The sequence below is a fragment of the Euphorbia lathyris genome, chromosome 8, assembly GCF_963576675.1.
Source record: "Euphorbia lathyris chromosome 8, ddEupLath1.1, whole genome shotgun sequence".
Taxonomy (NCBI): Eukaryota; Viridiplantae; Streptophyta; class Magnoliopsida; order Malpighiales; family Euphorbiaceae; genus Euphorbia; species Euphorbia lathyris.
Genome location: NC_088917.1, coordinates 51051299 through 51123387, shown reverse-complemented (window position 1 = coordinate 51123387; position 72089 = coordinate 51051299). Strand labels below are relative to the sequence as shown.

At 34.0% G+C, this 72089-nt stretch overlaps 3 protein-coding genes across 3 annotated transcripts; 1 reads left to right on the top strand and 2 right to left on the bottom strand.

Annotated features, from left to right (window-relative positions):
* Positions 1 to 23326: 23326 nt before the first annotated feature.
* LOC136203439 (uncharacterized) lies at positions 23327 to 29994 on the top strand. Its single transcript, XM_065994597.1, has 10 exons — positions 23327 to 23463; positions 23753 to 23931; positions 24359 to 24490; positions 24585 to 24635; positions 25367 to 25463; positions 27105 to 27151; positions 27998 to 28214; positions 29078 to 29207; positions 29295 to 29337; positions 29782 to 29994. The coding sequence occupies exons 1-10, from the start codon at positions 23400 to 23402 to the stop codon at positions 29857 to 29859; spliced, it is 1038 nt and encodes a 345-aa protein (XP_065850669.1). The 5' UTR covers positions 23327 to 23399; the 3' UTR covers positions 29860 to 29994.
* A 429-nt stretch (positions 29995 to 30423) lies between these two features.
* Positions 30424 to 37607, bottom strand: LOC136203438 (clathrin interactor EPSIN 1). The gene is made up of 12 exons (XM_065994596.1): positions 37399 to 37607; positions 37250 to 37298; positions 37108 to 37159; positions 36364 to 36443; positions 36170 to 36248; positions 35945 to 36028; positions 35681 to 35826; positions 35384 to 35593; positions 34945 to 35108; positions 33862 to 34058; positions 33024 to 33414; positions 30424 to 30906 (listed from the first exon to the last, which is right to left on the bottom strand). The coding sequence occupies exons 2-12, from the start codon at positions 37288 to 37290 to the stop codon at positions 30656 to 30658; spliced, it is 1695 nt and encodes a 564-aa protein (XP_065850668.1). The 5' UTR covers positions 37291 to 37298; positions 37399 to 37607; the 3' UTR covers positions 30424 to 30655.
* A 2515-nt stretch (positions 37608 to 40122) lies between these two features.
* LOC136204147 (cytochrome P450 714A1-like) lies at positions 40123 to 44741 on the bottom strand. Its single transcript, XM_065995347.1, has 5 exons — positions 44306 to 44741; positions 43239 to 43465; positions 42260 to 42510; positions 41769 to 42123; positions 40123 to 40618 (listed from the first exon to the last, which is right to left on the bottom strand). Exons 1-5 carry the CDS (start codon positions 44583 to 44585, stop codon positions 40193 to 40195), a joined length of 1539 nt encoding a protein of 512 aa, XP_065851419.1. The 5' UTR covers positions 44586 to 44741; the 3' UTR covers positions 40123 to 40192.
* Positions 44742 to 72089: the final 27348 nt, after the last annotated feature.

Genomic DNA, 72089 nt, shown 5'->3' with positions numbered 1-72089 from the left:
GACTAACTGGATCTGAGTCCTTTTTACTGGTGCAACCTCGTAGATCCGTAGATTTACGTATAAAATAACACGTTTCCGCTCTTGCTAAATCCGAAAAAAACGTAAACGACAGAGATATAGCTAACAGATGCGAATCAGATGGACAAAATCCGATGAAAGGTATGGATCTTCAACTGAAAACAAAATGGAACACTAAAAAGCTAGGAAAACGAAAATACAGCCATAGATGAAAGGAGGAAGAAAGAAGACAAGCTTCCTTCGCCCTTCTCCGACTAGATCTGGCTAATTTGTTCTAACTTAAGATTGCAAAAATCAAGTTTGGAAGAGAAAGGAGAAAAGGAAAGGGAATAAAGAAGAAAGCAGAAGAGGAGGTGGGCGGCAAGAGGAGGGGAAAGACCTAGAGAGAAGGCTTCTCTCTTTAGGTGGACGTTTAATCTTTATATATATATATATATATATATATATATATATATATATATATAAAATTTTATATTAAATATTCCTAATTAATTGAAAAAATAATTTCCGATTGAGGAAGGGTTAAAATTATTTTCCCATAACATAAGGGCTATTTTTAACGCATAGTTAAAAATGATCCCAAGAAATATTATAACTTTTTTATATAAAAAAATTAAAAAGTATTTATGTGTATATATTTTTTATTAGTATTTTTTTTTTATGAACGAACTATTTACTGTGTTATTAATATAGTTATAAAAATTGTCTGGCATTAAACTCGTCATTCGCATGGGTGTTAAAAGACTTTCGGTGGAGTCTGACAATTTGGAGGCTATCAACAGGATTTCGGATAGACAGGCTGTTTGTCTTAAGAGTCAGAATCTCATTAAAGCCATCTTGAGGCTTCGTCCTGCCTTCGATTCTCTTACCTTCTTCCATATTTATAGGGAGCAAAACCGCGTGGCGGATCGCTTGGCAGCTGTTGGGCATGGGGGGATGTTAGGTGTTTCTACGCTTTTCGTTCCTCCTTCTTTTCTGTTACCTTCTCTTCTTGAGGATATGATTGGGGTCAGTCTTCCTAGACTGATCCCGGGTTAGGTTTTTGTTTGTTTGTTTTTTTCTTCCCTTCTTACCAAAAAAAAATATAGTTATAAAAAATATAGTTATAAAAAATATACGAAACTGCTTCAATTTATCGACAAAATTATTTAGAAAACTCGGTGTGACAGTTAAATAACAGTCAAAACCAATCTCTTTTTTGTCCAACTCGTATAAAATATAGTATAATTTTTTTTCCAAATCTAATCTTATGGTGTGGTCTATTACTAATTAGTGATAAATGACGCAAATTGTATCATTTTAGACATAAGAGGTAAAATTACTCCTGGCTATAAACGTTAGAGGTATTTTTGTATAATATAAAACCTAGCAGCCTAAGGCTTCTAAAATACTAGAGTCGTCCCTGCCTGCGGATATGTCAATTTTATACCCTTATCGTTTATGATAATTAAATAGGATGGATAATTAAAGAAAAGGGATAAAGGTGCAAAAATACCTCTTACGTTTACAGCTAGGAGCAATTTTACTAATACCGTAAAAAATGGTGCAATTTTATCCATAAATGTTGACAGTCAAGAGCGATTTTACCCCCTAACATTGACAAGTTTGGTCAATTTGAGAAATAATCTTATTCGTTATAGTAATCGGACTGTAATACCCCAAATCTATCTATATATATACTAAATCTGTAGAAATTATTGCTGATGTGTCATATTCTAAGAGCTTCTTTGCTGATGTGTCAATTTTCTAAACCCTCGCATTTTCTCCTTTTACGTTCTTTTAACACGGTTAGCATCAATTGTGTATAGGTAATTCTTTACAATTTCAAATTTTCCTGCATTACAACTCCAGCATCGATTGTGTATGGGTAATTCTTTGTTCTTAGTTTGTGTATGGCCACATTCTCAGATTCTTCAGCGATTATTTCTCATTCTCAAATTCATCTCCAGCATCGATTGTGTATGGGCAATTCTTTACAATTTCAAATTTTCCTGCATTACAACTCCAACATCGGTTCATCTCCAATATCGATTGTGTATGGCCGCATTCTCACATTCTTCAGAATGTGGTTATTTCTCATTCTCAAATTCATCTACAGCATCAATTGTGTATAGGTAATTCTTTACAATTTCAAATTTTCATGCATTACAACTCCAGCATCGATTGTGTATGGGTAATTCTTTGTTCTTAGTTTTTAGGGTTTTTTGTGTTTGTTTGTTTTTTCATTTTGGGTTCTGCGGATAATTTAAATTACAAGAGAAATTTTACAGTTTTGGACCTTTGATTATGTTGCTCATGCCTCAAAGATTCCATTTTTCGACAGTAAGGTCTTTGTTGAGTTTGGTTACAGATGATAATTGGTTGAATTTGGGAAAGAATGAGTTCTAGGTTTTATGGTGAACTTGATGAACCAAAGATCAGTTGATAGTATCTTTCCACTGGTTAGAGTATGAATCATGTTTTTGATCTATGTTTGTGTTCAAATTTTATTGATAAATTGCTCTAACCCTTTTTGTTTTTGATTTTGTGTTTATCTATGTTTTCTGTTTCCATAGGAATTGTGGGTTCAGTGGAATTGTTGGAGGTGATTTGGCCAAATTAGTATCTGGACAATGCTTCTCATATTATAATTTCTTCCACTCGCCATATTATCTATGCGCTTCTTCCAAAATGCAGTTTCAAAGGTGAGTTTCTTCAACTTCTATCTACTTTTTAGCCCTCTTCATTATCTCTGCTCTTCATTATTTCGTGTGAATGCTCACAATAGACTTGAGGTTTGTATTCTGCTCAGGGTTGTTTTGAATTCTTTTAAGCTTTAATTGTCGATCTTATTAGTGCTTGCTTAATGATTTCCGTATTCTGTTTCATACTATACTGTAGGCATACTGCAAAATTGAGGGGGTACCAACTGATAACAACCCAAATTATTCTTGAATAAGGAATAAGGGAAAATTAATAGAAATAATGGCAAACCATTATTCCTTCTAAAAGAGATATTTATACATGATTAATGTGGAATTAATGATAATTAATGCAGGGGAGAATATGCAAATAACGAGGAAAAGGAAGGAGTCTCTAGCATTATGCCACGCCACGTGGACCATGGCGAGATACGCCATAACGAGATACGCCCGATGAGAGCGAGTAGCGGAGACCCGCCATAGCTCTCAAGGAGAGCGTACATACGCCTTGACGGATCAAAGAATACGAAAAGGGATATTCACCTTGAGAACGCCGCAAGAAGAACCGGATGGCGGATCTCCATGGTTCAGCTCAGTGAGATCCGCTGGCGAACCTATGAGGCGAATCTCCTCTTTCACCTGATTCATCACAGTAACGGCTAACCGCCGACTCGGCCATAAAGACCATTAATGAGCTATCAATTAGCTAACCGCCAGGTTAAAGATAACCTGTAAACGCCATTAATGGAGACCTTCTAGTTACTGAAGGTTACGACTTCCTAGCTATATATAGCCTGCATCCCTAGGCTATCAAGGTACACTTTTACGTACCCTTTGTCAATTCAGTTTGCTCTCTTGTTCTTCCTTACTGACTTTGGCATCGGAGCTTCCCCCCGTCGAACCCAACGACGCCCCCACAGGGACGGAAGACAATCGGAAATTCTCCACTAGTTATCAATTGGTGCGGTGAGCGTGGATCTCTAACAAACAGAAGATCACAAAATCTTGATTGTATAGAGTTTCACAAAGAACAAAACAATGGAGTCGACAGAATAGAAATCACAATCTCAAACTTTGGCTCAATCAGTACAACAAATCTATCCAAAGATACAGTTCTCCATATATTGGTGGGAAAGAGTTTTCTACATTAAATCTGGAATTTTATGATGAAAAAGATAAGTTTCCTCCCCTTTCTTATTCCATTTTTAATTAAAGAAAATTGAGATCTCTCACTCTTATAAAGTGCTATGAATATCATTACATGTTATTATGATAAATCTAATAAACTGTGAAAGATGAAGTCATAGACACAAATCTTTCATTAAATCTTGCATGCTTACTATGCCCTCATATTTTTATGCATGACAAGTATAATATGATATTATCATTGAATTAGTACAAACGCATGTATAAGACCCGTAATCTTGGGATTTACAAAAAAATCATCCATTCAATGTGATTTTGTCATTTGATATTAAAATATCATAAAAGGGCTTATGTAATTACAAATGATTTAGATCTGGTCGGTCTTTTGGATGAACATGCGTATAACTATTAGAAGAAATTACAAAAAATCATATTTGGTTTTTCCTTGTACAATTCATCATCTATATATGGCTTTTCTCCTATTTAGTACTTTTAATATCAGAAATTCATATTTTTGAATATTGTTTTGTCAAACAGTTATTTCATTCCTTTTTTTACAAGGATGTGTCTATTCATATAAAAACTGTTTATTTGACATTGTTAGAATTTCTGTTACCAACACAAGAGACTTGAAAATATTGAGTCTATTTGTAATTATCCTGTAATTGTCCCTAACTATTAAGGTCATTATGGGCTGATGAATTACCAAATTGGATAAACAAAACTTTCATGTCCTGAGCTAACTACAAAATAGTGCAAGTGTCGGTTTCGGATCAGAACATTAATTTATGCAAAATTCTTAGGATATACATGAGAATTCCTTAAAGATTGGAGGATTACATGTGAAGGTAGGTGAGAGTGGATTTTGAGTAATTTTCCTTACACTCCAAATTGGAGGAGAATCATGGTACATGTATTTTTCTTCTAAAATTACCCTTCCTCTTTTATTTTATTCGTACAAATGAAATGATATAAGAGTAATTTTATATATAACTATATTATTAAATCATCACTTACCTTTCTTTAATTACACCTCATTCAAATGAGGCTTTAATGATCTCTGAATGCCATTAATGTATGGATGCACAATATTAATTGCAAGTAAATAGCAACTATGTAAGATATCTTACCCAATATAGAATGTCATAACTTTTATGACGTTTAAAATAAATATGCTATCTTGGATATTAATGCGCATTGAAATACAAAAGGACATTATTCTTAAACCATTCTCATTATGGTTATTTATTAAGAATTCATTATGATATTCATGTGCAGTAGCAATCTTTATGGTTATGACTGTTATACGCGATATTATTATTAAAACAAGCACGATTAAAATTCTATTATGAATTTGTTTAACATATAATATTTACTCGGTTTTATCCTTTGACTAAGTTCATTCTAGAGTCAGGGACCAACGTGAATGAATTATTAAGTTGATTCCAAGATGAACTAAAAATTCCATAAAGAGAATTGCATCATACATGATATTTGCCAACAAGGCAAATGCAAACATTCTTTTGCTATGAAGTATGTTCCATGGATCAAGCCATTGATCCCCAAGGTAAGTGAATGGAGCTTTTATGACTTACCACCATCTTTTAATAATGGACAGAGTATGCCCCACTTCTGGAGTTCTTTCAGTGCTAACCCACAGGTACAAAGGAGTTGCTAATACTACAATCAGTGCAAACACTGATGTGAAAAATAAAGCTCAATCCAAAGAAGTGTATATGCAGAGCCACTTCAGAAAAATTCCTTGACTATGTCATTGGCCAAAAAGGAGTTAGAGCAAATCCAGATAAAATAAAAGCCATGCGAGGAAAAAGGTGAAAAGAGCGCCTAAATGAAAGCCCCACTATGGGTGAGAAAGATCCAGAGGTTGAACGGGCGGATCATCGTACTAGAAAGATTGTCTCCAAGCATAACCTCAACATGATCGAGATCAAGATCAAGAACCGGCTTCACCATCATGATTCAACATTGAACACACGAATGATGAGATTGAAAGGCGAGTGCATGCCGCTCTATATAGACAAGAGAACAATGCAGAAAGTTACGCCATCAAGTTAACATGAATTCGCCATTCACAACACGGATCCTGGGGTACGAAGCGGACAGAATGTTTAAAACTTCCAACTTGCCACAATATAAAAGAAAAGATTCAATATAAGCGGGACATTATATATCCCGAACCCAAAGGAGGGGAACATGTAACCGTTGGAAGAAAACGCCAAAGCGTACTACAGGTTGGCCACCACATTGGTTGGCCACCACACTGAAGCTTGCTGGGAGCTGGTAAACTAGATAGCTTTGTCCAGAATAGCAAATAACAAGATGACAAGCAGAAGACAGATCCCAAAAATAAATTCAAAAGTGTCATTAATGTCATAGCAGATGGACCAGTGTATCAGCCACCCGTGGAAAAAGCAAAAATATCCGCTCTGGATAAAACATCCCTCCATTGCTCCTGATTCATCACAGGTCCAGTAATCCCTCCACATGCAGATGCATTGGTAGTAACAATGGCGATTCAAGGATGGGAGATAAAATAAAGCAAGTAAAGACACGGGCAGTTCTCGCAATGTCATCACCAAAGGTTACACTATCCGAACCAAGGGCCAGGTAACTTTGGAATGCAAGCTGTCGGATGGTGATCAAACGTGGATTGGTGATCTAGAGTTCTTTATTACGGATGGACAATTAGCTTATAACATCATTCTTGGGCGGCCATTCATCTCATAGGTTGCAGCCCTAATTTCCATCCGCCGTCTGGCGATGTACATTCCCACCAGCAAAGGAGGAATAATGATTAGCGGGAACCAAAAGGTGGCTAAAGAGACTTATACTCGGCGTCACTATCAATCCGCCCATAATCCAAAGAGGACGAAGGAGAATGAGATCCCCACAGGAGTAAGCCCAGATATGATTACTCATAAGTTAAACATCATTGAGGATGCGGTTCTAGCTGCTCAGAAAAGGCGGAGCCATGGGCCTAAAAATCAGTATTTTTACATATTCTTATATGTGCATTAAACTGTTATAGTATCCTACATTTTATAATTTATTCTTTCTCGCCATACTTCTTATATTCATTTGCCTAGCTTTTAGTGCTGATATACGCCCAGTGGCTGGCGAATGAAAAGTTCCACAGGCGGATCAATTACCTCAAAGATAGGACAAGTGATCCCATCACGGGCGGATCCCCTTTCCACAAAGATAAGAAGCACAGACCCTCAGGAGCTTTTAAATGAGCTCAACTCTCTCCTCAAAGACAGGAAAAGGATTGACCACCATCAAAAGCGGGTTAAAATCGTCTTAAACATGAGATCATTACACCCTCAACTTTCTCCTCAAAGATAGGAGAACACTCTCATGGGCGGATCCATCTTTAGATGATCACCATTCGAGAAAGAGTTAAAACATTCCTTGGACGCAAGGACTTTACACTCTCTCACTCCTTTCCCAAAGAAGGGTTCACAAGTCCTACGGGCGGATCGCTTCACCTCAAAGATAGGTAGCAAGTTGATCCCCTAGGCAGCTTTACTTCCTCTAGAAGGAATAGAACAGCTTCTAAACCTTCACAAAGGTTCACACATTGGGGTACGGCTGGCCACCTACCTTAAACAATCGGAGAAATCCTAAACCAGATTCTAGAAAATTACTTGCTAAAAGATATAATGCATTAGTAAAAATAGTTCTGGAAAGCAAAGGGTTCATCCAAGTAATAAAGCCTCGTCTTCATCTCCAAGTAATGAAGCCTCGTCTTCATCTCCAATCAATGAAGCCTCGTCTTCATCTCCAATCAATGAAGCCTCGTCTTCATCTTCAAGTAATGAAGCCTCGTCTTCATCTCCAAGTAATGAAGCCTCGTCTTCATCTCCAATCAATGAAGCCTCGTCTTCATCCAATTAATGAAGTCTCGTCTTTATCCAAACAATGAAGTCTCGTTTTCATCAAAATAATGAATCCTCATCTTCATCATAGAAATAACAAAGTCTCGCCTCCACAAAATGCACAAAAGTCCCTAAATGGCTGATCATTCTTACTGATCCCTAAGGGCGGGTCATTCTCCTCAATATGGCAGAACTGAAGAAAATAAGTCCCTAAAGGCGAATCATAATCCTATGCGGTAGGAACAAATGGTCCCATAAAGGGCAGGTTATTCCTTTCTAAAGGAAATATAACTCTCAAGAAGCCCCTAGAGGCTAACAATGGATACGGTTGGCCACCTATTCACGAAGAAGCAAAATCCCCTAAAAGCGTATCATATCCATATATGATCCCACATAGGGCGGATCTTGTTCATAAGATCCCACATAAGGAAGCCCCAAAAGGCGTATCATTTCCATATATGATCCCCCATCTAGGGCGGGTCCACTTTCCTCCAAGATAGAAAAATAAAACACCATTTAGACAGCCCTAAAGAGCTTTTTATACCTTTAGGGGGGGCTTCTGATAACAACCCAAATTATTCTTGAATAAGGAATAAGGGAAAATTAATAGAAATAATGGCAAACCATTATTCCTTCTAAAAGAGATATTTATACATGATTAATATGGAATTAATGATAATTAATGCAGGGGAGAATATGCAAATAACGAGGAAAATGAAGGAGTCTCTAGCATTATGCCACGCCACGTGGACCATGGCGAGATACGCCATAACGAGATACGCCCGATGAGAGCGAGTAGCGGAGACCCGCCATAGCTCTCAAGGAGAGCGTACATACGCCTTGACGGATCAAAGAATACGAAAAGGGATATTCACCTTGAGAACGCCGCAAGAAGAACCGGATGGCGGATCTCCACGGTTCAGCTCAGTGAGATCCGCTGGCGAACCTATGAGGCGAATCTCCTCTTTCACCTGATTCATCACAGTAACGGCTAACCGCCGACTCGGTCATAAAGACCATTAATGAGCTATCAATTAGCTAACCGCCAGGTTAAAGATAACCTGTAACCGCCATTAATGGAGCATTAATGGAGACCTTCTAGTTGCTGAAGGTTACGACTTCCTAGCTATATATAGCCTACATCCCTAGGCTATCAAGGTACACTTTTACGTACCCTTTGTCAATTCAGTTTGCTCTCTTGTTCTTCCTTACTGACTTTGGCATTGGAGCTTCCCCCCGTCGAACCCAACGACGCCCCCACAGGGACGGAAGACAATCGGAAATTCTCCACTAGTTATCACCAACAGACATTCGCATTAGTTTTTAGTTATTAGAAATGTGTCATTACCTTCGACGATTTTTAGATATAATTATCATATGGAACGTATTTGATTGTATTCCTTAAATTTTCTGATTTTAGTACCTTCTCGAGATATAGCCATCATATATTATGTATTCTGTAATAATATGCATAAACTTCAGAAAATTAAGATAAGAGACCTTTTGTTATGTTCATTGATACAGTTACATTATAATCTTCTTTAACTCTTAAGATTTCATAATATCTAGCCTTGCTTTATATTCACATAGACAACTGCATTTGCATACGGTTTGCTTGGTCTCCAGTTTATTCTAGGAGTGGAATTTTTGTTTTCCACTAACCATGGTGAATTCTCAATGCTTGATAGTCACCAATATATTGTTAGATTTAGAAGAATTGACTAAGTTTCTAATTTTTGATGCATTTGAATTTGCTATATTAAAGACAGTAATTTCTCTAATTTCATTTCCGATTTTTAGATATAAGCTCCAAGTAGCACCAGATGCTATGGCGAATCCGAAGGTCTGCACGTTAATGTCGGAGGTACTCGGAGTCCTCGCTTTAAATCCAAATGCTACTTTTAATATTCTCAAAAGGTCGGTCAAAGCTCACATTCAATTCGGGGATATATATTTTTTTTATAAGTGACCAATTTTAGTCTGGCTACAAGTCCACAGATTTCAAGCTCGAAATAGTGTTCTAATGAGTCCATTTGGTTCTTCCACTGCGCCCAAAGTCCTTGACTTGCATCACCTTAGGCAATATGGATTTATCCATTTTATCTCCTCTAGTCGGGGCAGAGTAATCACGCTGATAAATATCAGATGTTCCAGCAGTGGAAACAAGGTCATCTGGGTTAATGGTGGTTTACATATGGTTCAATAGACTTTGGATGGAATTGAAGTAGATTTAAGGAGAATAAAGTTTTTTTGAGACTTTTTAACCAATCTTGCTCTTCTTTCAGAGAATCTGAGTTGAGTGATATTTGCATTTTCAATCCTTGATCTCAATCTTACCTCTGCCCATTTCTATTTTTTCAAAATTGATCAAAACTCTTAAATTTGAAAAACAAGAGATTAATTTAAAATGCAAGATTAATTTCCTGGTTTTTTGTGTGGCAATTTCATATGGTTTTCTGATTGTTATCTTAGAAATTGCATAATTATATTCAATATGACATGCAATTAAAAATACTTCACTTCTGGTAATGTTCTTTCGATTTATCCAGCTTTTACTAAATCTGAAAATAAAAGTATGGTAATTTCATCCACTACCCTCTTCATGAATGAAGAATAGATTTAGAACCTTGTTGAGGAGAACTAAGGTTGCTACAAAATTCTCTTTGGCTGCATCATTTACTCATTTTAAAACATGAATGAGTCAAAATGATTGAAGTAGTTTCTAAGGTAAGAGAATTTGTAAGCGTATTCTTTAATTTTACGGTAAGAGAATTTGTAAACGCATTCTTCAATTTTACAAAATTTTGTTGATGCTCATTTTATTTCTGCACTACAAATTTTTCCTCAGGTTTCTCTGCAATTCCTAGCTATAGGAGTTGAAGCTGCTGCCTTTCTGCACAAGTTCAATTGGTATATATTATTAAAAATTAATTAACATCATTTGATTTGAATTACATACAAATTGTAATTAGCCAATGGAATACAATTGATTAATTTGGTTTATCGAATTAATAACATATATGAGCATCAATTCATATATGAATCTCTTTCTATTTTATTACAAACTTGTGACCATTTCATTTGTGTTTACATAATTAATGACTTTTTTACTGTTTGAACTGGACTTTTCATAGATTATAATGTTATAAAACACCACTTGATTCCTTTCCATTCTAATATTAATATTTTGATAGAGTTTTAAAATTCTTACATATACTCTTCAAGGTTTGTTACTAGATTTAACAAGCAATTAAATTTTATATTATTTCATATTTTTAAATTTATCTCCACTTAAGCAGCTCTACAATTAAACTTATGAACTACTATATCATGAATCATGATACTTTAATTTAATTATACAAATATATTATTAGATTATTTAGATTTGAAATAATAAAGTATTATAAAATAGCACTTTATTAGTATAAATATGAAGAATATATGAATAAAGCATAGAAAATTAAGAGTTGTAATATTATAGAAAACTACTCGATTGACACAACATAGACATCAATAATATTTAATTATACTCAAAATTATAATCATCAATAATAATTTCAAGGCGTTAATTGAAATTTAGTTGCTATAATATTAGAAAGTATAAGGTTATTTAATTTTTATGTTATTTTGATGTTAGTGGCCATAATATAAGTAGGGATAAAATTCAGTGACAATAGATATAACTTATCCAAGCATTGCTCAATAAAATTTCATTGAAAACTATTATTATTTACTGTTCAACATATTGAAACTTTAAATAGTGATCAATTTCTCGACTTTGATTATGTTAAATATTAAATATTAAATTACTATTCAAATTTTAATTAAAACAATATATTTTCTTGGTTTATTTTGTTATGACTACTTTCATATATTGATTTCAGTTATCGGCTATGAATGTGTGGGGTAATTTCTAAAGTTAAAAGCAAAACGGGTTTAATTTTTTTATTTATCACAACAAAGACAAAAAAAAAACACATATCCTTACATTCAAAATGCAGTTTTCAAATAAATGTTTTACAAAATAGATTGATTATTCCATTAAATTTACTATCGGTAGACTATTATTGATTTGCACGAAAAATATGTAATTGTATTCAAAATGTAGTTTCAAAAAATTATTTAATAATATTAACTGAATTATTTATTATTTTTTAATTCTTTAATGCGTCATATATTAAAAAGTATTATAATAAATTATAATAATTATATATTCATTAAAATATTAATTTGTGAACCCCTAAATATCTACATGTTTGATAAAATCAAATAAAAAAACCGTGCAAAGCACGTGTCTAATCCTAGTTATATATATTTAAGCTATTTACTAAAATGAATTAGTTAGAAAGAGTTAAAGCTAAAGTATAATTACTTTTAAATTTTTTTTAAAGATATTATAAATATGAGGATCAATTTGAAATTGACCAATATACATGAAATAATACGGACGAATCTTCTTCTTCCTCCTCGTACCATTCAAGCTTGAAACTTCATTCTTCATTCTTCTCCAACTCCAATCTTCCTCATTTCTTCACCATTTCTCACGATTTTTACACCGAAACGAAGCTCTCAACTCCAGCTACGCATGCATGTAAGTTTTATTGTGAGATTTTGAGTTTTTAAAAAACGTTTAGAGAGAGAAAATTCGTTACTTTTGATATTCTCTCTATTTCTCAGTCTCATATTCATTATTTTGCAATTCTAACACTAAAAATGGACTCAGGGGGTCGATTTACTTATGGATACACTAGATTTTGGTGCATACAAGGAGTTTTGAGGTGTAATCGGAGCCACACCGGAAAAAGTAACAAATCCGACCAAAGTTTAATTTTCAGGTCAATTTTAGGTGTTTTGAGAGTGATTCTAGACTCCTGAAATCATAAAAAAAGTGGTATAATTAGTTTCTCAAAACAATCAACTTTAATTTTTCCGATAGGCGGATCCCGGCCACTGGTGATATTTTCTGGTGACATATAAAACGAGTGCAGGAAAAAATAGTTGGTTAACTTCAGAATGTTCTAAATATTATTTGGAGTAACATTACCTTGGCCAAATTCCTTACCGTTTAGTCTCTATAAATTACGAAAGTATATAGTTTGGCGAAATTAAGGAAAATAATTAAGTTGGGTTAAAAATAATTTTTGGATCCCTAGTTAAATAAAAATTCAGAATATATAATTTTAAAAATAAAAGGTTGAAGGGAGATTGGACTAAGCATAATTAATTAATTATGCTCTTAAGATTATTGATTAGTTAATTTGATTGATATAGATATTATGAAAATGGAATATAAGTATATATGTTGTTTGATGATGAGTAATTTTGGGAGTAAAGTATTGGAATTACTGACAGTCATGGAATTGTCGGATGATTGTTGTCCAACCGGGTTGATAAATTGCAGTTTATGGAGTCTCGATTTGGACTTTGAATATTTTTTAATATAGAAGTGTATTTTATTGCAGGGTTGATCCTAGTCATTACTAGGAGGATGTCTGTTTTGTAGGGGAGACTCTGCCGAATTTTCGGTAGAAAGCCTATAAAACGTGACGAAATAAAATTCAATATTTTCCTAAACCAATACAGATTCTAAAAATAATATTATCTCTTTTAGATATTCAACCGGTAGGAGGAGCAGCAGTACCTGAAAACTAGGACAGTCAGCTAGGAGCAATTTGTGAGTTAATTATATGTTATGCATTTTTAATTTAGCATTTGCATTCATAATAAATTATTTAATGATATTTCAATTAAAGTATTATTTTCACTTATAAAGGTGTATTATTATTTTAAATAATTTATACGTAATTATTTGTGGATGAATACGTGTTATGGACATGCTTCCTAGTGAGCGGCATCAGGACCTTGTGCGCACGGGTACCATCGGGTTATTGGAAATTGATTATACTAATATTGTGAATGTTATGATATATGGATAAGCTCGATTGAGATATTCTCGGGCTATATGATGTGTGAATTTTGGATTTAAGTGAGGCTGGGTACGGAATGAGTTGAGTTATTATCGGTCCTCCAGCTGCTGGGCGTGTGGTCGGTTGAGTTATTATCGGTCCCCTGTTATTGGATATAAGTGTAATGGTAATTGTTGGTGGATTATTAGACTGTATGTTGAGGTTTAGGGTCCAACACGTATTAAACCACATATCTATTTATTTACAAGACAATTTTATGAAAAGCATATTGTGTGCATACTTATATTATATATTATTATTATTATTATTATTATTATTATTATGTGTGACATCAATGTTAAATTACTCATGCATTGCATATAATTAATTCACTATGGGAGGTTTGACTCCTTTAATTTTTCAGGTAACTAGAAGTCTGTTGCAGTCCACGATTTTTCTTCGGACAACACATCTATCTTATTATGTATGACTATTTAAGAATTATGTTAAAATTTATATTCTATACCGCAATGCCAGTTTGAAGATTATATTGTGTGTTTCATGAAGGACTTAATATTAAATTGTGTTAAGACTATTGGTAATGGTTGATCGTATATTATTAAGGCTTGCTACGGGTTTCGGTAGCTTGAGCTTACCCGTTCCCTAGCACCGGTCACGGTCCGTGGGATGGGTCGTGACACAGACAAAATGAGTAATTCAAAAAATAAATGGATAATGTCAATTATATACAGTAGATACTTTTGTGTTACATAAAATACTTTTTTATTTATATAATATAATAATTTAAAAAATATATAAAATTTATAACATATAAAAATTAATATAAAATACTTTTTAATTTATTTAATATGTAATTATTTTATATAAAAAAAAATTATATATAATAAAGTATGAGTTGTCGGTGGCTTTGAAGCCACAACCGTCGTTGCAAGAATCTCAGGATTCTTGCAATAAGCTTTGCCTCATTACTGAGTGTAGACCGTGCTAGAAGAAGAAGTCTGTATTATATGAACTAGAATATTGGAAATTTTATACAGGTAGACATAATCTAGATGTAATGCATATTGAAAAGAATTGTTATGAGTCTATTCTTGGGACACTATTGAACATACCAGGTAAAACAAAGGATGGCGTTGCAACTAGAAATGATATGATTTATATGGGAATCCGTACTGACTTGATACCCGCATCTGGTGAAAAGAGAGACAAACTGCCTGATGCGCCCTCGAGCTATCGCTCGAAAGCTCACTAAGGGATAAGTGTACCCCGTCGTTATCAAGTAATAAAATCTGGATAAGTCCAGGTATCGTATCCATGGGTTTATACCGCAAGTACCAAACTACTAGGCTTTTAATGTTATATAGGCTAAGGGGGGGTTTAGATTGAGTTTTATCTAAGTTAAACCAACTCTTAAGTTATATTAAGCAATGTAATTTAACCTCGAAGTGAATGGATTGATACGATAGTACTAATTCCAACCTAATTTAACACTTAATTATCAATCTAATCTGAGTTGCTTAGGCCTAAGGCGATTAAACCTACTTATCCTTATAGGGTTCCTAATTCATTATTCCATTGTCAGGCCGAAACTAGCTCTTTGGTTCAGTAATTTGGGTCTACCAACTATAAGGTTGTCAATCTTATAGGTTCTTCGATTAGGGTTAATCAAATTCGACTCGCAATATGAACCTGGATGATATTTGGATTGTTGAATGATTTAAACCAATTAGGTAAAGCATACACAGAAATGAAATAACAATCAATGGAGAAATTAATACTGAAAATTAGATTAAAGATGAAAAGAAGTTATTGTCACAAGTTTGCAATCAACTGAGGATTCATAGGAAAGATCTAAAGCAAACAAGAAATGAAAGATAATAAAATCCCTTTAAGGGAACCTGTCGACCAAACAGTCGTCTTCCTAGGACTGAAGGATGAACAACCTTGACGAATCCCTGGAGCTCGGAGGAGTTCTTCAATGGCAGACGAAGGAATGAGGTGAGATTCTTCAAGGTAGAGGGAGATTATTTTACACAAGCAAAAGATACTAATCTACATAATAAATGGTCTTATTTATAGATACATAATACCTAATTCTAATTCTAAAATGTTTTCTAATGTAGGTAGGAAAGTCGGAGGCCAACGGAGGTGTCGTGGGGTCGGGAATCAGCTAAAAAGGCTGATTCTCGCAGGCCAGCTTGCCGAGATGGCCTATAGAGGCCAACTCGGCAGGTTGGTTTTGCCTAGCTCACCGAACGACTCACGGGGGTCCCCGAGACGCAATTTTCTGCCGTCTTTGATCAATTTCAACCTGCACACACATCAAACTCCAAAAATCATTAGTCCATAGGCTAAATTGTCCCGCTAGTCTTTAGATTCGAGTACAAACTCTTTTTGGTGTGACTTTTGGTGGATAATCTAGCCGAAATAAATAAGGTGAAGTTCAAGTGTGTGCTATTTTGGCGATATTTTGCCTGAAAACACTCAGAAAATGGCTAATAACTACAAAATGTAATAAAGCGAGTGCGAAAACTAAACAATAGATACAAATGCATAAAAGAGTGAGAAGCGCTCTTATTTGCCAAAAACTAATTAAAACTACCCTAAAAATCATACCTAAAGATAGGATTTTTTTTACCCCTATCAAACCTCCTCACACTTAAGACTTTACTTGTCTCCAAGTAAACTAAAAACTAAACATGCAATCACTGGCCAAGCTAGAAAACCTCCTGGTTTGACTAGGTGGCTAACACAATTTCAAGCATCTGTAATTATATGCATTCGGAAGCGCAAATTAGAGACACAATGTCCAAAAGCCGCAGTTCAATTATCCCAGATCATATTTTTAAGAAGATGACACATGTTCAATTAAACGAGCTTAAGAGATAGCTAACTAAACACCTCACCATTGGTAGTTCACTCAATTCACACAATTTTTAAGTGGCTTAAGTGTTTACTCTCGGCTTGTGTTCTTGCTCAAAATTACAGTGAGTTTGCATGTTCATCCGAGTACCTCTACTTTGCTACTTGACTCCAACAGTATCAAAAATAGCCTCAAAATTGGGTTGTAATGTGGTTAAAAGGGGTACATGTAAGTTAAAAAATGGTTAAGGAATTTAGCACTAGAAAAACAAGGTATAAATGGCTTTTAACAGGTTTAAAGGGAACGAGCTTTTTATTTATTATTTTTTTCTGTTTCTTTTTCTTTTCCCTTTTCTCTTTTTTTCGAGACTTTGATTCAAAAACCGGGGGATAATGTTTCCCCCTTTGTTTATCTCTTTTCCTTTCTTTCTTTTTTTTCTTTTTTTTTCGGTGTGGACCGTTTGCTTGGTCCTTTTATTTAAGCAAATGTACTCGTTCACCTTTTAGCTTTTTGGCTCGCTTTTTAAAATGCCATAAACAAAGGAAAAGTGCTAAAATAAAAACAAAACTCTATTTGAGTTGCAAAAACATGAGTTAGGAAACAAACTTAGTGATAGTTTGCAAAAATATGGGTTAGGAAAGAAGAAAAACTATAAACTACAAAAATTAAGGCTCAAAGAGGCTTCCTAGAGTTGATGAAAAAGATAAAAATAAGGTAAAGAAGAAGGTTAATTATAAGGAGGCTTCTTTCATCGTTTACTGTCTCATATCAGTGCGTATAGACTCAACTCAGTATTTAGTACAAAATCTGTGATTTCCCACAAGTCAAATACACACAAAAATGTCAAGAAAAAAAAGATTTTTGATGTTCGCTATTAGGCTGAAATACAGCTCACAATTTGTTGGGTTTCAATTTTGTATTTATTAGTTCTTCCAAGCCCAAGTTTAATATCACATGCCTTCAATTCTTAATTTATCTACCTTAGTAATGATTTTAGCATTTCTTTCAAAGTAGGGTCTAGATGTGATCTTAGCTCATGCTTTTAAAGATACAAGGATTGTGTCCTACACATAAACTAGTTAGCATGCAATATTAGATTCAATTCTCAATTCCTAGGAACAAGTAACGAAGTTTAACTTCGAAGGAAGTGGATTTTTAGGCCATAGTACAAACAAAAACACTCAAAATACCATACAACTAAACTAGACACGATGCAACAAAAATTGAAAAATATATAGATTTTCGTAAGTTTGTCTACCCCTCCTCCTCACACTTAAAATTTGCAATAAGTTTCGACATTGAAAGTGCAAAATGTAAAGAGTTCGCGTGGAGAAGACAACTTGCTTTTCTAAACTAAAAACATAAATCTATAATGTAAAGAAAAAAACCTAAACTTTTCTCCAAACTTGGGTTACCTCCCAAGAAGCGTTATTTTATAGTCGGTTAGCTCGATACAAAATTCCTTCCTAGGCATAAGCTTCTATACGTGTCAGGAACTCGAATTCCTTAGTAAGTAATCTGTACCTACAAAACGGATCATGAGCCTCAAATGAGTTTAATGAAGATAAAAAGGCCAAATTAAAATAGATTATAAAAAAGCTTAGTTTGCTCCCTTTTGGATTCTCTTGGTAGGTCGAAGAGAATGAAAACTTCTGAGTATGGAGCAAACCCGAACTTTTCTAACTTTTGAGGAAAAGGTAGTTGATATACACAAGTTTTAATTTGATCATTTATCTCTATCACATGATTTGGGATTTCAGGTTTTGAACCGGGGTTACTTACCGCTTCCGGTTCCTCACTTACCTTGAGTGATACATGCAACAGTGGACTTGGTTCTACCTTTTTATCGTTCCTCAAGGAGATAGCTTGAACTGATTCCTTTTTTGGGATTTCTATGTTTTCCTTTTTGCTCGGGAGAGCATCTCGGGATTACTCTTGCCTCTCATGGTTCATTTGAGCCAATTGGTTGTTCAAGTCCTTACAAAGTGCCTCATTGTTTGCAAGTCGGGCTAACATCTCTTTCAAAAGTGACATCACCTTATCTTGTGAACTAGAAGGTTGTGGAGGAACTTAGCTTTCTTATTCGTAAGGAAGCATTCCCAATTCGTTTTCCTTATGCTCATTAGCAAACCCATTAAGAGGCCTCAACATGTTAGGGTTCCCGTAGGACATATTTGAGTATTGAGGTCTCCTCCAATCATTATCATAAAAACTATAAAAAAAATGGGGTTAGAATTGTACCTTTGGTGATTACCCACGAAACTTACATTATCATTGGTGTTGAGGCTCAGTTTTGCCATCAAGATATCCATTTTCTTATTTAACTCGTCCATGGAGGGATTGGGAGCCTCATTCTCCATGGCATGAATGCGTTGTCTTGATGGGACAGTAATCTTTTGAGCTTGCCACTATACTTTTTCTTGCCAATTCATTGATCAAAGAATGCTGAGAAAAAGTGAATTTCTATAGCACAAAAGTTCATAAGTAAAATTTTACAACTATGAACACAAAATTTAACAAGTATAATCGAGGTTTACAACTATAAGATTTAACAAGAACAAGTTTATGTCTATGAGTATATAAAGCAAAACAAATCAAAAAAATTACAGTTATAGAGTTAACCAGAGTTTTACGTTTACACAAACAAAAGGCAAAAACTATAATCACAAACAAAAAACTAAAACTATAAACAATAAGCTAATGAGTTTAGGTTAAAACTATAAATACAAGATAAACTATAGCTATCAACAAGTGTGTAATGTGCAAATTTTTACACTTATAAGACAGAAAATTCATAGTATAAGTGTAATACAAAAGTAAATTGAACAGCTATAAAAGATATGAACAAACTTAATTAACAAGTATAGAAAAGTATAAAATCAAAGGTATAAACAAGTTTTGATATTAACAATTATAGACAAATGGGATGCCTAAACTAACAAATTTGACATTCGGTTCGATATTGCTGGAAAATAAATCCCCAGCAATGGCGCCAAAAACTTGATGATTGGCGCTACCAGGATTTTATTTTTATTTTTATTTTTTTCCCCGGCAACGGTGCCAAAAACTTGATGTTTGGCGCTGTTGAGATTCCCCCCCCCCCCCCCAGCAACGGTGCCAAAAACTTGATGCGCCCTAAGCTGTCACTCGAAAGCTCAGTAAGGGATAAATGTACCCCATCATTATCAAGTAATAAAATTTGGACAAGTCCATGTATCGAATCCACATGATTGATACCGCAAGTACCAAACTACTAGGCTTCTAATGTTATCTAGGCTAAGGGGGGTTTAGATTGAGTTTTATCTAAGTTAAACCTACTCCTAAGTGATCTTAAGCAAGGTAATTTAACCTGGAAGTGAATGGATTGATATGATAATACTAATTCCAACCTAATTTAACACTTAATTACCAATCTAATATGAGTTGCTTAGGCCTAAGGAGATTAAACCTACTTATCCTTCTAGGGTTCCTAGTTCGTTATTCTCTTGTTAGGCCGAAACTAGCTTTTTGGTTCAGCAATTTGGGTCTTACCAACTATAAGGTTGTCAATCTTATAAGTTTTTCGATTAGGGTTAATCAAATTCGACTCGCAATATGAACCTAGATGATATTTGGATTATTGAATGATTTAAACCAATTAGGTAAAGCATAAACAGAAATGAAATAACAATCAGTGGAGAAATTAATACTGAAAATTAGATTAAAGATGAAAAGAAGTTATTGTCATAAGTTTACAATCAACCTATGATTCATAGGAAAGATCTAAAACAAACAGGAAATAAAAGAGAATAAAATCCCTTTCAGGGAACCTGTCGACCAAGCAGTCGTCTTTCTAGGACTGAAAGATGGACAACCTTGACGAATCCCTGGAGCTCGAAGGAGTTCTTGAATGGTAGATAGAGGAAGGAGGCAAGATTCTTCAAGATAGAGGGAGGTTATTTTACACAAGCAAAAGATACTAATCTACATATGACCTAATTCTAAAATGTTTTTTGATGCAGGTAGGAAAGTTGGAGGCCAGCGGAGGTGTCGTGGGGCCGAGAATCAGCTAAAAAGCTGATTCCTGCAACTCGACGGGCTCATTTTGCCTAGCTCGCCAAACGACTCTCGGGAGTTCCCGAGATGCGATGTTCTGCCGTCTTTGATCATGTTCAACCTGCACACACACATCAAACTCTAAAAATCATTAGTCCAGAGGCTAAATTGACCCACCAGTCTTTAGATTCGAGTAAAAACTCCTTTTGGTGGATCAATTAGCCGAAATAAATAAGGTGAAGTTCAAGTGTGTGCTATTTTGGCGATATTTTGCCTCAAAACACTCAGAAATGGCTAATAACTACAAAAAGTAATAAAGCGAGTGCGAAAACTAAACAATAGATACAAATGCATAAAAGTGCGAGAAGCGCTCACTTATTTGCCAAAAACTAATTAAAACTACCCTAAAAACCGTATGTAAAGATAAGGTTTTTTTTGACCCCTATCACTGCCTATGAGTCAGATCAACTTGTATGCGAAAGAGCGAAAGATTGTTTGTAATTCATTTTTCAATATGAAGACTCCCTCTCACTTTTCCTTTAATGTACGGAACCTAGTTTCGTTAAAAGATTCTAGAATGGGAATTTAAAATCTCATGATTGTCATGTTATAATGCAATTGCTCTTGTCTATTACATTGCGTCTAGTGTTGGACATACTTGTTAGAATTGCCATAATTCGATTCTGCTTATTCTTTAAATCTGTTTGCACTAAAGTAATCGATATTTCAGTCCTTGAGAAAGTCCAAACTAACCTTGTCAATACCCTTTGTCTGCTTGATTTTTTTTCCACCCTCATTCTTTGACATAATGATTTACTTAACCCTACATCTTGTAAGAGAAGAAGAGTTGTGCAGTCCAATTTTTTTTATAGATGGATGTAGCCCTTTGAGAGGTATATGAAAATGTTTAAATGAATGGTTTATAATCGATAATTTCTTGAGGGTTGCATTGCAAAGTGCTACATTGTTGAAGAAGCCGTAGAATTTGTTCAATAACATATGAGTAATGGAGATGTTGCAACTGTGGGGCTTCCCAAAAGAAACATGAAGGGGCTAGTAAATGGATTCAAATCTTTATCTTCCCCTACTATTGTCATGGTAGACACAGAACAACTACATATGGCTCATTTAACAATTTCGCAAAACTGTGAAGATGTACAACCTTATTTTCTGTAAGTACTATCGTGTATACCTTGTTCACTTTATTTTTTTTTAATAATAAGTAACTATTGCTTATTTATGAATTGCATGAAGCATATGAAGTTCTTAGAGTTCAGTTATCCTGACCAAAAAAATATTCCTAAGTGGATGAGAGATTAACAAAACAAGACATTTCCCGATTGTCTTAAAAACAGGGTAAGTTTTATATGAATTCAATTACTGATATTTAGTATGCATCTCTTGTTGTAGTAAAGTTTTATTGTGTACTAACTTGAAATGATTTCATTGTCAGATTTCAAATGAAAATAGAGCTGACAAGTGTGCCATTTTTTACACCCTGAGGTGGCTTGCTGATGGACTGAATAGTCATGTTCCTACATACCAGGGTTATCATGTCAACAATGTCGATTTCAACACAAAACCACACGATGTTACCAGAGCAGTTCAACACAGTGGTGTTTTTCTAGTTGCCGATGCAATGCAATTTGCAAGCGCAAATGATAAAAAGCCTAAAACTATGGACATGAATTTTTTATGGCCGTATCAGTGCGATTTGGGAGGTGGATTACTACCACTTTAGGATTCCAATATTCCTGTGTGATTGGGTGGAGTCAGCTAGAGGGGTGAAAGTAGACAATCTAGGTTTTACTTTGGTCAAGCTGGATAGAATTGGACATTTAAATGATCCATTTCCCAACTCTTCGAATCACGAGTAGCTAGGCTGTTGGAAATTCATGCCACACGACGTGTAGGATAAGCCACATGGTGCGTCTCTTTCTTTTACGCACCTTCTTTGTGCCGTTTTATGCTTCACACGGCGTGTGAATTAGTAAATGTTGGACATGAGCTTTCGATTCATACTCACACGTCGTGTGGCTGTTCCACACGTCGTATGAGTAGCTTTGTCTGCTTGGTAATAGCCTCATATGGTTCACACGACGCGTAGCTTAAAGTCACGCGCAGTGTAAAAAAGTTTCCATTGGACTATGTTTTAAAATTTATTATATAGTTTTTATTCATATGTACTTGAAAAATAAAATTTTATTCTAAGGGTCAACAAAGTGTCTCTCTAGGGATGATTATGATTTATTTGAACATGTTGTTTGAGTTTTCTAAACTTCTCAATGAGTTTACTATCTCCTTTTGTAATCTAGAGAATATGTATCTATTTAAAAACTTGATTTATAGATTTTTGTTACTCTATTTTCGATACTATTATGTAATTTTTTTAGACAATCAACGAATTGAATAAGCATTTCTGTTGTTTGAGAGTCTAATTCTCATTCTGACTGTCATGTGTGGATGGCAACACAGTCGTCTCATTATGACTATCATTTGTTTCCATTTTTTGGAACTACTTTTTACCTTGTAATGCTAAACATGAGAGAAAAATTATTTAATAAAAATTTTAAACTATTAACAGTAAATATTAACAGTAAATAAACAGTAAATAACAAACAACAAACATACCTAAAGGATTGTTAGTTATTAATCAACCGGGTTACTAAGAAAATTAAAGGGTGGAGCTGTCGAGTGTCACTGGCACATATCTGCTTAATAGAACGACATCGTTTTATTGGCTGAACAGACATAAATTACCAAATACAGAGACGCCCAAAAGAAAAGCTAGAAGAAAAAGCGAAGTTGAGAGGTTGGATGGTTCCATCTAATGGCATCGTCTTCTTCGTCTTCTTCTTCTCATTCGATGCACATTCCTCTCTCTTCAGACTCTGGTAATTCTCCTTTTGAATGATCTGTATCTTCTTTTTTGTGGCTAATTTCACGAAACCTGTTTTCGATCCTTGTTCCCTTCCCTTCCACCCTAAATCTTGCAATTTATTGTTTGATTACCCTGGAAAATGGGAGCGAATACTTTCTTTGGAATAATCGGAAATTTCAATCCTCGAAATACTATAATTGCTTATTTTGAAGCCAAGATGACGAAGATTGTACATATTATTCGCTGTGAAATTGAAACGCCAGATTAACGGCTGCAATTATATCTTATTTTGTTATCTTTAGGTGGTAAGCCTATTGTAGATCAAGAAGCTCAATTACCAAAGATTCCTGTCCATGTTGTTACCGAGTCTTCTCAACTTCCTGTTGAATTCCTTAACCCTTCGCCTGAGAAGCAATTGATCATTGGCTTTGACTGTGAGGGTGTTGACTTATGCCGGCATGGAACTCTTTGTGTTATGCAGGTATTTTTAAAAATTAATTTATCTGTTGGTATAGGTGCACAATATGATAGAACTATAGTATATAGTTATAAAACCATTAAAATTATTGTTTTGTACTCACTAAAGTGGATTTCCATCATTTTAAGTTCATTGCCTATTTGAAATTCTTTTTCCTGTGTGGTAAGTTAGTGAATTAGCATGTGATAATGACATGTAGTGAAAGAGTTATGTGCACCTTGAAATAGTATGATTTATAGGTAGCAAAAAGGCGAGTATTTGGTTGTTATAGGGAAGTACATTGTTAACAGTGTACATGACTAAGGATTGTCTTGTATGTTCAAATGATTGTTCCCCTTATGTACTTTATATATATTATGGCTAATACAATTGATGTTTCCCGTTTCTTTTATATTTTGATGCCACCAAATTTTTTTTTTTTTTTCCGCAGATTGCATTTCCAGATGCTATATTTTTGGTTGATGCGATTCAGGGTGGAGATATGCTAATAAAAGCTTGTAAGCCTGCACTCGAATCTAGTTACATCACAAAAGTTATTCATGATTGCAAGCGAGACAGTGAGGTCTTTAATTGGTTTTTATAACTTTGTAACTTCGCTTGAATGATGGGCATTATAACAGGTTTTGACTATATTTAGTACAAATGCTATTGTGTAGGCATTATACTTTCAGTTTGGCATCAAGTTGCACAACGTCTTTGATACCCAAGTAAGTAATTTTGTGACCTTATCCATGAAAATTGTTCCTGAGCCTTTTGTTTTAGATATAGTTGTTTGACAGTAGGACACCAAAATTTGAACAAGCCAATAGTAGTTCAATGTTTACTTGTATATCCAACACTTATGTTTGATTTTAAGTCTGCCTACAACAAAGTTATTGTATTTTTCGCGGTGAATATAGAAAGCATGGTTTCACTACCATTTCTATCTCCATTTTAATATATTTTTTAGTTTTGTACTAAGTGTTACCGAAATAAAAAGTTCCATATCTCTATTCTATGAGCATGTAGAGGATGACAACTTCTTTCTTCTTTCTCTAGGCTTGGGGGAAATAAGGCATCTCATTTCACTTTCATTCTTCTTCCTATTTATTGCGGTTCTGCCATTCTTTTTTCGCCTTTTTATTCTCAATTTTACTAGTCTAGACAAATGCATCTTTCTTCTTTCTCTTATAATTTTTGGAGAGCTTGATCAACCTTTTAAATCTTGATGTTTTAGTTTTGCAATATGATCAACCTGTTGATGCATGACAAGCTTTAGGTGCACATGACTCTAGAATTGTTGTCAATGAGAGGTTTCTAGTCGTTCCTCATACTCCAATACCATTTATAGATAATTCATATCATAGTTATTTTAAATAAAATGATTCTAGTGAAATTTTTAACTTGTCAGAGCTTTTATTCGATGTTTATGTATATTTGTCATTTTGTTTGCATGTAGATTGCTTATTCTCTGATAGAGGAGCAAGAAGGCCGGACAAAATTGCCAGATGACTATATATCTTTTGTTGCCCTCCTCGCAGACCCACGCTATTGTGGTATTTTATAAGCCGTGGTACTCATTTGATTTTATTTGTTGTAGGCTGAACTGTTTCTGATGAATATATTGATTACTTACTGTCCTGGTGTTTTTCTTAGTTCCTTAACTATTTCTAATGAATATGTTTATTACTTACTGATGGCGAGGAAATTGGGTCTATCTTATGAGAGCCCCGTACTTGTTTCTCGACATGAAAGTCCCCACATCCTTGTTTTCCTCCTCCTCAATCAAGGGCTGAGCACTGAAGTATTTTTGATGGCTTGTCTACTAAATTTCTCTGAATTATATATATCATTGCCTTAAAGAATTTCTTCCCCTAGCTGTCTTAGAAGTATTGCTTGATTTTATGGTAATCACTTCCTCAGCATCTGAAGTTGATTATTGACATCTTAATTACTTGCTGTCAGCCATAGAAAAGTAATTAGGAGACAACTTCTTGAACTTTTTATGGTTTGGAATGGAACTTGAGGATTTGCGGGACTGAGGATTTTTTTAACTTGTGTATTATCTCAACAGGATTCTCACAATAGAAACTATTTCTGTAGAGGTCTTTTATTTACCTCTTCCATGCAACCATAGTTATTAAAGGGGTGCGCCTCAGGCTTCAGGCTCACGAAGCTCTAGGCACGCCTTTTCATGGTTAAAAGAGCTTGCGTTTGACTTTGTAATTTTATTATATGTTTTAATGTCCACCATATTGACTTTGGTTTTTTTTAGGGTTTTATACTTATATTTATATGTTTTAATGTCCACCGTTCATTAGAATATCACATGGTGTCCAAAATAAACAAGGAAGAAAAGAAAATAAACAAGGAAGAAAATGGAAGTACGCACTTGAAGGCCAAAGGCAAACAAAACAAATATGAATCTGTCGATGTAGTTATTAGTTAACTAGGATTTGGTTGAACTTTTGAATTTTATTATTATGAATTATGATCGTGGAAGAGTATAGTTAACTTGGGATTTATTGCATGTTAGAATTTATGATTAAGATTATGGATATGATTTAGTATTTGTTGCATTTTAGAATTTATCACTTCTTGAATGTTAACTGTTGTCATTTATTGTTTTTATATATTTTCATTCTTTAGTGCATGTTGTGTTGCTCAGGTTCGCAGTTAGGCCCCAGGACCCCTTGCGACTTTAATAATTATGCATGCAACAGCTTTTAGTTTTATCATATATGCTAATCACTCTTTATCTCTTCTGGAAATTAAATAATGCCCCCAAAGTTGGTTCATATTGCAGCCTTTTTCCTTTTATTCTTTTTCTGTTACCTACATTTCTCCTGGATTTCCTAGCAGTTCTATGCATCAAAGATCAATTAATATTAGATTTACTACTCTGGTGGTTGTTTCACATTCTGCAAGCTGCTTTGCCTTGTGAAGTTGGATTTCTCTCTCTTAACTTACATTTATTAGTAGCTCTTTTTTCCGTTAATGACACGTAGTCACTTCTAAAATTATAGTGTTCCTCAATATAAATTGCATGTTTGTTGATGATGTTCTTAATTTTTCTACTGTGAACTGAACCCTTTAAATTGGCTAGATTGGGCAGGTATTAAAAACATGTGATTATTCATTTGTGCATAGCATTCACCGCATTGATTAGACTTATATATTGAGTATTTCAAGTGCAGGCGTATCGTATCTGGAGAAAGAAGAGGTACGCGTCCTCCTTCGGCAGGTTGGTCTAAGTATCTTGTTGTTCTTGTGAAATTTGCATTCTACTGTAATGTAAGCTAGTGAGTCATCCGATAAACATTGATCCTTTTTATTGTGTTCCTTATTTTAATTAGATAAAAAACATTCCTTCCTAGCTTGCTCAATGTTGATGCACTCTAGACAAAAATGGCGTACTCTTTATTTTAGTTTGAACTACTTTAGAGTATAGATGCCATAGCTGAGAATTTTGTCAATGCACTAGTTGATTATGGTAATTTCACTGCTTTGCTGACATCGAGGAAACTGTGCCTTTTGCCACGTCTGAAGTGAATAGAGAAAGCCAAAGTTATACTGTGAGATAGACTGGCAACCGAAGTGAAAGCATATATTTATAAAATTATATCCTTTCCATTCATGATTCTAGGCACAAATCTGATTTTACACGGAACAAGAAAAAAATAAACATTGTTGTTTTCCTATTATACCCTTAAATTAATGAAGTGATCTAATGAACAAAGCATTTAATTTATCTAAATTTAATAATTTTAAACCATTATAAATAGGAGTATGTCAGGAAGTTAATGTATTATTTGTAGTTAAAAAGAGGAACTATGCCTATTTCATGGGATGTTAAAAAGATGAAATTTTGCCCATATTTTGGGGATGGAAGGAATAATAATTTAGTGATAATATAAACCAATCTATTATATCTTTGTTTTGAAAATTTGATTATGGATTATAGTTATACTGTGTTTCCCTTAGGAGCTAGAGAAGAATTTATGTAGCTTATTTTAATGCATGTTTCCGCATCACAGCCCAACACTTCCAATTTGCGAATCGTGACATGTCGAGTTTCTATTGTCACCAGGATCCTAATTTCTGGACATACAGACCATTATCAGAATTGATGATCCGAGCTGCTACGGATGATGTTCGTTTTCTGCTTGACATATATCATAAGATGATGATGAAACTAAACCAAAGATCGTTATGGTATCTAGCAGTTCGCAGTGCACTGTATTGTCGATGCTTCTGCATCAATGACAATGATTTTGCTGAGTGGCCATCTATTCCTCCTATTCCAGGTCCTATATTTTGACTGGCCCCACAAGTGTTTCTGAATTTCATTTGCATCTACGTGCATTATTCTAGGGATTATTCGTTGGTTGATGATTTATTGAGCTTTGTTTTGCACTTGCTTTTTAATTTCTTTTTCCTATTACTGCCCTCCATTTTTTATTCTTTTCGATTTTTCCAAAACCTCTTCTGTTCCAATCTTTTAGTGATGTTCTAGGTTTATGCGTCAAACAAAATAATTGCCTAGATGATTCCATGTTTGAAGTGGATTGTAGTACAATATGGGTTATAGCTTGCTTGAACTTTGAGATGTATATGGTTATGCTATGGTTGAAGTTCCCATCCATGTCAAGGGTGAACTTCTTAAAGACTTATTTAGATAGTAATTTGAAAGTCTAATTTTGTAGGAATTTTATTCAATTGATTTTTTTTTCTCTTAATTCCATTTTTGGTAATTTTTTTTAAAAGAATTCAATTATATTTTTTATATTGTAAATTGCAAATTATGCTAAAGTTGGCATGATTTTATAGAAATAAATTTATCTTAGGTAGGTATATTAATAAACTATCTAGACTCTTTTTCCCCCTTCCCTCTCATTTAATAAGTGTAATAATGACCACTCAGAAAGAAAAAAAAATGTACTAATGAAAATTTATCAAATGAATTTGTTAATTTACTAAATCAACCATTTATTCGGAAAATAAATTAGTAATGGAATTGAATTCTATTGACGGAAGTCAACTCTTTTCTTGAATGAAATTGGTTCCCAACAAAGGGGTTAAGAAACTTAGTAGTTAAAGCATGTAAATCTTTTCCTTTTACTGTGTAACTTGCATACCAATAGCGGTCAATCTGTTGTTGTTCCTGCAGATACCCTTACAAAGGACGGTATTGCTCCCGAGGAGGAAATCCTTTCAGTTCTTGATGTCCCTCCTGGAAAGATGGGATGTGTTATTGGAAGACGAGGAGCCTCCATTTTGTCAATAAAGGAATCTTGCAAGTACATCTCTCTCTCTTCCGTTCTCCATAATGCACACTCATCCTACATGGTTAACTTCACACTAAGATAATGTTTCTGTTTTTGTAGTGCTGAAATTCTAATTGGAGGTGCAAAGGGTCCACCAAACCAGGTAAAATATTACGAAACTAGCTCTTATAAAAAAAAAGGAAGTAGAGAGACAGGAGTAGAAGAAAAAAGAGAAGCTAAGTAGTCCATAGTAAGAGAGATTGAGAGTGTTATCTCATCAATTTGTCAAGATATCCTTGCAGACTGAGGAATTAATTAGTTAGACATTCGAACTTCTATTTGAAAAAATTACAACTCGCATGATTAATTTCCTCTTAAAGTTTGCTGTGAACACAAAAAAATTTAAGAATTTACAGAGAAATAATTCCCTCCTGCTGCTGCATCGATTTACTTGCACAAACTTGATATGGAGTATTTTACAGTCCCCATTATGGTGTGATATCACAAATTTTGAGAAAGTTTTGTATAATAAAAACTCTGAACATAATTAGAAGTTATAGTAATGAGTCATGAAAGTTGTTTAATATATTTCCAAATTTTATTGTAGGTATTCGTAATTGGACCAGTGAAACAGGTGAGAAAAGCAGAGGCCATGTTGAGGGGGAGGATGCTGGACATGTTTTAGTTGTTTGTTGTGAATATCGTCTGGGTTAGATACCTGCTGAATTGTATCTGTATTAAAAGAATTTACCTGTACGATTTACTCTTTTAAACAAGATAACAGATTTTACTCTAATCATTGAATGGACGACCGCTTTTACGTTGCCGTTTCATGTATGAATTGAGGGGCTTCATCAAATTTTCCTAAGCTTCTCCAGTCAATTCAAATGACCAAAACAGCTACATTTTCGTTTTCGTTTTCTTTCACCCCGTTCCAAATATTGTATGCCCCAAATTTCTTATTTTACTTTTCGGCCTCTAAAGTAATGCAGTAAATTGGTAAAATTCTTATTGTTCGTTTAAATCCATATCAGAAAATTACACTGTGCAGGAACGTTTCCTCATTCATAATTAAACTCAAGATTGTTTCCTCCTGATTCATAATTAAGCTCAAGATTATGTACTTGATACTCGCAAAACCCCAATCCATTATCATCATATTCTCCATCCCAACAAACCAACCTGGCCACATCAGCAGCAATCCACAAATTTTTATGTGCCTTTCAATTTAGGAATTACGATTCAACTGTTTCAAGCAACGGAAGCTTGGGCAACTCTAATTCTACAATGGTTCTATTTTGGCTCAACTGAACATCCAGTCGAAAAAAATACCACTCATGGTAGATACATAATCAATCAACATGTAGTTTCGATCTATGAACAAAGATTAAGCACTCCAATATGCTCAACACTCCGAAAATTATATTTGCCAAATCAGCAAAAGAATATTGAGGAAAGATCAGGGGAATAATCAACAAAAATTACTTCTTAAAACTACCAAATTGGTATTGCTGGCTACCGCCGAGGCTTGAGAAGAAGTCATCATCTAGTGCCTGAGACACTGTTGGCGGAGATTGTGATGATGATGATGTAAACCCAGGTTTACCAAGACCAGTGCCTGTCCCCATGGCTCTTCCCATATAAAATGACGTTGAAGGTCCCTTCTCCTTCTCGTCTTGTCCAACATTCAGATCGCCCACTACACCAACATCTACTAGCGACACCTTCTTAGCTGCAAGTTAGTTACAGTCACACCTTTACGTTAAAAAAGAAAATATAGGGTACACAAGCACTAATGCATATAGTGAATCCGCCAGTAGGAACAAATGCACACTGGCAAACTGCTCGAACAGAGACCATGCAGACATAAGATGAATGATGAAATTAAATCAAATTGTTTGTATATATAACTTAGCAATCATAATCTATTCAAAGCCATAGCAAAAGGGAACTTTCTTTCATTGAATAAGGGCCATGTAAATATTTAGGGATTTTAAGGAAAAGTCCCAATTTTTCAGTAAAAAACAACAACCAGAAGTTCCAATTTAAAATGATCTTAGGAATTAAAAAGTAGATATTTGGTAGTTAAAAACAAAGGATACACAATATGTTCATTTGGATGAGAAGAAAATTCCTAGAAATGTTGAAACGCATCTCCATGATCTATCAATAAGAATCTCATGAACAAATTGGTTTAGCTTATCTCTACAATGAAACAAGGGTAATTTTCATTTGTAACCCCCCTGAGCTTAGCATTAAATCTCAGTTAGCCCCTAAATTTCAATTTTGCACTTAAAAAATATTTGGACTTGTGTAAGTGTAACAAAGAAGTATAATTTAGCCAGAATTTGGCAAAAGTCTTGCTTATTAGAATTTGGCTAAAACATTATTAATTTATTTTTAAATCATTATTTGAAAACATATAAAAAATAGTGATACCATAAAAGACAAATAAAAATCTGAAAAAATCAATAACTTAGTTTAATGAGAGGATAACATCTTTATGATGATACTTCCACAAATATCCTTTTCTTTATCTTACATTTATATGAGTTCAGGTACTTTTATGCTATATTTACATAAATAAAATTATAAAATATCATTGTGTTATATTTTAGGGTAATTAATTTATTAGTCCCTATATTTTGACAAAACACACTGTTTAGTCCCTATATTTTTAAAAACACACGGTAAAGTCCCTAACGTTTTTCTCAGTGAACTGTTTAATCCCTAACGTTTTTCTCGGTGAACTGTTTAGTCCATGCCGTTAGACTCTCATGAAGATTCTGTTAGTCAATTTGGATTTGCATTCTTCTTTTTCTTTATTTTCCTTTCCTTTAAACTCTAATACATCTGAAATCAACTTTGAGTGTTCTTCTGATAAGGTTATTATAGTCTTTGCATAATTAGATAACCTAGACTTGTTCAAATTGTATTCTCTGATATTATTCTATCTGTATCTTTTTGTAATTGTTTGTTGTAACAAACTCTCCCTGTACAGCCATATATACGGCTTCCTTCTATCAATTGAATACTAAGTATCCTACTCTTTCATGGTATCAAGAGCTAGAGTGGTTTAACAACTCTGCAATTTTTTTTTTTTTTCTCTTCTCTTCCTCTTAATTCCCGATCACCTTCAATCTATAACCTAATGGCCACTACTCCAGCCGCCACATCTGATTCAAACAACGTCCTCTCCTTCTCTTCCCTCACATCTCAAATTTCTCACAAATTAACCTCCTCAAACTATCTCATATGGAAAACACAGATCCTACCTGTCTTGAAAGGCCATAATTTGGGCAAATTCGTAAGCATTGGGTCTGTTCTTTTTCTTGTTCTCCATACAAATAGCTTCTTCTAAATTGGATTTCCTCTTCTGAAGTTTGAAGGTAAATAGTAAAGGGTAATTTCGTCATTTCCGAAGTCATAAACGGTAAAAAATCTAACAAACAGACGAAAGGACTAAACAGTTCACTGAGAAAAAGGTTAGGGACCTTACCATGTGTTTTTGAAAATACAAGGACTAAACAGTGTGTTTTGTCAAAATATAGGGACTAATAAATTAATTACCCTATTTTTTATATTTACTACTTTTAAGAGGAACATTGAAGTTTAGGTGCCAAAGTGGGATGCACTAATGAAACTTACTCACCTCTGTAGGAAATTACTCAACACAAGACAAACACAACTAAGATCAAAGACGCAAAGTAGGAGAATGTTTAACTTAACCACATTGATTTGCAAATACTAAACAATATATCTTGAACGTGATAGACATAAAGCATATATAGCATAACTAGGGGGTATTATTTCTGAAAGCATTTAATAGGAGTAGAAATAAGAACTTACGAGCAGATATATTAAGATCAATCAATCCACGGCTGATTGAATCAGCCCATATTCCAGACGTCACCCTGAGTGCATCCTTTGTTTGAGGCTTAGAGTCTGAAGCATTCATGTTCAAGTTCTTAAGGGTTCCATCATTTGCAGGACTTTGTGTAGGTTCTGTTGAAGCTGAATTGGAACTGGAAGAAAATGCGCCAAAAAGATCAGATCCATCAAAATTGTTCAATGGCACTGCCGCAAATGGATCAACAATTTTATCAGTTGTTGAATCAGAAGGTCGAGCCTTGGTATCTGGTTGCACAACAGGATCAACATCAACAGTAGAAAAGAAATCAACTGGTGAAGGGACTGCAGGAGGAATAGTAGGTCCAGAAGCAAACAGATCAACATGAGCCTGCTCAAATGGCCATTTAAAAAATGGAAAAAGTGGGAGGTTAGTGAAGAATTTGCGGAACCAATTTTGAAGCATAAATTCCCAATTCTAGGCAAGTATAATAACCATGCTCATCTCAAGACTTTTAACTAACGAACTCATCTTTTATTTCTTAAATTGTCATGTGAATTATACTATCTCATTCACTCTATTAACAATAGTGTCTAGTTACAAATTCTATCAACCAGGGTCTGGAAAGTTTACACCATGGTAGGTAAGCTGAACACAGAATTCTTCAATCCTGGAAGCAAATTACCAACTTACACTCGCATTTTGATTTTCTAGGAAAAATCCAAATCAAATAATGGATATTACTCATCCAAACCAGTAAGAGCTCTATGAATTTAAAATCGCACACGAGAGCTATATTATCATCTCTTTGAAAACAAGGAACAAAAAGGGACTGACCTGAGGCTTAGGAACTGCTCCCTTTTCAATTGGGGGTGGTGCTGATACAAATGCTGCGTCAGCAAATAGATCAACTTCTGAGGAGTTCCCATTCCCAGCTGATGTTCCTGAGGACACAGATGGTGGTGCATCCATGAGGTCCCCAATCAAACTCTCTCCAAAAAGATCAATTTGATTAGCGGGTGCAGTTGCTGTCTCTGAAAAATAGGATAAACGGCAAATGTAACGAGATGTTTTGGCAAGCATGCCATCTGTATGAATTGCATAAAAATCAATCACAAAAATGAGAATATATATATATATATATATATATATATATTTTAACAGTTCATGGTTTATCTTTTTAGGAAAAAGAACAAAAAAATTTAAGAAGAATAGAATTCCCTTCATAGTTAGTATAAATTGAATTATCAAGAAATAGCTCGTATGGACCTATATTTACTTTAATGCTTGATAGTTAGGTCTTCGTCATTTAATGTTGTTATATAATGACATCTAACAATTGGAATTTGGATTGAACTGCCAAGACTAAAACCGTTGGTTAAAATTGCACAAATACAAAAAGGTTTAGATATCTTGCACAGTTAGGCCCTTTTATATTATTTTATTGCTTATATAATACTTCGTAGGATATGTATGAATGATGGGATCAAAATTAAAATGCTTATCAATTTCATACTTTCTCTGCTACTCATAATTCTAAGGACAACAAGATATTTCTTGCTATATGAAAAGTGATATGTATGTCTTTTTTGGAGAGTAGTTCTTTCAATCTATTATTGTTCAAAGCCTCTGATTTCAGAAAGAATGTTAAAATGGAGTTGCACAATTGTAACTCTATTCGAGGGAACAGTTGCACCCTTTTGATACTTGAGGTTTATTTATATGCAGCAGACAAAACGAGCAAGCAATACTGATAATATGATTGTTATGTTACAAAGGTTAAAGAAGAATAACATGAATCAGCATCAAATGCTGCTGATTTGTACATGGAACACAAAAAATGCACCAAAAAAGAGAACTTCAAGATATACACATCATGAACATTTTTTCTTTGGAGTAAAATATTGGTTGGAACCTTACTAGAGCTGGAAGTTCCCCTAGGGTCAAAATCATCATCAAATTCGTCATCGTAATTACTTGATGGGGCACTCGAGCGTTGAGAAGGAACTGACTTGTTTTTGGCAGGATCGTTTATCTTTGATGACAATTTTGAAGCACTCGCTGACATATTATTTTGATCCTTGCTGCAATAAATAAATAAACAAAACAAACATACGTTTCTGAACCAAACCCACTTGAGAGAACATGGAAAAAAAGTTGAAACTGGTGTAGGTTGATTTTTAACTATATGATGCTAGAACAAAAAAATGTAGAAGCATCCTTAGCCCACAACAAACAACTAATCCAGTGAAACTCATGAACACGTATAATATAGTATCAAACAAAGAATTTAAAGCACAAGACCATCAGTAGCATTGCAATTACAATTTTCAGGCAGAACTGAGATTAAAACTAAAACCTGCGGAAGCGTGGAGAACTGTTCTTCAAATTATTCCCCCCATCATCACTTGTAGCCCCTTTACGTGACTTCCTATAGCTATCCTTCTCTTCTCCATAATGATCTTTGTCTTTAAAACTATCATACCTATTGCTACTCTGGAAGCCGCTATCACGGAATGAGGCTGAACCTGACTTAAAAGTTGCTCCAGAAGATGAAAGACCAACGTACCTAACAATAGCAGCAGGGAAACACTTCAGACAACAAAAAAAAAAACTCAATCCAAACACATATATTAGTTATTGAAGAAAAACTTACTTATCACGGTTCGCAGCAGCTTTATTTCTGGTTTCTTGTATTTTATCCTTATCATTCAAGAGAGCTGCAATATTTTCTGCCTTCTTCCTCACATTAAGTCCCACATCCTTTCCACTTGGCTCAACGTATTCAAAACTTGAGAGTGACTATGACAAGACAAAAATAAATGGGGAATATTGTATGTAAGAGAAAATTCAACCTCATCCCGAACGCCATAGAATTGAGCATAGGCAACTCTAATGTGTATAGGATAATAGTACTTACTGATATCTGGAATGTATGTTCAATTATGTCATCAACTGCACGCTCAGATCCATGAGCTACCAAATATTCTATAACAGTTAATGCCTGATATCAAAGTGTGCCACATGATTTAGAATAAGGGTGTTAACAAACCCAAAAATGCAACAAGGTTCAGAAGTATACATGAAACTTCAACATTTAGTATCAGAAATTTCATGGTAGAACATCAAAGAATATAAAATTTACCTTGTAGACAAGTCGCCAATCCTTGCCTGACTCGCCCAATCTTGTCCATAGAACATTCATAACCATCTGACATTCGGTACTAAAAGAAATTGCAATAAAATAACAATGCACAAGAAAATCAAAACACCTTCCTTCAACATAGCATTCCAAAAAAAAAAAAATAAGCAAGATAAAAACCGCAAATTAGAACTTACAACTTTTTAGTTGCCTGAGCAATCTCCGCCAATGTGGTGCCATGAGGACCCCATGGCGCATCATCAGTTGCATCTAAGACCTGCATCAGCAATGGCAAAAGTTCAAGACAATCACGGATGAAACTTACTCCCTCCGTTTTTTATTATATGACGTTTTGGACTTTTGAATTTGTTCATTTTTATATGTCGTTTTGTATTACCAATGCACTTTTTACAATACTTTCTCTAATTTGCCCCTATTTATTGTAGGAGAGAGATATAGTTATTAATGCAAATTATCTTAATTAAGTCATAAAAATTAATAAGAGAGAGAAATTTTGCATAGAAAGTAGAGATCCAGGAGAAAAGTATTAAGGGTACATTAGTCATTTTAATAGTCTCGTTAATATTGCATTGGTCTTGATGAAAAACCTTAAACGACATATAAAAAAGAATGGAGGGAGTATAAAATAAGCACACCATACACGCTTAGTTTTATTAATCCTACTCCTAGAGGTCAAGTCAGGCAATCCACATTTTATTTTAAAACCCCGGTAGTCTGAATGTGGGACTGATTGGTGATAGAAATCATAGAATTCATGGAACGCGCTAATATCCAGAGCACGAAATAAGATTAATGAACAACACTTGGAACTATTTCTGCATAGATCTCAACAGGAAATAATGATTCTATGTAAATGAAGAAATTTATCACTTGCAACCAATAATTTAGCAAGAAATGATACTAAAAAAAAAACAATCTACCTTCTGTTCGATTTCGGGAACCTTGAGAACCTTGAGATTGACCTCTCTCTTTCTGGAATAAAAAGTAAACATTAAAAAAATGCAAAGAAGAGAAGAATTCTTAATAAGAGATAAATGGAGAGAAAGAGGATAGGAAGCTCACATTTCACGGACTGTTTGGTCGAAGACCTTCATGAAATCCATGATTGGATCTGCAGAATGGAAGCAAGATGAAATTTGGTACTAGAGTTATTAAGATCTGCAAATGAGGAAATAAATGGCGTAAAGCATGTTGAATATGAGAAGCTATACCTTTGAGTAGAGATGTAAAAAGGTAGGAATTAGATCTTGGTGGGAGAGGTTGATCGTTAAAGAGAGGAGAGAGAGATAAATAACGCTGTTTATTTGATTCCTGGGTTTTATTTTAACTTTTTGCGGGCTGTATTGGATTTTGGAACAACGAAGCTGGATCTTATTTCGACGGATGTTCTATTGTGTTTATGTTCTCATTCATGGAATGCTATCCAATTCCAACCCAAATACCACCTTCATGTTTTTTTTTTCTTTTAATATTTTTTTAACAAGTGATTTTTTTAAAAAAAAAATTTCATTATTAGGGTGCTTAAATCATTTCATTAGATAAGAAAAATAAAATAGAACATGAAGATATAAAAAAATAAAACCTCATACAAGCACAACCTACGCCTAATATAAGATTCACGAAGGTAAAAGAAACTAAAAAAAAGCAAATAAAACTAATAACGATACAACTAACACCAATAATAGATGAAACATATACTTCTCGTAACTCTAAATTCATAGAGAAACATCTATAATCAAATCTTAATCATTTAAATTCTTCCGAACCATTGGACGTGAGTCATTTCTTTTAGTGATCTATAGATAAGATCTAACGTATTTGCTTTTACTAAACCAGAAAATGTTCCAAATGAAAAGATAATAAACAACAGATGAAGTTCAAACAGATTAAGGGATCCGGTAAAATATATGAAATCTAACTAAAGTAGACTTAACGACCAAATAAAAGAAGAAAAAGTTATAGATAGCACCAACCGAAAGAGATTTATCTTCTACTTATAAAACAACGCAATCTTATAGGTAAAGTTTATTAGGCGTACAATTTCAAGTCTAACTACGAAATAAGATAAGTTTTCTTTTTTACGTGAAATTTCATATTTCGATCACTGTGAGCAGTGGGCAAGTCGCACGCGAAAATTCGATTCCACAAGTTGTGGAATAATTTGAATTCACCCTCGTCGGGTTCATTCCGTTCTCATGGTCACCATTTCCTACTTCGTGTTTCTTTAGGAATGGATCTTTGCGTTTTTAAGGAAGGGATCTTACGATATTGTGCTTGTTTTTTGGTTTTCGGTTATGAATGAGACAAAAATCCATTCCCAAATAGTAATGAAAGTAAACACTCAGTTTTTTCTATTATATACCGAGAAATAATTGGTCCAGTAAACGCCGAAATTGGACTACCATACCTTTCAAAGAAATAGTTCGTGGATTCTTATATCTACTTTACCGTAATTTATAATATCTTAAATATCTACTTTACACTTATCAATCTCACTTATCAAGTGGTCTGTGATATCATCTCACTGTTACATGAGTGGTAATTCCATCACTTCACTATCAATGTCAATGTGTTCACCTGTTCACCCAATCATACCTGTATTTGACATTAGGCATATGTTAAAGAGAACTAGATTCCACATTGATATTATAAAGAAATCTTGTCTAAAGACAATTAGAGACCTACTTAAGAAAACCTATGCCACAATCACCATGTAGTTTTCTTGGGCGAATCAATCCAGTCAAATATATGCAACATGTACTTATATCCACAACTGACTTAACAAGTAATATGGCTAATATAAATTACTACCATTTAGTCATCGAATATACAAGTTTGTGGTTCTAATCATTCCTATGATATAATAGACTTGAGATATGGTTTTGCGATTATCAATCAATGAATTCTCTAATCATATTACAGCACAAGATATAAATGAACTAGATTAACGTCTTTATTAATGTGACACAAATAGTGTATCTATACAAGAATAATTAAAGTCTAATACAATATACAAGTACCAATGCCTAAGAACTAGGGCATACCAATAGAAATTACATGACATATAATCCATGATAGAATCATTGTATTGCCTCTTTGTCAGATCTAAAATAATGGATTTATGATGTCTAGTGGAAAAATTGTGCCATCTATGAATCTATACATATTATTTGATATCAATGTCATCCTCATAGATCTTGACCAACGATAGTAATTTGACCTGTCAAAACTGTTGTGACAAGGATCTTAGTTTTCATTTGTAGGTAAGAAAAATGGGCTAAATAGGGCATCTTCCTGTAAAAATAGTGGTCTAACTCCTGTTGTTGTAGATCAATATATAGAGAAGTAAAAGATTTAAGAAGGATTTGGAAAGTTATGTCGTTCTATGCAGAAAAGGAAAATGCTTTGATACCATCATAAAGTTGATGATGACTTGATCTATATCATTTCATCATAAAAGTTGTTAGTCATTAGTTCTGATTGTGCTCAATATATATATGTATAAAGAGTATGTGTTTAATGGTTTCTACAACTGTAGACAAAAAAAATCTATTAGTTACAAGGGGTAAATGGGTAACATGTATCTAGGATTTAAACTCCATTTTTAGATTAATCTAATCATTCTCTTTCTTCCAATTTGACTTGCATCGATGAGCTATCAGAGCTTCAACATTTCATTTACTCTTGGTAAATTTGGTGTAGTGTAACACAAAGCTCTCACATTAAGTATTTTAATCACATTTGCATTTTTATGTTCAAGATTTAAACCTTAATTAAATGGTTAAATTGATTGAGTATCTTAACCATACAGATTACAAGAATGAATATTCTTAGAATCTAATATTACACATTTCATTTTTATAATCTTCATCAACATGTATCAAAATATACTTGACAATAACAAAAATAAATAAATACATATTTGACATCCCACATGAGACAAGAAATATGATTATTGAATGAAAACTAACACAATTAAATAAGAAAAAAAAGAAGGAGAAAATGCTAAACCTTTTGGATTAGAAGCTGTAAACCAAATTCAGGTTCAACAAGCATTCTAAAAACAGGGGAATGAATGTAATTAGGAGATAAAGATAATTTAAAGTTAGAAACAATAAGAGAGATAACAATTTTAAGTTCGACCATTGCAAAGTTTCTGCCAACACAAAGGCGAGTCCCTAATCCAAAAGGGATATAGGAATGAGGAAATTTGGAAGCTTTAGATAAGCCATCTTCAAATCTTTGTGGTTTGAACTCGTTTGCATCTTCTCCCCATATACTTGGATCTCTATGCAATGTTGAAATCAAAGTCCAAGTGCATACACCTTTTGGAATTTTTATGTTTCCTATTTCTACATCTTCAAGTGCTTCTCTTACCACAAATCCTGCTGGTGGGAATAGCCTCAATGCCTCTTGTATCACCATACTCACCTATACACCAGTAAAATATAAAAAGTGTTGAAACCATGGGTTCTTTAAGTATAATAAAGAATATTATTACTTTAAAGGAGCATACTTCAGATAGATCTATTTATATGTTAGCCGGGTCTGATCGGACTTGACATATAAATATATGTATCGTCCAAGCCAGCTCAACATGCAATATTTTTATATCAGACTCTGGTCGGGCTGGATTAGGTTAAATGAATTAGTTCTTAAACTCACCATTAGCTATATATTTATATTAAAAAATCAATTAAAATTAAAATAAAATTCTGGTTATGAACGATAAAAATGAATCAAAATTAAAATTTAGTTAATTAATTCATCAAAACTAAACAAACATATAGTAAAAATATTTAACAAAATAATAATAAAAAATCACATATTGGTAAAATTTATAGAATATGAGTGGAGGACGGATCGATTTGGATTGTCAAACAAATTCCAAGTCAAGCTCATTTTATGAATTTGGGCCTGAACTAACTTAGACTTTTGAAATATATTCTAAGCCCAACCAAGTTTATGTGTAGGTTTGAGTGGATCTAGGGCTCGATTGGTTTGGGTTTTTGAGATAAATCTCAAACCCGACTAGTTTTATGTACGAACTTGAGCAGGCCGGATCAGACCAAACATCAAATATGTATGTCCAAAATTGAACCATAAAGGGCGAGTTTGGATTGACCAATATTCTCATTAGACATTATAGCCTAGGGATCCTCTAGAGTTGAAATCCTCTAGAGTTGGTGGAGTTGTAATCATCTCAACCATTAATTGCAAAATGAATGGATGAGATTTGATTGATCAATTATCAATCAAATCTCATCCATTCATTTTGCAATTAATGGTTGAGATTACAACTCCACAACTCTAGAGGATTCCTACACGACATTATAAGGTCGGATACCCGCTTGATCCATCCAGACCCACATCCAATGGATCGGACTTGATCAAGAAAAAATGACTTTAGGCTCGGACTAGATCCATTAAAGCTTGTTTATATCAAGGACGAATTTAAATTTTATAAAAGTAGCACGGTCCAGCCCAAGCTGATCCAAGCGCATTGTGTCCGGGCAGAGCACACACATAAACATGTGAACAAGTGTAATTAGAAGATGGATGTGTGAAAATAGGTATGTACCGTCTTCAAGTTGGACAGGGAATTAGCATCTAGAGATCCATGATCTGAAAGTAGAGAAATTTCTTGTCGAATGCGAGTTTGCCATTGAGGATGAAGAGCAAGAAGCATCAAACACCAAGAAGCAGAAATAGCAGTTGTGTCATGTCCTGCAAAGTATAAGCTCTTGCAATTATCAACTATGAATTGCTTTGGTGAAAGCTTTCCTGCATTTGTATTTGTATTATTCACTGCCTCTTCAAGTATAAGTTGCATTAAGTCCTTCTCAATTGAACTTTGCCTTTGCCTTTCTTCAACTGTCTCCCATATTAATGAATCTATCTCCCTTTCTAAATTCCTTATCTCCTTGTAGTTCTTCCTACAATTAACAATAACAACGTAATGAAACTAATTGAAAACGCCTGAAACTAACTGAAAACACCTGAAAGTAAGTGAAAAACACATGAAAGTACGTGAAAACAGGTGAAAGTAAGTGAAATTTAATAGAATGTTACCTGAAATTAGAGAAGCCAAAAGGGGTAGGTTGCTGAGTAAGGAGTTTATGGAGAGTTCTAAGCTTGGAAAAGATGTGATTTCCTTTGAAATAAGAAGTACCAAAACAAGCTCTAGCAATAACATTTGCAGAAAGACCTTTCAGATCATTATCAACTGTAATTTCTGCTTCAAAACCTCCTTGCCTTTCTATGCATTGCTTCCAATCTCTAATCAATGACTCGCTTGCTTCCACCATTTGCCCTACCATACTCTGCCACACCCAACCTTAACATATTAATATTATCTCTTTTTGTTTTTTAAAAGGGGATTTTTTTTTTTTTTTGCAAAATTATTTTGGTGTAATATATTTATTTTGGTTCAATTTTGTTGTATTAAAAACGAATTGATAATCTAAACCTAAAATATCATAAAATTTTAGCATATGTTAGAGATTTAATTGGTGATTTGAGAAGGTTAAGTACCCAATCTAATTTCAAGTTATAGGTTGACTTTTAAAGTATATTTCAAAGATACAATTGGATTTTAAGGGTATGACAACAACGACTTGGATCAACAAAACTATTACCTTTGTCCCGTTGTATAAGTCATTCTAAAAGTTTTCACACAAATTAAAAAATACAATTAATATGAAACCAAATTAATGAATTTATATTGGTTAACTTAAAAAAATTAGCATTGGAATCTTAAAAAACACATGGATACATTGAAATTCAAGATAAAAAATCAATCCGAAAAACCAAATTAGAAATTCTTGAAAAATTAAAACGATTTCTATTTTGAAAAAAAGATTCACTTTCTAAAATCACTTATATAATGAGACGGAGAAAATACAAAAGGTATTGTTTTTGGAAAGTATAATATACTCCATATATTTGAAAATAAATAACTTTTTAGAGTTTTTTTATAATATATAATATTTTATTTTAATCGGACTAATTTATTAATAGATGCAATTTATAATAAAATCTTTGGGTGTACCTTGACCTTGACCATAAAAAATTCAGGAGCAACAATTTTCCTCTGAAGAGCCCAGAAGTGACCATTGGACCTCATAATGCCATTGCCGAACATAGGAGCAAATCTTTGAGTAACATAAGGTGGTTTCCCTAAATTCAGACTTTTACATTGATTCATTTCTTTCACCATCTCTGCATCTGTTATATACAAATGTTCTTTTCTTCCTGTTGAATATCTGTATATTGGACCTGTCATTTTCATTTTAATTTAAATGATTTAGAAAATATATCAAAAATGGACCAACCAAGAATAATGTAACCACCATCTTAAATGAGACAATTATTAAATAGGACAACTGTGATTCTGCCTACTTCATCCACTTGCTCCCCTTCTTTTCACACTTTCACTTCACCATTTTACAGATAAACACCAATTTATTCATAAACATATACCTTATTTTTATTATGCAAATTCCTTCAATAATAGACCTCTAATTTAAATATATTATCTTCCTTTTATCAATTTCTAAATATATATATAGACAAAACTCACCTATGAATCCATAAAAGGAAGGAAGAGATAAACCTGAATTTCTATAATAGGATATTCCCCATTTCTAAGATGATTAACTTTAATTAAAAGCAAAATTGACTTTTATCTCTAAAACTTATTACACTAGCTAACCTTGTGGAATTATAAAAGTATAGTACTAGAGAAAACAGGTCTATTTTTTTGAGAAAAAGATATTGTGTGATGAATTATCAAAGAAATCACAGTTGAAAAAAATTATATGAATTCACACAGTGAGTAAGTTATTTGAAATAAATGATATACAGTTAGTTTGAAACAATCTTTTTCTATTTGAAAATATCTGTTAAGTTTCACATCATTTGAACAAAATATAAGAATATAAAAATTCAGTGGGTCTATCATATGTATATATAATTATAATTAATAGAAGTTGTTGTATAGATAATTAGATATACATAACAATCACATAATGAAAATAAAGAAAAACTTATAGAGTTGGATCAGGAGAAATTAACACAGAAAAGTATAACATTGTGAAAATCGAATAAAAAACTCACCATATAATAATCTCCAGCGATGGAAGTAAGGAAAAACCACAGAAGTATAATCAAGAGAAACAATCTGATGATGAAAAGGATGTTGTTTAGTAGCCTGAAGTTGGAGCTGAAGTTGATGCATCTCACCGAGATTTCCATATAATAAAGTAGGAGAAGGGCCTTTTATACCTTGATGATTGAGGTTTTTCCTGAGTAGAAAGGGCTTGAAGAACATTTCCTGAATGAAATAAATAAGAATTGCAACACCAAAACTGCATGGAACAAAATACAAGAGATCCATATGTATTTGTTATAGCTTGGTTGAAGGTAGAGCTAGCTATTTTGTTTTGGGACCGACCAAAGGATTGCTTAAGTGAAGGGGTATGATTGCAGTGGTGTATATATATAAATAAATATGGGAAAGTGATGTAAGAGAATAAAGAAAAGTTAAATCATGCATGATGCATGCAATGCAAGATGAGAATGAAGGAAGATATATATTTATAGGATTGGAAAAGGAAAAGCTAATTATTGGTGTTGTTCTCTCTCTCTATCTGTTGACGTCACCATAACTCAATTTCATTTTTTCTATACTATACTGGTCCATGTTCAATGGACATAACTTACTCACACTTATCTTCACTTTCCCTTTATACATATGTATTTATTTATGGTCGGCTTATATCCGCCCAACTCGGTTTTTACTTTTAAATCTTGAGTTGAATTTCACCTCAATCTATTTACAATGGTTAAGGTGTAAAAATACCTTAATATTTTGAATGAGGAGTAATCTTATCCTTAACGTTTAAAATGGTACGATTCAATGAATTGAGTAAGAAATGATTAAACATGCTAGAGTGATCAAAATTAACCTATCCATCTATGCTATGAGAGGTAATCCAGCAAATCCGTAAATCAGTGTAATTATTTAATATAATTTATTCAATAAAACTGTACTTACTACCAAATAAAAAGAATACTCTTTTATTGCAAACAAGCATATTCAAATAATAACTTAGAAATTTTGTTTTCATCACTATTATAAAAACTGGACCGGATCGGTTGGTCGGAACGGTCAAATCGGAAACCGACCAGGAATCCGGTCCAAGATAGTTCGATTTGTTGTATCTTCAACAAACCGAACTGGCCTAGAATTGAATCGGGAAACAATGCAACCCCGATTTTTTTAAACATTTATAAAAAATTATTAAATTAAAAAATAAAATAAGTAAACTGAAGAAAATCTTTTTTTTTGTTAAATTATAAACCGAAGGAAATAATAATTAGACCGATTTTCTATTTTTAAAAAATATTTTCGGGTAAAAAATAATGGAATGAAGCAAAAGTAGGTCAATCTAAGGTTTTCCATTTCGATGCAGTATTCATGTCGCCCACATCGTACAGGTGCATCCTTAACCCGATTGTGTTTCAACTACACCCCTAGCGCGTGAAAGAGCATTTCTCCGAGTAATTGGTTAAAGGCTTGTAAAAGTCCTTTATTTATAAACTAGTGAACATTTTCATATTTTCTCTATGTGGGATGTAGAAGCTTAATTTCGTTTTATTGTCTTCAATTCCATTTCAAATGGTTCACTTTTAGCATCAATTTCTCATCCATCACTTGTCCGTTTTGAGTTTATAATATACCGTTAAAAAGATCTCATGACATAGAATACGTTGACATATTTTAATTTTAAACTCCATTTATCTGTTATATATTTAAGCTTAAAATTCACAAAAAAAAACAATGACAAACCAAAATTTGTTTATAATTTGTTTCGGATATATATAATATAGAAAAATAATTTTAAATTAATAATATATATAAATATTCTTTATTTATTTATTACGTCATCCAGTCCGACTAATCCGAGTCATCCCGTCCGACCAAGTGATCCGTGACGCCTCTATAAATCTAGTTTGATGTCCTGTCCGATTATAATAGCATTGGTTTTCATTTAATAGATGGATAAATCACACCCATGGCCACTAAACTTTATTACGTCACTGAACTTTAAAATGTAATATAAAAGTTAATGAACTTTACACTTTGTTACAACAGTGACAACTAAACTTTAACCAACTCCTCAAAATGACTTTTAACGACCTCAAAATGAAAATAGTCAAGAATTAAATTTGTTCAAAACGACATTTAACATGAAACCACATTTTTTATTTTCCAAAATCACCATTTTTGGAGTTTTCTCTCTCTAAACAATTATTTCCTCTTCTAACCAAACAAATTAAAATGAAAATTTTCAAGAATTAAAGTTATTTAAAATATCATTAATTCTTGAAATTGTTTATTTTGAGACTGTCAACAGTCATTTTGAGGTATTAATTGAAGTTTAGTGGTCATAGATATAACAAAGTGTAAAGTTTAGTGGTTTTTATGTTATATTTTAAAATTCAATGGTCATATTATGAAAATTGATAAAGTTCAGTGATCATAGGTGTAATTTACCCTTTAATTGGTTATATATGTTGTGAAGTTATAACAAGTCAATATATTACACTATTCAAAAAAAAAAAAAAAAAAAATCAATATATTACACATTGGTGATGGAAGCCCCATGTGACAGTGGAGCTTTGCCATTTATGTCATTGTCTCGTATATATATTCTATAGAAAAAAAAAAATCTCTAATATGTTTGCTTTTTATTGATTAAAGGCAAAAAGCATCCTGAGGCCCCTGATCTTTCATTGTTTGGTGCATTAAGCCCTCGATCTTTTATTTAGACACATTGAGCCCCTGATCTTTCACTATTTGGCGCATTAAGCCCCCGATCTTTCATTTAGACACATTGAGCCCTTGATCTTTCATATATGGATGTATTAGGTCCTTCCATAAATCAATTAATATATAGGTTTATTAAGGGCATGTTTGGTGTGAATAAAAGGGTAAATAATTTATTAGTCCCCTGGTTTTTACCTAACACACTGTTTAGTCCTCCTATTTTGAAAAATACATTTTAAGGTCTCTATCTTTTGCAAATATTAACCTTTTGGTCCTTTTGTCTAATTTTTTTAGACTCATAACCGTTATATTTTAGCATAAATAGACATATATAAAATAAAAGAGTAACATGGTCAACTTGTATTGTACTATGGTTGTCCTAAAAGCTAAGATGTGTTAGGTTAAAAATAAAAAAAATAGATAAAAGGACCACAGAGTTAATATTAGTAAAAGATAGGGATCTTAAAATGTGTTTTTCAAAATAAGGGGACTAAACAGCGCGTTAGATAAAAACTAGGGGACTAATAAATTATTTACCCTTGATAAAATTACCCTTCTTATTTCCACAAAATGTGCTTCAATTTTAACATTATTTTTATTTTTAGAACATAATTATCGAAAAAGAAGGTTTTATTGTGTTCAATAAATTTTTTATTTTTTATTTAAATTATTTTTATTAATTTGTATAATATATTTTTTATTTTAGAATTTGTTATTTTTAGAACATTATTTGTTGTCACACCAAACATGTCCTTAATAAACCTATATATTAATTGATTTATGGAAGGACCTAATACACCCATATATGAAAGATCAATGGCTCAATGTGTCTAAATGAAAGATCGAGGGCTTAATGCACCAAATGGTGAAAGATCAGGGGCTCAATGTGTCTAAATAAAAGATCGAGGGTTTAATGCACCAAACAATGAAAGATCAGGGGCCTCAGAATGCTTTTTACCTTGATTAAATTATGAATTTGATGTATATGTGACGTAAATGTCTTGTAAAAACAAAAAATTTACCCGCGAGACAGGAGTGAGACGGGCTTTTGATGCTATTTTCGTGGCACCCTGTTATGTATCTATTATCCATTTTTTTTTCCAATCTTTACAGAATTAATTAATAGAGATAATGGGAGTCAATGTAGAAAGTTATGAGATATATGGATGTTGAAGATTTTAGTTATGAATAGGATCTCAAATAACCATTCCAACCTCAATCAACAAGAAACTCGTATAGATTCTCTTATTCCAAGTTTCCAATTTATTTAAAATCAAGTTTCTGTTTATCCACCATTATTATATTTTTAAAAAATTACAAACTTTCTTCGAGCCTTTAGTCTATATTCATTCAATTCACCGTTTGATTAATTGCAATAGTTAGCATTCATACATACGCAACTAATTTCAGCTTTAGCCACCGTTGAGTCATCAATTTATTTCCAGATTCAAGTTTGTTGTTTTCAATTTCTTGTTCAATTTAATTACGACTAATTGTTGTTGTTAAATGTAATTTTTCCACGGAATTAACATAACTTTTTCAGTTGTAATTATCACTTTCTTTTCTGATTTAATCATTTATAATCAAAATAATATTTACAAAATCAATAAAAATAAAAAATTTCTAAATCTTTGTATTGATTTAGTTCTTCTCGAAATGTCATTAATTGAGATAGTAAAGTTTTTTTTATAATAGAACTAGAAACTTAAAAAAAAATTATTTTTCAATTTTTGAATCTTTCGTCCAATCGTTTCTTTTTCTAACAGTTATATTGAATGCGTATTTTACAACCCAAAACCAATAAAATTAATTAGAAATTAATTTGTCTGATATGTCCGCATCAAATCCACACAAGTCAATATTGAAATAGATTTATTTACAAAATAACGCCAACAATATCAATTAAAAAATTAGATTTTTTTTAAAAGAAAAAGAAGTTATAATAAAAAGTTATATATTAATAAATAAAATCAAAACATTCCAAATAAATAAATATATATATATATATACATATACACACGCCACTATGTCCTTATCCATAAATTTTTTAAAATAATTTTTTATCAGAAAAATATATTATTTATTTCACAATATTATGGTGCCTTCTATGCTTACTTTGTTTTTTTGACAAAGTAAATTTTACTTTGTTTTCTCTACCATTGGATGAGTTTACTTTATCAAAGTTCATCACCATTCAATAGTGGAAAAAAAAAATTAAGACTTACTTTGTAAAAAACAAAGTAAGCATAACCTAACTTTAATATTATCTTGTGTATATTTTTATTAATTTTTTTATAAGAGAAAAGAGTTTTTGCATTAACAATAATTGGAAGTTTTTTTTTATAACCACAACAATTGGAAGTTACATCACCATTATCGATACAAGATGTATATTTATATGCACAGTGGATCCAATAAAATAAAATTAGTACGTAAATTCAGAAAAAGACGTTAAGGAAAACAAAGAAATGAGAAAATTATAGGTTTGTTTGGTTTATTTACTGTTTTTGTTTTTTTTTTGTTGTTTATTATTACTGTTTGATGTTTGCTTTTGTAAAAAACTACTTTTCAGCAGTTATGAAAAGTAAACATGACTTAAAAATCTCCCTTTTGCAGTAAAAAGATAAACATGAGGAGAAAAATAAATAACCAAACATCCCTAAATCATCAATCGAGAGAAAAAAATATTTGCGTTTATATATAATATTCAAAATTTACAATTTAGTAAGTTAAATCGCAACAAAGAGAGGATTTTTTTTTTTTTGCAAATATTAGGTACCTAACTTTTTAGTCCTTTTAAGTATCTAATTTTTTTCTATTCAATCTTTTTTCTTTGGGTAAACAATTTATTAGTCCCCTAGTTTTTACCTAACACACTGTTTAGTCCCCCTATTTTGAAAAACACATTATAAGGTCCCTAACTTTTGCCAATAGTAACCCTTTAGTCCTTTTGTCTTGATTTTTTAGATTTGTAACCGTTATATTTTAGCATAAATAGACATATATAAAATAAAAGAGTAGCATGATCAACTTGTATTGTAATGCGATTGTCCTAAAAACTAAGATATGTTCGGTTAAAAATCTAAAAAAATAGATAAAAGGACCACAAGGTTAATATTGGTAAAAGATAAGGATCTTAAAATGTGTTTTTCAAAATAGGAGGACTAAATAGTGTGTTAAGTAAAAACTAGAGGACTAATAAATTATTTACCCTTTTTCTTTTGGGAAAAAAAAAATACAAGCTAGGGATAATTATGCTAAAGACGTTAGAATCTTCTAACTATATTAATAGAGTTGCCAAATTTTCCTTTGACTTTAAGAAGTTGATGGAATACTTTGGCCGTGTTTGGGATCAAATTGAAAAATCTTACAAAGGATATGGTGCTTGTTGAGTCATGGATGAGTAATAATAGTAAAGAGTAACTCAAAGGATAAGGATGGTCTCATACATATAAGGAGTCATATAACTTTCTTATTTAGCAATATGAAATATTTAACACGTCCCCTCACGCTCAATTTATTTGGTGTGTGACGCTAATATCAGCGGGAACCCCAACATTGAACCATGAATCTGATACCATGTAACATATAACTTCCTTATTTAGCAATATGAGATATTTAACACGCCCCCTCACGCCCAATTCATTTGGTGTGTGACGCTAATATCAGCGGGAGCCCCAACATTGAACCATGAATCTGATACCATGTAAACAAAGGTCTAACTTACCCCAAAAGGTATCTCAAATGGTAGGATTGTCTCACATATTTAAGGAGGCATATAACTTCATCATTTAGCAATGTGAGATATTTAACAATAACGGGGTTGCTCCTAAAAAGCAAAGAAATCTGAGAAAAGAAATTCCCTCTTATTAGATGGCCGTATCTACTAGAATCCTAAATAAGATAAATAAGATAAAATGTGATATCTTAATTCAGAAAGAGAGAAGCTTCTGGAAGCACGGACTAAACGTCTGGGCGAAAGAAAAAGAGGATCCGACATAGTTTGGGACCGGATTTCCATAATATTGAAATTTGTTATTAGAAGGTCTCCATAAGACGAATCTAGACTTTTAAGACTACAATAGATATTTGCTATTCCCAATAAGTTTTAAAAAAAGTTTTTCTTCAATGAGAAAGGGGCACGTGGACAAGAGGTGTTTAGAATGCGAAATGTTGCCTTAACCCTATTTAAAAATATATATGGAGTAGATTTGTTTTCATCTTTACTCTCGTCTTTTTCGACATTTGAACTCTCAATTCTCTACGCGATTTTTTCAAAGTTTCCATTTTTAAAAAATAACAAGTACTCATCTTCTTCATTCACCCTCTCCCTTATAAGAAATAGTTGTTTCTTCTTTGAAAGCGATATAATGACTTTTGCAGTAACTCATGATAAATTGAATGGTCCTATAAAGTTTAAAATTATACAACTTTTATCTTCCTTTAATGAAGTTATCTTCGTTAATAAAGTTTGAACTTGTACAATCTCATAAATGTTAGAACTAAAATTATATTGTTTTGTATTAGAGACTATATCGGTTGTTCTCAAATAACTATATGACTAAATTTGTAACTTATCACCACTATTATTAAGAGAGAAATTGTCAAATAAATTTTGGAAACCATTGTTGTACTATTGTTATTAATAAATAGGGATTGAAATAAAGAAAGAAACAATGTGTGTTTTTATTATCGACTTTCGATTCCATTTTAATAGATTATATTCCCGTAAAATTGTCGTGAATCTATAACTTATTCACTTCAACCAACCAAGTTAAAAAGGGTTACAAAATATTTTAGTTTATAAATACTTTACACTTGTATTGATATATTAAACTTAAATGAATAGATTGAATTGTAATTACTATGGTGGAGTTTGTTTAATGGGGCCTAATCTTACAAGGACCTTAATTTGGGGGGTGGCTCGGAGAGTGACAGAACAACAATGTTGGTACCTTTTAAAGTCATTATCAACATGCTACGTGAATGAATACTATATAACATGTTTTTATAATAATAATAATAATAATAATATATATTCCATAATAATATCCACCACAACAACATATTTTGATGTACTATACGCACCTAAAACAGTTTTCACCCTCCACAAAATATCTCAATTTTATTTAATTCTCATATAGAAAAAAAAAACTTCAATAATTTATGAATTTCTAAATTTCCACGTGTTATCCTATTTTCAAAAATAAATTATTGTGTTGTTAAATTTTATTTTGGCCTAATACATCACCAGCTCTCGTCCACAATAGTAGATTGACTCCTTGTACTTTCCAAGTGTCTCACCAACTTCCTGAACTTGCTTATTTCGTATCACCAGCTCCCTAAACTTGTCCATAAAAATTGATTAGCTCCTTAAACTTTGCAAGTATCTCAGCAGCTCCCTAAACTTGCTTATTCTATAGGTTTAATAGACATCCAGCCCCTTAAACTTGTAACTTTTTTTCACCTGACCCCCTCAACTTAGGGGACAACCTCTCAACCCCCTTAACTCTCCAAAAACATCACATACAACCCCTTAAACTTGCAACTTTTTTTCACCTGACCCCCTCAACTTAGGGGACAACCTCTCAACTCCTTCAACTCTCTAAAAACATCACATATAGCCCCTTAACGCCTACGTGGCTCTGAAATGGAATAATTTGGGATTGCACTCATTATAAAGCGCGTGAAGGTTGGCTTTAGAAATTTAAACGGTAAAAAATCCCCTTTCTTCTTAAATCCCTAACATTTTTCTCAAAAGAAATTCTTCCGCTTTTCCGATTCCTTCGATTCACCTCTTTTCTGTCTCCGATCGGTCTCCGATTCAAGTTCAACAGTAAGTATTCATCTCCTTTATTCCTCCTCTACCTTCTTCTTCTTCTTCTTCTTCGTCTGAGATAATTCTTTTTCTTTTGTCAATTAGGTTAGGACTTGTGTTGTTCTTGAAACCGATTTCATGGTGGGTACTCATGAATCATGTTTTTGTGGTGAATATGTTGTACTTAAGGTTTCGTGGAACCTGCAAATCAAGGAAGAAGACTCTACGGATGCCCAAATTATGGGGTAATTTACTGGATTTACATGGAAAAATTTAAGAAAAAATGACACGTGACATTGGTGTGGTCAACAATCCAACGCGTTTTCTACACGGGTCAATATTTTGAGCGGATATAGGTGTAAGGGGTTGTATGTGATGTTTTTTGAGAGTTAAGGGGGTTGAGAGGTTGTCTCCTGAGTTGAGGGGGCCAGGTGAAAAGAAGTTACAAGTTTAAGGGGTTGTATGTGATGTTTTTGGAGAGTTAAGGGGGTTGAGATGTTGTCCCCTAAGTTGAGGGGGCCAGGTGAAAAAAAGTTACAAGTTTAGGGGGCTGGATACCTATTAAGCCTATTCTATAACAACTAAATACAAAAACCATAATACTAACTCCAGTTAAGGTGCAAAATACCTCTAACGTTTTGGGTCAGGAGTAATTTTACCCCTAACGTCTAAAATAGTGCAATTTTATCCCTAACGTTAGTAGCCAAAAGTAAATTTATAAATTTGATGAATTTCTTGATTTTTTTTTATTCAATTCGTACAAAAGACATTATATTTTTTTATTTTTTTTTCACATCCCAACATATGTTTGTGATTTTTTACTGATAAAATGACACATGTGTGAAGTGTACATAACAAGATTCATGACCGAGAAGACAGTTTGATGAATTATTTCTCATTAACCCAATTTATCAATGTTAGGGGTAAAATTGCTCTTGGCTTCCAACGTTAGGGGTAAAATTACTCATAACCCAAAATGTTAGGGATATTTTTGCACCTTAACTCGAGTTAGTATTATGGTTTTTGTATTTAGTTGTTACAGAATAAGCAAGTTTAGGAAGCTGGTGAGACACTTGAAAAGTTCAGGGAGCTATAATCAATTTTTATGGACACGTTTAGGAAGCCAGTAATGTGAAATAAGCAAGTTCAGATAGTTGATGAGACATTTGTAAAATTCAGGAAGCTAATCTACTATTGTGGACAAATTCAGGGAGCTGCTGATATATTAACCATTTTGTTTTTGTAAATTCAGTCGCTCCATCTAAATTTCACCTATTTTTCTCTCAATTAAAGATTTTATATAGTTAATAACTACACATTTCCTCTACTCTTTCCACTATTATTTTCTCATTTTGTGTCCAAATTTCAACATATATCAAATTTCAAATTTTTTCTAGATCTACTTTGAGTAGAAATTTTCATTTTTTCTACTCCACCAGATTATATTTTATATATTTTACTTTGTTATTTATTTTATTTTTAATCGATTTCTATATATTTGATCAGATCTCTTCATCCGTCTGAACTGTGTCTGCTTTCTATTATTCTTTTATTTATATATTTTTCGAATTTAGTAAGAACGGAAACAGTTTATCTTGTCAATAGATTAATGATCTATGTGAAAAGACTCAGATCCAAATGTTCGGAATGACCTAGATCGGATGGTCGCTAGTACGACCAGTCTAAGAGACCGAAAAAGCCTGAGTCTCTGACTTTGGAGAAGGCTTATTCCATTATTGTGCGCAAGGATTTGGCCGCTTATCACTACATATCTGATTGGGGTTTCATATGAGATTAGCCATGTAGATGAGGATGTTCGAGCGAACGACATCATGGCTCCGATTGAAATGATTATGTACGAGGAGCAGTTCGAAGCTGGAACACGATTGTCGTTGTTGTCGTTCTTCTTAGAGGTGATGAAAGAGTATAACCTATGTCCTGGCCAGGTGCATCCCAATGGGTAGCCTGGAAGCTGCAGATGATGTTGACCAGCTGGGCGGTGGTGCTGGCGTCCTCCTCTTCAGGCTCCACCTCTACCAGTAGGGGAGCCAAATTTATCGATGTTACCACGGGGGTTTGCAGTGGTTCTGACGGTTGTTGCTAGCATTTCTTTCACTGGAGTTATCTCTATTGGGTCCTCCATTATCTATTGCCCGTTCAGATCGATCCGAGAGTCATTTGCTCTCCACGCTCACCGCACCAAATAATGAAGATGTCGGACAGCGGTGGATCCTTGGAGTTGCCTGCCTACTTTGTGTGGGGAGCGGTCCCTGGAAAAACTCCGACGCTAAAGTTAGTAAACCTAGCGAGAGAGAGAGAGAGAGAGAGAGATAGAGAAAGTTTGTGTAGTTAAATGGTAAGAGTATCCAGTCCTATTTATTGGGGGTTATGTGCTTTTTTTATAGAGAGAGGAAGTGGCGTAGTGGGCCCTGAGCCCAGACGTTGCGTAGTGGGCCATGAACCCAAGCGTTGCGTTGGTTTATCCTGGCCCAGGCGGTGTGTTGGTTTATCCTGGTCCATATTTCCAATCAATGTGTAATTTCATATTCTGGCTAGCCTCCAGCCTTTAATGTTCTGACTACTCAATAAAGTTTGAAATTATACAGATTCTGTTAATGAAAAACAAAGCCATCTTCCTCTAATGAGGTTGTTGTGGTTCATTTGCAGCAAGAATGAAATTATGAGCGTGTCAGCGGTTTATAATACTCACGGAGGACTTCGGAATACATCGAATTTGGCTTTCAAACAATTTTTAGAGATAAAAGAGACTGAATAATTCTTTAAGGTTGGAATTATCCAAAGAAAAATAAATAAAAGGCCACAAAATTGTAAGGCTGAAATAAAAAGTGCAGGAAATGAAAATTGCAAGGAAATGGAATAAAAAACAAAGAAAAAATGTAGAAATTCGAAATTGTAAGTAAAACTTGTAAAGTTTTGGCTTGATTTTGGATATGTTGATTTTTTTTTTTTATTGAAAATGAGGAGGAGACCAGTTTTTATAACTTTTACATTAGTAACCATCTTACTCATAATCTCTTCAACTGTCTTCCCACTAACTCTTTTTATGTAACTTTTAGAAGACCTGAATAGAAAAACGACCTGTTTGGCTAACTTCGGCCTTTTTAAAGATTAGAAGACCACCAATTTAATAACCACACAATTAATAATATAAAAATTAATTTAAATAAATATTTTTCTTTATAATTTATCCGATTTTTTAATTTAAGGATTGTTGAACACCCTTTAAGTGGATCATTTCCTATTTGTATAATAAAAATTTAATTAAATTATATATTAAGTAAAAAATATAAATAATTAAAAGTGAGTGTAAATAGAGGTTATCTTAAAATGTTAAGCTTAAAATTATACTATTATTTTGTACGTAGAAGCTAAATCTTCACTTTCCGATGATTGAAAAAAAAGAAGACAAAATATGCATTATTATTCGACTTTCGATTCCATTGTAGCATGTTGTATTCTTATTTTTTTTATATATGATTCTATTAAATTCATGTATAAAATAATATTTAATAATTCAAATTTTAATAATTAGTATATGGAAATTTGAAATAAATTTTTAATTATATATATTTCTAAATGACAGAGCTGCCCTGTTTAGGAGAGAGTTTGAATATTGGAATTTTTTTTTTTTTTTTTGATAGAAGCTATATATAAAAGTTTAATTATTGAGGATAAACGATACCTAAAAAAAATGAAATGAAGATCTATAAAGAAGACAAGTGTCATTGAATCTTTGTTGAATCTGTTAGTGATGAAAATGAAATTTCAGAATGAAACGATAAGATCCAATCCAAAAGTGTAAAAGGCATTGAGTGGTACGGCGTGAGAACCATTACTCTTCTTCATTATTGATCGGCCCATTATGGGCCCATTTTTAATCTTCATTTCTCATCTTTTTTTATTTTATTTATCTCAACAACAAAATTCCAATATGAATCTCAAGTCTTTAATACATAATAGATTTTATACATTAAAACTTTATACTCTCAATCAATAGTTAGAAAGAATGTCACTTCTCACTAGGTTTCTAACAACTACTTCTTTTAAACCAAACTCTAAAATATCACTTTTATAAATCTTTTTTCATCACTAAATTATATTTGTGTTTCTAAACTTTATTTTTTTAGATAAAAATCCTTAAACTTACATTATACGAATATGAAACTCTACATAAAAAAGGAAAAATTACACAGAAATTCATCTTTTAAAAACTATTTACAACTATATCAAGTCATAATTTTGGATTATGTCAAACTAATAAAATCAGTATTTTTAATATATTTTAAAGATTAAAATTTATAAATTAGAAGTCTAGAATATATTTTCTAGGGTTTATGATTTATGAATTGGAATCTAGAATTTTTAAATTATGGTATAAAATCATAATATATAGAGAATAATAACATATTAAGAATTAAGTTTGGTGATATGACTTGGTTGTAATTTTGTACTTAATTATGATATTCATGTATTTGACCCTAAAAAAAATAATTTAAAAATTAATTAAATAGATAACTTTGATTTTTTTTTATGCATGTTACTATAAAATATGGTAAAATATTTGGGTAGGATAATAAAATTTAAAGATTTTTATATCACAAAATAGAATTTAGATGTTATAAATATTTGGGTAGGATGTCCCACAGGCTTGCAGGCGACCTATCCCACTCGTGATAATCTAAAAGAAAAGTTCCTGCGAAATTTGTCAACCAATCTGTTGCTCTGTTATCTTTTCGGAAGGTATGAACCACTTTAACATCTCAATCTTGCTTCAACAAGCCTTTGCACCTTTCAATGAGCCAAAAATACCTGTGATTCGACACCACCTCCTGATCTAATACAAGTCGGACGACGAGCAACAAAAACAGTTCGAAAATAACCTGCTTACATCCTTTTTGCCAAGCCATAACAAGTCCATATTACAGTCTACATAACTCATCAAGACTAGGCGTACAAAACCCAAGGTTATAAACAAATTCGCCTAGCGAATTCCCTTCATTATTCTGAATTAAGCCGTCCGTAACAGCAAACCCTGGATTCCCTTTACTAGCCTCATCAAGATTTACCTTGATCCAATTGTCACACGGGGATGCTATGCGATTAGAATCTCTTGAGAGTTCCCCGATCCCAACCTGTGCTCGACCTATCTGGAAATGTATCCCCCCCGTCTATAATACCACAAACTCAACATTATATCGATGCCAAGAATTTAAGAAATAAAAAATCTTGTTCCGCCAGCGCCAGATCCACCAGCATCCCATAGTAATAAGCGTAGGCCAATTTATATCCTTCCAGCGGGCCTGCAATTGAAAATTCCTAGACATCCATTCCCCCAGCTCCCCTTTATAGAATGACCGACACCATGCTTCCGGATCAAACGCATTCCAGAAATGACGCGTTTCATCATAGTCATGCAAAACGTGTAACGTTGTCTCCGCACTTGGACATGAGGGGTAACCATCATCAGTGCTTAGATGTCTTCGTACTCCATTCATTAATATCGCGTTTTACAGGATGGTCCACAAGAAGAATCACATAAGTTCAGTGACTTCAATCTTCCATACATCTGATGTGCGTCACGGTTGAGACTCACTAAGGGATAAGTGTACTCCGTCGTTATCAAGTAATAATCTGGACAAGTCCAGGTATCGAATCCACAAGATTTACTGCTGCAAGTACCGATCTACTCGGTCGGGTGATGTTATCTAGGCTTTGGGGGGGGGGGGTTGATTTGTTTTGTTAAGTTAATCTACTCCTAGTTGAATTACTCTACTCCTAGCTAAGTTATTCTACTCCTAATTAAGTTATTCTACTCCTAATTAAGTTAAACTACTCCTAATTGATCTTTCACTAATGCAATTATCAGAAGAAACATGGTATGAAACGATAATAATGAGGATATATTATTAGGTCAATTGATTAAAAACCTAATCTAAGTCACTTGTATTCGAGGCGATTAACCCTACTTATCCTTCTGAAGTTCCTAGCGCGTGATTCCCTTGTAAGGCCGAAACTAGGCCTAAGGCTCAGCAATTTGGGCTTAATCAACTAAGAGGTCGTCAATCTCCTAGGCTCTGACTAGGTCAGATTCAGCTCACAATATGTGCCAACTAAATTTTTGGACTTTTGAATGAGTTAAACCAATCGAATAAAGCGTAAGACAAAGATTAAACAAATAAATCATTGAACAGAACAAGAGCTAAAATATTATTAAAGATGAAGAACATTGTTACGGGATAGAATTAGCTTAGGATTCATAGACTGTATCAAGGGATAAAAACAAAGTATATAAAAGAGATGAGAAAATCCCTTTCAGGGAACCGTCTACCCTGCAGCCGACTTCCTAGGACTTAAGGACGGACCTTGAACAATTCTCGGTGGGCGGAGCTTCAGAAGTTCTTCAATGGTGAAGGCTAAGATAAATTACAATAATGAAAGATATCAAAACTAAAACTAAAAAAATTACAAACTGACTGACTGATAATTCTTAACAAATGGAACTATTTATAATGAAAAACTAAAACTTATTCCTAATGAAAAACTAATTAATAAAACTTATTCCTAATAAAAGATTAATTAATAAAAAGCTTTCCTAACGAAAGACTAATTAATAAAAAGCTATTCTAATGGAAAAATAACTCTCCAAATATTATCTAATAAAAATTAATTTATCTTTGGGGATAAAAAAATCTAATTATTTAAATACAAAAAGCCCAAAGATAATCCCTAAAAATCTGCCAAAATATTCTGAATGATTTTTATTTGAATTTGATGCGCCGAGCGAGTCTCTGATTCTGATCCTTAAAAATCTCTACCTTTATCTCTAAAAATCTGCACATAATCTCATAAAATATTATTTAGATAATTCGCCCAAAATTAATTAATTATCCTACCAAAAATCCTTTTTAATTACCAAATCAAATTTGATTTATTTTTGGTAGGTTAATTTCTTAATTTTGGGTACAGATAAAGCTCAAAATAACATATAAAGATTAATTTATTAAAAGTGACAAAATATTTGACAAAAGTTAGAAATATTTAATAAAAAGCTAAAAAAGTAATTTAAAAACCTAAAATTGACAAAACAATAGGATAAATTACACCCATTGCCACTGAACTTTAACCATTTTCACATTATGGCCACTAAATTTCATTTCTTCCCGGTATGGCCACTGAACTTTACACATTTAACACCGGTGGCCACTCAATTTTAACCAATTTCTCAAAATAACCGTTAACGACCTTAAAATGAAAATATTCAAGAATTAAAGTTGTTTAGAACGATATTTACAATGAAACCACATTTTTTATTGTCGAAAATCACATTTTTGGAGCTTTCTCTCTCTAAAAATTCACTTTCTCTCTCCTAACCAAACAACACCTAAATGACCTCAAAACGAAAATTTTCAAGAATTAAAGTTCCTTAGAATATCATTAACACTTTGGATTTTTTATTTTTAGCCGTCAATAATCGTTTTGAGGCGTTAAGTGGCCACCGGTGTTAAAAAGTGTAAAGTTCAGTGGCCATACTGGGAAGAAATGAAGTTCAGTGGCTATAATGTGAAAATGGGTAAAATTCAGTGGCCATGGATGTAATTTACCCCAAAACAATAATAAATTTCTATTAAAGTAAATAAAAAGAAAATAAAAGATACAAAATAGTTCCTAAAACCGTACTAAAAGATAGGGTTTTTGACCCCTATCAAACCTCCTCACACTTTAAAGCTTTACTTGTCCCCAAGGAAACTAAAAAACTAAACCCGCAATCACAAGCCAAGCTAGAAAACCTCTTGGTTTTACTAGGTGCCTGACACAATTTCGAGCATTTGTAATTACATGCATTCGGAAGTACAAAATAGAGACACGATATCCAAAAGCCGCATTTCAATTATCACAGGTCATATTTTTAAGAAAAGGATACATGTTTAATTAAACGAGCTTAAGGGGATAGCTAAGTAAAACACCTCACCATAGGTAGTTCACTCAATTCCCACAATTTTGGTGGCTAAAGTGTTTACTCTCAGCTTATGTTCTTGCTTAGGATTACGTTGACTTTGCACGTTCATTCGAGTTCCTCTACTATGCTACATGACCCTGATGATATCAAAAACAGCCTCGAATTGGGGTTGTAATGTGGTTAGAAGAGGGTTAAAGGTACAACAAGGGTTAGGAGTTCTAGCGCTAGAAAAACAAAGTTAAAATGACTTTAGCAAATATGAAGTGACTGAGCTTTTTATTCATTATTTTTCTTTTCTGAGACGTTTTGATCTTTAAGAACTGGGGAACGAAGTTCTCCCCTTTTTGTTCGTCTCTTTTCTTTTCTTTTTCTTTTTTTTAATAGTGATGCTCATTCACCTCTTAGCCTTTTGGCTTGTTCTTATAGTGCTATAAACAAAGAAAAAGCGCTAGAAGAAAACAAAGGCTTAATGTGAGCTTTGCAAAAACTCGGGTTAGGTAACAAACTAAGTGATAGTTTGCAAAAATAAGGGTTAGAACGAAAGAAAAACTACAAGCTACAAAATACAGGCTAAAAGGGGCTTCCTAGAGTAGATGAAAAAGAGAAAATAAGGTAAAGAAAAAGTTAGTTCTAATGAGGCTGATTCATCATTTATTATCTCAAATCATTGCATGCAGGTTCAACTCAGTATTAGGTGCAAAATTTGTAATCTACCACAAGTCAAAGCATTCACACAACTCAAATTCAACTCACAATTCTGTGGGTTTCAATTTTGTGTTTATTAGTTCTCCCCAAGCTCAAATTCAAAATCAAATGCCTTCAATTCTTAAGTTATCTACCTAAGTATTGATTTTAGCATTTCTTCAAAAGTAGGGTCTAAATGTAATTTTTAGCTCATGCGCTTACAGATACAAGGATTGTATCCTACACCTAAACTAGTTGTCATGCAATTTTAGATTCGGTTCTCAGTCTCCAGAAACAAATAACGAAACTTTAACTTCGGATAGAGTGTACAATTTTTGGGATTATAATATACTAGAACAAACTAAAAACGAAACACAACGCAACACGATTTATTTAATTATTTAAAAAAAAAAATTCTTTCTTTAGCTCGCCGAGTCAGCTCGGCGAGCTGGAGGGCAGTACCTGGGATTTTTTTTTCCAGCTCGACGCGAGCTGGCAAGCAGAAGGTCCGAAAAAATATTTTTTTTAACCCAAACACTGAAAGGGAAGAAAAATAAAAAAGAGAAAAAGAAAAAAACGGAAAAGAAAACGAAGGAACTAAACTAAAAACATAAATGTATAATCTAAATAAAATAAACCTAAAAAGTTTTATTAAAACTTGGGTTGCCTCCCAAGAAGCGCTACGTTATAGTCGGTGAGCTCGACATAGAATTCCCTCCTAAGTGTATGCTGGCATTCGCGTTAGGAATTCAAATTCCTGAATAAATAATCCGTACCTGCAAAACAGATTATCCATTTCAAATAAATTTAATGAAAGGAAAGGATAAAATTTAAATAAATTATGAAAAAGTTTAGTTTGCTCACTTTTTGATTCTCTAGGTAGATCAAAGAGAATGAAATTTTCTGGACATGGAGCAAATCCGAACTCTTCTATTTTTGGATTATTCTCTAGAGGCTCAATTTTAACTGATTCCTCAATTAATATTGAAACTTTTGGTTTCTCATAATTAGGGACCAGTTCTTCATTATTAATGGGAAAAGATATTACCTTATCAACCTGACCTACCAAATTGGGTTCTTTAATTGACTCATCCGCGGTTGAATCAGCTATGATCCCTTTTTGTATGCATAAATTTTTAATTGAGGCCTATAAATCATCAGTTTGATCTTCGTGAGTAGATAGAAAGTTAAGCAAATGCGTAACGGACTCCTTATTTCCATTGTTTCTAGCCATTTTCTCAAAAAAGAAGAATCATTAGAAATAACAATAAAATTAAAAACAAATATTCACACAGAAATATTCACAAAAAGACAATATTCACAAAAAGACAATATTCACAAAAAGTGCCTAAACTAACAAATCGACCTTTGGTTCGATATTGCTGGACAAGTAAATCCCCGGCAACGGCGCCAAAAACTTGATGCGCCTCACGGTTGAGACTCGCCAAGGGATAAGTGTACCCCGTCGTTATCAAGTAATAATCTGGATAAGTCCAGGTATCGAATCCATAGGATTTACTGCTGTAAGTACCGATCTACTAGGTCGGGTGATGTTATCTAGGCTTTGGGGGGTTTTGATTTGTTTTGTTAAGTTAATCTACTCCTAGTTGAATTACTCTACTCCTAGCTAAGTTATTCTACTCCTAATTAAGTTATTCTACTCCTAATTAAGTTAAACTACTCTTAATTAATCTTTCACTAATGCAATTACCTGAAGAAACATGGTATGTAACGATAATAATGAGGATAGATTATTAGGTCAATTGATTAAAAACCTAATCTAAGATAAATTACAATAATGAAAGATATCAAAACTAAAACTAAAAAAATTACAAACTGACTGACTGATAATTCCTAACAAATGGAACTATTTATAATGAAAAAACTAAAACTGATTCCTAATGAAAAACTAATTAATAAAACCTATTCCTAATAAAAGACTAATTAATAAAAAGCTTTCCTAATGAAAGACTAATTAATAAAAAGTTATTCTAATGGAAAAATAACTCTCCAAATATTATCTAATAAAAATTAATTTATCTTTGGGGATAAAAAAAATCTAATTATTTAAATACAAAAAGTCTAAAGATAATCCCTAAAAATCTGCCAAAATATTCTGTATGATTTTTATTTGAATTTGATTCACCGAGTGAGTCTCTGATTATGATCCTTAAAAATCTTCACCTTTTATCTCTAAAAATCTGCACATAATCTCATAAAATATTATTTAGATAATTTACCCAAAACTAATTAATTATCCTACCAAAAATCCTTTTTAATTACCAAATCAAATTTGATTTATTTTTGGTAGGTTAGTTTCTTAATTTTGGGTACAGATAAAGCTCAAAATAACATATAGAGATTAATTTATTAAAAGTGACAAAATACTTGACAAAAGTTAGGAATATTTAATAAAAAGCTAAAAAGTAATTTAAAAACCTAAAATTGACAAAACAATAATAAATTGCTATTAAAGTAAATAAAAAGAAAATAAAAGAGACAAAATAGTCCCTAAAACCGTACTAAAAGATAAAGGTTTTTGATCCCTATCAACATCTACCCAGATCGACCTTGTAAAGTTGACAATCTGATTCCTATTACTCAAAGTTAGTTATACACCGAACCAACTAAAAAATGACCATACGATGAACACCGCCAGAACCAACCATCCCCTTCCTCGCTTTCACCGAAGACCACATACGAAGCCAGCTTCAGACTAACCTGCGAGAGTGTTTATTGCAAGTGTTGCCAGTCCCAACAACCTAAGTCGATCTAATAGTCACTAACTCGACACTATAGCTCCGCATGGGGCACCAGAACCACAACCTTTTCTAAGAGTTTGATGTGCTCCATCCACGAGTCTAGCCAGAAAAATGTGTACGTTCCATTCATTAACAGCCGATCCAGCCCTTGTGAAAGCAGGTGGGCTTCTTTAACTAGGTAGTTGTTGGTCCCTTGTAAGGTTGCAAGTATAGTTCCAAGGGGGGGGGGGGGTTAGGAACTATTTAAACTTTTTCGCAATTAGGGCAGACTTCTTTTTCTAAGGAAAAAGGTTTTAACAGCGGCGCTGAGTAAACAACAAGATACTGGCTTAGTCAACTGGTGACTAGGTCAGTTTCTTAGCTTGAGTCAGGAGATAGCACTTAGAGTCTATTCCTGAGCTCAGACGTTTAACGCGCACAACTCAGCTTGACCTCTTTACTTGGTTAGTTTTTGGTTATTTTAAGCAAGCAATATAAATAAGGAGTTAAAGGTAAGAAATACTTTACTCAGCAGATTTATCTAGGTTCGGCTTCTTCTAAGCCTACGTCCTATCCCCGGAACACGTTCCGAGATTTCGAATCCTCTACTGAGCTCTTTAAAGGTAGAGCCTCAAACCTTTTACAATCTTAGCAACTGAGTATAACAAGAGTACCTTCCTCTATACCTCTACTCAATCCTAATCTCTCGCTGAGTACTATAACCGAGTACTCAGCCTCTCCTTTCTAATCTCTAGAAATGATAAGTGTTTTGTCCTATACAAAGATTTGCTAAGACACTTTAGACGATTGAAATAATCACTCTAGACTTTTACACAGATATAAGAATTATAGTGTAAGATTTGCTTTGCTTCTTTGCTTGCAGAACTTGTGTAGAAATTTGGTCAGCGTAATGGCTTGATCAAGTTCTATATTGAATGAAGCTTCTGATGGCACTATTTATAGAGACGTCTGGGCATCGGTCATTTCGAATTTCGAAATAACCGTTGGAGGGAAACGGCTACCTGTCGTTGTCATCCTGACTTGCTCAGAACTCTCGGCCAATCAGAATTGTGTATCTTCTGTCCTCGGTCAGCTCAGCAGACTGTTTCTCCTTTTATGGTAAAGTCAACTGGACAGCATACTGTGTCGTCTGATCTTTACCCAAAGTAGAAATACTTTGTCTGGAAGTTTTCATTAGCCAGCTGCTGTCTTGTACGCTTTGTCGAGACTACTCAACAGCTTCATCTTGAAGTTGTTCCCGAAGGTCTTCTAGATCCTTCTCCTGTTGAGTTTCGTTTTGTTCAAAGCGACAACGTTTTAACAAACGCGGGCCGAGTTGTACTGAGTTGTTTGACTTGGGCCTTGACTTCCGTATTGGGCTTGGGCCTTTTAATTCTTGTGTGTTATAACCAATTTAACTCAACATTGAACAAACACATTAGTAGAATAAATTAAAGCATTTAAACTTAGTGTGTTTAGAATATGTATTTCAATTATACTTAAACAATTTTGTCAAATCAAAATTATATGGAAAGGTGTTTCAACAAACTCCCCCATTTTGATGTTGGCAAAACTATTCAGCGAGGAACTCAGTATTGAGCTCCCCCATGATAGTTGACCTATTTCAACTTAGCAAACTCCCCCGTAAGGGTTGAGCTACTGACTTAGTTTTACTCTAAACATTTAAAGGTTTAATTCGAGTAAGTCTAAGGCCAGTTTTTCAGATAAAGGTCAGCTTATTAAACATATTCTATTTACTCAGTATTAAGCGGAAGGTATAATCATATAGAGTGCGCTGAGTAATTTGTTGTTCAATGAGTTCTTAACAGACAATGTTTTATAAGCACATAAGTCAATGTCAAACATGTTATCAGCATTTGATTCAGTTAATAAGATTTATAAGTATAAAACATAGCTGATTTAATTGAAGATACGTAATGACTCAGTACACAGTAACATATATTAACATATATCATAACTCAGGAATAGGAATAAAAGATGCAGATATGATATATTGATAGTAGTCAGTGGTTACACAACAAAACTTATAGATAAGGCATATAGATTACATCTGACTTAATCTATACTGAGCTAGCCTATCTATTTCTTTTTCTTGTGTTGAGACTGACTTCGCTCATGCTGAGCTCTAGCTGCTTTATCTTTCTCCCCCATTTTGTCAGCATCAGGAGGAGGAAGTTTGAAAGCATCAGTTAAGACAGCTCGAGTCAGTTCTTTAGACAGCTCCTTAAGTTTCTCAGCGCTTTCGTTGACGCCATCAAAAATTGCAACTCCATCAGCTGATACCTCTTCGGGTACTTTGAGTTCAGCAGCACTGAGCATATTGACGCTAAACGCTTGAGCTTTGCCTTGCCAGATGAGAGCTTTAGTAAGACCAGCAAAGATTTGGTGAAAGGTCTTTAAGAGGCCTGTGTCGTAATACTGACATTGAATATTGTTATGACGAATGTGGTTGAAGGTTTGTTGTATGATAGACTGCATCTCATTCTGTTTCATTGCGTCAGTATCCATCTCTTGATTATTCAGATTAAGCAAGCGAATAGCTTCACCAATTTGCTCTACTGAGCACTGATTGTAAGAAACCATTTGCTCGTTGGTCTTGAGTTGCTCAGTGTGAAGCTAAGCAAAGAGCATCTTGACTTCAGATGAAGTGGCATGGTCGGGGTTCAGAGCTGACAAGTTCTGGATTTGTTGTTGTAAGGAGGTCAAGTACTGCACGGTTGTCAGCTGGATCTTAGCCAGTTTGGCGATTGAATCCTGCTTAGCTTGCTGTGCTTGGAAGGTAATGATTACATTCAGCAAGTCCTTGAGTCCCTTAACTTCGTTGAGAAGTTGAGTGACCTGGGAAAGCTGAGTATTCTAAAAAATTGAAGACCCAGCAGCAGGAGGAGTGGACTGTTGAAGGTCTCTGATCAATGCTTGCACTGAGTCAATGATCTTTTTACCGGACTCAGTGGCATTCAGATAGCTTTGTGAGCCTTCAGGGACATCAGTGTGACCGGAAGGAAGAGGAGTGAAAGGAGTGACCTGGTCAGTGACTGGAATAGCATTTTCAATCTGCACTTGAGTTTTAGGTATAGTTGATTGATCGGCAGAGAGTTGAGTTAGAGAAGTGGTAATCCGAATACTGTCTGTGCTGACGGCAGAAGTGTGTAGAGTCAGCACCATGCTTGAAGAAATAGCATTCACAGTAATCGGCTCAACCTGACTGGTTGAGGTGGCGGAAGCATTCTGGTCGGCATGTTCCGATTGAGAAGAAACAGAGGCTTGCTTTTCTAAGGACGCCGATGTAGTGGAAGTTTGTTGGCGTTTGAAAAATTTGAGTTTTACTGAGGAGGGGTCCTTGGTTGTCTTTGAAATGACAAAGTCAGGAAGAGTTGGTGGTGGCACAAAATCTTCACTGATAGGCTTCTCACTGGCCTTAACCAACTTTCTTCTTCTACGAGGTGGAGTGACAGTATGACTAGGATCTCCTGAGTGAGAAGGAGAAGATTCGTGTTGCTCATCATGAGGCTGGTCAGCTTGTTCTTGGACTGGATCAACATTGTGTTGATCAAGTACTTGCTCATCTCCAGCAGCAAACCCAGCATTGGCCTGCTCAGTCTTATGTTCACTGGCTGTCTCTTCAGAGTCCTCAGCGTCATCCTGACCGCTGGCCTCTTCTTCTTCTTCTTCTTCTTCGGTGCTGTCACCATCAAGTTCTTTCTCAACTTGTGAGATGAAGTGATCATCCAGTTGTACCTCATGTTCTTCGGACTCAGCTATTTGTACCTTGACACTGGGTGAAGTGAGAGTCACCCGGTACAACAAAGTCAGTAGGTATAGTGTTGAGGGGAGTCAGTGTAGAGGGTTTCTGCTTCTTCTGAGGATGCTCAGCAGTTTCCTCAGTTCCAGGCTCACCTTGCCTGCTTCGTTTCTCAGCTGACTTACCAGCTGACTTCTGTCTTTTTGCTGGAGACTCAACATTTTTGGAAGGAGTCTCAACAGTTTTTCTTTTGCGGGAAGCTGGGGCCTTAGTCCTTCGCCCTTTCTTTGGCTCAGCAGTTTCCTCAGCTTGTCCAGCAGCAGCAGCAGCAGCTTTACCTTTCTTTAAAGGCTGTCCAAATTTTAGTGCTCTCAGCGAAGCCGCTGTGATCTCAGATCCTCGAGTCTTCTCCTCACCTTCGAGATCAACTTTATGGTCGATGAGGATTCTTGTGATGATTGATCCTAGCCTCAGCGTACTAGTACTTCGAAGGAAACCAGCAACAAGAAAGACTGGCATATTGATGGGAGTGTACGTCAGCATATGCCATATAAAGCATTGCTCAAAGTTTGTTGCTGATGTAGTGCAGTTGATCTTTGGGTAGATGAAGTAGGTCAGCAAGTAATGAGCCATCTTCTGGTGCTGACCCATGGATGAAGCTGAGACTTCTCCTGAGTGGCCCTCAGGTTTGTAGAAGTTGTGTGCATACCCAGTGCCATCCTGATCTCTAGATCTTCTCAGCCTTACTCCCTCAGTTTTTAATTTGAGAAGATTTCCTAAGTAGAGAGGGTTGATGAAGATGGTTTTCTGTTTCACCATAGTGCACAGGTAGTCAGTATTGTCATTTGCAACTCGGAGGTTGTGGTAAAATTCCCTTACCAGGTCAGGGTAGGTGTCATCCCTAACCGAAAACAGCTCCGTCCAGCCATTTTGTGAAATCCACTCGCAGAAAGGTTGTTCGTTTTGTACGAAGTTTTCTGATACCCATCTTGAGGGTTCAACTTTCCATTCACGGACATTTTCAAAAACCTTTGAGTAGGTCCTGACTTTTACAGGCTTTTCCTGACCAGCTTTTCCTTTGCTGGGTGTTGGAGGATTCCCTGTAGGTTCATCGGAGCTGGACTTTTGGTGGCCGGCACCGGAGATGTTGTAGGAAACCTTAGTCATAGTTTAGGATGGAAAGCTTAGATGGATTTTTAGAGAGAAGGAATTTCTTTGCTTGAGAGTTCGATAAGCGTAAAGAATAAAAATGGGGAAATACCCATTATTTATAGAGGTGATGTGTGGTGTGGATTTAATCGAATCCATGTGTCAGTTTTGCCTTGGGATTTTGAACCGACAAAGATCCTGGCATTTATGACACATACGACGTATACGTCATCCTAGGGCTATACGCGTGCTATTGCATTTATTCTAACGGATCTAACACTCAGCGTTTAGAATACTAATCGTTTGATATTCTGAGTGGTCAGTATTGCATAAAGGGATGATTTCTAAGTTTAAGTTTTAAACTAACTTACTCAGTGTGCAAGTTTACTCAGTATTTGCTGTTTAATTAATTTCAATGAGTACACAGCAAAAACAATCATTCAGCATAGTAATTCACTCAGCATGCATATTCATTTAGTTCAGGAATTTACTGAAGAGGATTAAACATACCAATAGCTTCTCTCAGTATGCTGAACTGCTCACGGGCCAATGGCTTCGTGAAGATATCCGCAAGCTGCTCGTCCATTGGGACAAAGGTCAGCTTGATCTCACCTTTGAGTACATGGTCTCTAATGAAGTGATGTCTGATGCTGACATGCTTCATTCTGCTGTGTTGAATTGGGTTCTTTGAAAGATCAATTGCACTTTTGTTGTCACATTTGACTTTAATTGTCTTCGTTTGAACACCATAGTCTTCAAGCTGTTGCTTAATCCATAGGACTTGAGCAACATAATGACCAGCAGCAATGTACTAAGCTTCAGTGGTAGACAAGGCTACTGACGCCTGCTTTTTGCTGAACAAGGATACAAGACAACTTCCTAAGAAGTGACATCCTCCAGAGGTGCTTTTACGTTCAAGCTTATCCCGTCCATAGTCAGCGTCAGTGTATCCGATGAGTGTGAAATCATGAGTATTGGGATACCATAAACCTGCGTTCACTGAGCTTTGCAAATATCTAAGGATTCTTTTTACAGCAATGTAATGAGATTCCTTAGGGTTAGATTGATATCTAGCACAGTAGCATACTGAAAACTGAATGTCCGGTCTACTGGATGTTAAGTAAAGTAGAGAGCCTATCATACCTCGATATAATTTGCTGTCTACTGACTTACCATTCTCGTCAGCGCAGAGGACAGTGTCAATGCTCATAGGAGTGGATATTGGCTTGCAATTTTCCAAATCATATTTCTTTAATATCTCCTTGGCATATTTTGCTTGACTGATGAAGATGCCATTCTTTCCTTGTTTAATTTGAAGATCGAGGAAGAAGTTGAGTTCTCCCATCATGGACATTTCAAACTCAGTCTGCATTTGTTTGCTAAACTCCTTGCACATTGATTCGTTAGTTGCACCAAATATTATATCATCAACATAAATTTGGGCCAGCAGGGTATCTTTACCCTTTCTCTTAATGAATAAGGTTGTATCAGCTTTGCCCCTGACGTAATTTCTAGTCAGCAGGAAACTGGTCAGCCTCTCATACCAAGCACGTGGTGCTTGCTTGAGGCCGTACATAGCCTTTTTGAGTTTATAAACGTGGTTAGGGAATTTATGGTCCTCAAAACCTGGAGGTTGATTAACGTAAACCTCCTCGTTTATAACTCCATTAAGAAATGCACTTTTGACATCCATTTGGAATAATTTAAAATTCATGTAAGATGCATATGCACATAGAATTCTAATTGCCTCTAGCCTTGCCACTGGGGCAAAGGTCTCACCGTAGTCAATACCTTCTTGCTGACTGTAGCCCTGAGCTACAAGCCTTGCTTTGTTCCTGACTACATTTCCTTGTTCATCCATCTTGTTCCTGAAGACCCATCTTGTTCCAATGGTCTTTTGACTCTTTGGATGAGGCACTAGCTCCCATACATCGTTTCTTCTGAATTGATCGAGCTCCTCTTGCATTGCGTTCATCCAGAATTCATCGTACTCAGCTTCAGCGAAATTCTTCGGTTCTTGAACTGAGACGAAAGCAACATTGCTGAGGTACTTCCTAAGTTGATTCCTCGTCATCAGGGTATTCCCAGTAGAATCAAGGATCGCACTCTCTGAGTGCCCTCTTGGGATCCTTATCTCTTTAGGTAGATTCATGTCTTGTGCTATCTGTGTTTCAACAATCTCTGCAGAAGTAGATGGGTCAGTAAAAGTAATCTTAGGTTCACTCTTACACTTGGTCAGCCTTTTCGTGAATGACTCAGTAGCTGGTTCTTGGTCAGCGGTTACTGAGTGTGGATCATCTTCGGTCAGCGGCTGGTATCTACCTGCAGGGTTAGTTTCGTCGAACTCTACATGTACTGACTCTTCTAAAACTTGAGTTCGCTTATTAAAAACTCTGTATGCTTTGCTGTTTGTTGAGTAGCCCAAAAAGATAGCCTCATCAGCTTTTGAATCACACTTTGCTAAGCTATCTTTGGTATTTAAAATAAAACATCTACAGCCAAAGGCACGAAAGTATCCAATATTGGGCTTTCGTCCTTTCCAAAGTTCATAGGGGTTTTTCTTTAATATAGGTCTAACTAGAGCCCTATTAAGAATATAGCATGCTGTGTTAACAGCCTCTCCCCAAAAATACTTTGGAAGCCTATGCTCATCCAGCATTGTCCTGGCTATTTCAACCAGAGTTCTGTTCTTCCTTTCTACAACCCCATTTTGCTGAGGTGTTCTAGGAGCAGAAAAATTATGGTCAATGCCGCTGACTTCACAGAATTCAACAAACTTTTGGTTTTTGAATTCTCCACCATTATCACTACGAATGTGAGCTAATTTTAGGTCTTTTTCATTTTCAATTTTTCTAACCAAATTTGAAAATGTCTCAAAGGTTTCATCCTTGCTGGTCAGCAAGATGACCCACGTATACCGAGAGAAGTCATCTAC

Excerpts from the sequence above, each read along its gene's own strand:
- LOC136203439 (XM_065994597.1), top strand. The coding sequence starts at position 23,400 with ATGGCATCGTCTTCTTCGTCTTCTTCTTCTCATTCGATGCACATTCCT. Across the intron at positions 23,932-24,358 it reads GAACTCTTTGTGTTATGCAG|ATTGCATTTCCAGATGCTAT; the intron begins GTATTTTTAAAA and ends TTTTTTCCGCAG. Across the intron at positions 27,152-27,997 it reads TACGCGTCCTCCTTCGGCAG|GATCCTAATTTCTGGACATA; the intron begins GTTGGTCTAAGT and ends TATTGTCACCAG.
- LOC136204147 (XM_065995347.1), bottom strand. The coding sequence starts at position 44,585 with ATGGATCTCTTGTATTTTGTTCCATGCAGTTTTGGTGTTGCAATTCTT. Across the intron at positions 43,466-44,305 it reads TCGCTGGAGATTATTATATG|GTCCAATATACAGATATTCA; the intron begins GTGAGTTTTTTA and ends TGAAAATGACAG. Across the intron at positions 42,124-42,259 it reads TTTGGCTTCTCTAATTTCAG|GAAGAACTACAAGGAGATAA; the intron begins GTAACATTCTAT and ends TGTTAATTGTAG.
- LOC136203438 (XM_065994596.1), bottom strand. The coding sequence starts at position 37,290 with ATGGATTTCATGAAGGTCTTCGACCAAACAGTCCGTGAAAT. Across the intron at positions 37,160-37,249 it reads GACCAAACAGTCCGTGAAAT|AAAGAGAGAGGTCAATCTCA; the intron begins GTGAGCTTCCTA and ends TTTTTATTCCAG. Across the intron at positions 30,907-33,023 it reads TGATCTTAATATATCTGCTC|CTAAGAAGGTGTCGCTAGTA; the intron begins GTAAGTTCTTAT and ends ACTAACTTGCAG.